This window comes from Miscanthus floridulus, chromosome 8, assembly GCF_019320115.1.
Source record: "Miscanthus floridulus cultivar M001 chromosome 8, ASM1932011v1, whole genome shotgun sequence".
Classification (NCBI taxonomy): Eukaryota; Viridiplantae; Streptophyta; class Magnoliopsida; order Poales; family Poaceae; genus Miscanthus; species Miscanthus floridulus.
In genome coordinates, this window is record NC_089587.1 from 17,552,729 (window position 1) to 17,622,306 (window position 69,578).

Sequence of the window (69,578 nt, forward strand, 5' to 3'; positions counted from 1 at the left end):
ATTTTTTGACCCCAACGCCTCTGATGATCAAGGATGCTACGTTTCAAGATTCACTTACATTTCTTTACAGAAATACAAGTGGGCACACTTCACAGGACGGAAATCTTTTCCTTTTTTCTTAAGAGCACCATACATTATTCGAACAACCTACTTCTCCAGCGACAACGGTGGTCAGGATGTCAAGACTCAAGCCTCACTATTTTGGAGAAGGTTAAAGTGGCGTGTTGCAGAATAATACATAGTGCTCGGGGACTAGCTGTGGGGGTATTAACCCCTATACCCTTATGGCTAAGCTTGGGCCGGCCCAGATCAGTGGGTCCGGTCCACCAAAAGATGATGCGTGGCCTGGCCAACCTGTTCAGAGTCCCGCGCAAGGAGTCAAGATAGATTTGGCGATCAAGCAAGATCTTGGTCGGTTAGAATAGGAATCCTTATCCGACCACCTATGGCAATTATAACTAACTAGGATTAGTTTCCAGATCTATAACCCTGCCCCCTGGACTATATAAGGTGGGCAGGGGACCCCTCTAAAAAACATCTCTCATTGACATACAGCAATACAAATCAGACGCAGGACGTAGGTATTACGCCTTCTTGGCGGCCGAACCTGGATAAAACCTTGTGTCTGTCTTGCGTCACCGTCTTGTTTGTGGCTTGTGCATCTGTTTGCCGACAATCTACTACCTTGGGCATACCCCTAGGTAGACTGCCGACCATATTTCATCGACATTGACCGACTGCTCCTTGCTCTTTCTTTTCTCCGCTCATCGGCCTGCTGGTTACTGCTGCCGTACTAGACGTTGCTTCCTCCCGACCTCGCGTGCGTGGGCCTATCGGCCTGGCTGCTCTTGCTGCTTGCGGGTTGTGTCATGGCTCTATACCTTCGTGAAGCCTGCCCACGTAGATGGAGCTGATTCGCACGCGCCCCTACAGACGTCGTCGGTCAGCTGGTCTCCAGCACTACCACCTCATGCAGACATTATTTTGGAGAGAGAAAAGGCCAAGCACGCGAGGAGATGAGAAACCCCATAATACAACAGTCAAACAACCTGTCCCCCCTTGTTTGGTTGTTGAACCTTTCTTTATCGGACAGCACAGGATCCCGACAACTGAAGTTTTGATTATATTCTCACAAGTAATCTATCAAATATCAACGGTAGAAATATATAGCTCAGCACGGTAGATTCTTTATGGTGGATACTGGTGTTTTCTATCGTTGCAGCGGTGTGTAAAAAGTTTTTCTCTTCTCCTTGGTGTTTGGCTTAAAGTGCTAATCGGCTGTTTTCCTCTCGATGCATTGAGCACCAGCGGCCAGTGCACGTTTACAGCACCAGCATGTCATGTCTGCACCCATTGTCACCTGGCCCTACGCGTTCCTGTGCCAGCCGCTGTGGCAAGGATGCTAGGTGGCCCATGTAGTGCCGGTGCTGTGTAGCCTCGTCCGCAGTCTTGTCCGTGGCCCACTCTCGTCCTCACTGCTGACATCATTGTACGTGGTTTTTGTCCCTGCCATGCCGTGTCCCTTGACGTTCTGTGGGCACGCAGACATTGTTCTGGCCACGTTGTGCTAGGTCGCACACGCTACTGTCTCCTACTCTCTGCTCTTTCTACTTCTTGAGGATGCTAGGCCGCTGCTCTGACTTGCCCACGCCACTCTCCACTGCCAAGCCATAGTCGGGCCCCTGTGCCCTGCAACACTGGCTAGGCCACACCCGCCGTCGTCTAGCTTTTCTCGTGCAGCGTGTCCGAGCCTACGCTGTCCCGTGCCACTGCCCACAGGTGCCGGCTTTCCCCTGTGCGAGCGCACACGGTCGTCCGCTGCTCCTTCCGTGCGCCCGTGCCTCGCTACTGTCTGCGCCGTAACCACAGCAGCCGCCGTGCCTCGCTGCCTTTATCCACGGCCCGCGCTGGTCCAGCAGCGCCGCCGTGGCCGCCACGGCTAGATGCTCGCCTTGCCATTGGTGCTGAGGTTCCACGCGCCTGCAGCGCCTCTGCGGCCACGCTGAACCTCGCGCTGTTCTCTTCCATGCCGGTGGTCCATCATTGCGCGCGTGTGTGCCGAGTCCGTGCATCTCCCCGCGCTGCTCCACCTCCGGCCACAGTCCCAAGCGTTGTCGCGCCATGTCCGCCGAGCGGACCTCCTCTGCTCCTTGCGCTCTGTCCCTGGGAAGAAGGAAGGTGAGGAAGGGTATAAATCCAAGAAGAAACGTTATACGGGTTCTTTACTGCAAAAATACATGACTCATTGAACAGTACTCTGGACTTAGGATTGATTAGAGAAAAGCGTAGGGGTCGTTTCGCAAATACGCCGTCGCTATCTGGCCCTGGCCGCGTGGGCCGGTTTGTTGGGCTGTGGCCTGCCTGGCGTTGGGCTGCCTCGCCTTTGCTGCTGGCCACCTGGGCCTCTGGCCGGCATGCGCCCGCCTGGGCCGGCTTGCTCGGCGCCCCGCCTGGGCCTTTGGCCGGTCTGCCCTGCTGGGCCGGTTGCACGCTCGGTTGGGCCGCTGGCCGCGTGCCTGTGGGCCGCGCATTCGCCTGGGATGCTAGGCCGGTTTAGGGCCGTCGGTCTCTTTTTCGTTTTGAGGTAATTTCTAAATTAGCTTATCAAGTAAACTTTTAAAATTTGTAGAAAATCATAAAAAAACATAAAAATGCCAAACCAGTTTTGATAGTCTCCTAAAATTATGATCCACCTGTTAGTATAGTGTGTTCACATAGTTTGATAATATTCGTGGAAGCTATATAATTAATTTACGGTAGTTAATATTGTAAAATATGAACATGTAGGAATTTCCATGATAAATTAGTAATATTGTTGAATCTGAAATTTGTACAGTAGGTTCCTAGCAATATTAGGTATTCACTGTAAATTTTTAGCTCTAGAATAATTAGTTGCTAGATAAATAATGATGTCCTATTGCGAATAAAGACTAAATTGATAGAAGTGAATAAAGAAACAACTTGGGTTTAATAACGCCTGATTCGACAATATGGATATGTAGCCTAATGTACGAGCGTTGTTAGAATTAGCCCGTTAACTCAAGAGGCATACGTCGTATTTTATAAGTCACGATTGCAGTTGATTAATTACATCTTTGCATTGCATTGCAAGCATATCATATAGGTACGACGATGGATCAATGGATCGATCGAAGGATGATTGGGAATCCAAAGATGGCGTAATGGTATTCTCTCTAGGAGATGATGCAATGGGCTTTCTATCCAATTGATGGTGGATGATCTAAAGATGCAGATACTAACTTTTAATATATCTTACCTAGGTAAGCCCCGGTACATAACCCCTACTTTCTGTAGTTTAAATTATATTTGTGCATTAAGTTTTAAGGAGTTGAATGAAACCCACTTGCATATATATCTTTATTCTATGAGTCTTACTGGTATGACAAGATCATGTAGATTGCTATGCTACAGGACTCCGGTAGAAGTCGAGTGATTGCCTGTCACTCGCGAGATATAGAAAATATGTTACTATATGATTATCACCTGGAATATATAAAATGGTGGAAAGGAAAAATGGTGACCGGGCAGGGATATGGTTTGGATATTGGTGGGTGTAAGAAGTTGTGTTGCCGCGGAGGCAGGTCATAGCTTGGTTACACCATTTTTTCCCTGTCTGGTCGGTTAAGGACCGTTCGTTGCATAAGACTCTAGGCATGTCACGGACTTATTATCCCGAGCACATACTTGTGTATGGGCGCTTGGAAGACTTGTTGCTCTCTGGTCGCAGATCCGGCTCTTTCTGAACCGACTGTCAGGGTTTGTTTTTGGTGGAGGAGGTCCTTGCACCGCACTGAGTCCGGGACTCAGGGGCGGGGGCTTGGAGTCCCAGTTTGGACGGGGACCTGGACACCCAGGACAGGAGAGTGATGGGTTGGTCCTGCTTGTGCCTGGGGTACAGGCGGGGCGTGTGTTTTTGGGGTACCCAGCTGGGGGCATTGATTCGCGAATCGTTGAGCTATCCGGTACGGCTTGTCTGCGGTTTAGCATCGTAGTAAGAACTGAAAGATGCAAGATGGAAGATGGACAAAGGTAATCTGATTGCTTACCACCTGCTTGAAAGTAGCACAGGTGCTTACATATAATGGTTAGTTAATGAACCAATGCGGCTATTAATAAAAAATCGAACATAAGGACGCACGCTTAGTAATGCTTTCTGCAAATGCAATAAACCCACAAGCCAGATAGCCTTGCATATCCTTGGAGTCTTTTCTTTTCTCCTGTCGGGTAAGTCTTGCTGAGTACAATTGAGTACTCAGGATTTTATTCCCCCTGTTGCAGGTGACAGGTGGATGCTAAAGCCGACTCTTATGTGTGGATTCCTCCTGGTGGGCTCAGCGAGGATTCCTTTACGCTGCGATCGTAGTTGTTATTTATACTCTCACCAAATACTTTTATAAATGAAAGTTTCATAATTTGTTGTCGTAGTTTATATATCAATACTTCATCATATCAATAATAGATGTTTATTTCCGTTGTCACTCTGATCACATGTTTATATTCCGCTGTTCAATTGAATTGTTTATAACTCTGATAATATGATTACATTCGCTATTATAATAATAAATGTTATACTCTGATGTACATGTAAAGTGATGTAAGAACTGGTTAAGAATAATGTAAGCCTTATTCTCTCATTTGTGATCCTGATGGCAAAAATGTGGATTTTCGGGTTCTCCCCTGGATGTGTCCGACGGAACTGAGTAATTTGGTGTTCTCCCTCGAGTGCTTAGTGTCTAATGAAAGACGAGCACTTCTATGAGGCCTTAGATTAGGTGGTTCTACCACACCCATGCCGCATAATCAAATAAAAAAGAGTGCCAAATTGCTGAGGAACGGCTGCTCTCTTTGCTCTATAAATATCAAGACCCCTCGGCTCCCCGATCGTAGTGTCGCTAGGCTGCCGCTCCATAGCCCCTGAAACAAACTGTTGCCAGGCTACCACAGCACCGCTCCAAGCGCCGCTCTACCGCACTGAAGGCCACCAAAGCATCGCCATCAGGCTACTGGTGAACTGTGAGAGCCCCTGCAAGCCTTGTCGACAAAAGTTGCTGCTTCGTTGAGTTCGAGAAGAAGGTGAGAGGCCGCATGTCGCTTCTCTGATTCCTATCCCACTCTGTTGCTGGTCTTCGGCTACTGCATCGACAAACTTCACTGGCAACTCGTCATGCCCCGGTATACGGCTGTCCTATGTCATTGCGGATGAGCAGTGCACGTAGGTCTTACCCCGATTAAAGGTAAAAGGGCTCGTCGAGGCCAACACTTTGCACCTGAGTTTCATCTCTTGTGACGGTCGGCCAGCAGCGCCATGACCCCCACCTTGCGTATGGGCTTTATGCCCCGGTGAAGATGAATGGTCGGCCAATAGAGCCACGACCGCACTTTGCGCATGGGCGATATGCCCCGGTGAAGATGTAAAAAGGTAGCAAATATGCCTCGGTGAAATGCAGGTTTGGATGCGTTTTGGCTCCATCCCATGGTTGAAAATTGGGTCGAACGCGCTTTGGCTCCACTCTGGTTATGTTCATGGTGAAAATTTGGTTGGACGCGATCTTGGCTCCAACCCGGTTAAAGGTTCATGGTACAAAATTGGTGGAGGCGCTTTGGCTCCACCCGGTTCATGGTAAATTTGATATGGACGTGAATCGGCTCCATATCTAAACAAATCTACATGTGTTTTGGCCACGGCCACGTCGGCCCATTCTTATCATGCATCAAAGAAAATAAAGAACTCTCATGCTACTGCCATGAAGAAAGATCATGCATGGGTTTCTATCAAATCAAAGAAACATTCATATGTGCAAATGAAATTATATAAAAAAACAAGACATTGACAGCGTACTGCATATTCAGTCCGTTAGCTAGGCATGCATATCATGTAATGTGCCATTAGTTCTGGCCAGCATCCGCTGTTTACACAAACCTTACATGCCACATAGTCAACAAGGATCATGTGTCCACATAATCAAGTCATAAATAAACAAAAGAAAAGGTTGTGCATGTTATGCTTCGTTAGCTAGCACCTCCCTTGCACAAACCCAAAACTTGTCTTGCATGCCTCGCTTTGCATTTACAACGACATAATCAAATTAAAGTACAAGCATCGAACAAACCAAGATGCTAAGTTAGGGTTGCATCAAAACTGTCACATCTGCCACACCATGCAAATAGAAGCAAAGGCTAGTGTAAAGATTGCATGCATCTTGCATCTTAATTACATTGCATTCACCCAAAACAGGTGGATTTCAATAAATAAGAAACTAAAGAAAAATAGTTTCTTCGTGCCAAATACCATGTCATGACCGCTAGTGCTAATTAGCCTGCCATGGCGCCTTGGTAAAATAAAATAACCAAATGTTACAAACACATGAACTTAGCCCAAACTAAATAGACTTTGTCATGTTCATCATAATTTCCACACGTCATCTATGCCCGGCATAGGCTCTCCAGGCCAGGTGCCGAGCATCATGAGTAAATTAAATGTTGCATCTTAGCTGATTCCACCCATAAAGGTCATGTTTAGCTAAGTCATTAAAATATATCAAATTAATAGCATCGTGCCATACCATGAGTATGCATGCTAACCTTGATAAAATAAATTAATTGCATGCACCTCGGCTGAGTCGATGATGCAAACATTTCTTTCTAGGCCATGGCAAAATAAATACTTTGGCTTAGCTCAAATGAAAGATTGCACTATATGCTGAATACATCCATGAACGGGCATCTCAAACATGCTAAATCATGATCTTAAATGATCCAAAAAGACTGTCAAATTTAGTCTCCAAAGTAAATTACTTGCATACATACATGATATTATGCACCAAAGAAATGACCGACATACAAACAAATCATTTCCTCCTGGTCGTATATGCGTATGTGGCATGATCAAGATGTCCCATGCTGAGTTAGCTAAATTTAGAGCCATATCATGATCTGAACAAATAATAAGATATTCACAAATGCTTTGCATAGATTAAATACATGCATATCATGGGTCGCTAGAAAGCTAAGCAAACTAGCGACCAATCGTATAAGGAGTATATGTTAGTTCCTCAACAAATGAAATTGTCATGCTTAAAAGAAATGACAATCGTCAAGTTCAAGTGTATGCCAAGCATACAAATTCATCCATCTGCAGCTACAAGACTAAAGACTTTGTTTTCTTTTGTAGTTTGTAATAGGAAGCCGTATAATGTAATCTTATTTTTCATGTACTCATGTTGGAACTCTTAATCAGGGGTGTTCTCTACGGAGATGTAATTAACATAATTTTTATGCAAATATAAGAATTATGAAAGTATGGACTTGCAATACCTGTTCTTTTTCTTTTGTCCCAATTAAATTTAACCAAAACCAAATTTGTCTCTACTGATGTGGAGGCGGGTCATAACTGCCCGTTTCCCCGCCATCAACCTCGGCGACATCAACTGCACCCTCGCCAACACTTCGACAAGGGGCTCTCCATCGACCCTGACAGTGCCAACACTTTGGCAAGGGGCTCGCTATCGACCTCGGTGACATCGACCGCACCTTCACCACACTTTGGCAAGGGGCTCACCATCGACCTCGGCAGCATCAACCACACCCTTGCCAACACTTTGGCAAGGGACTCGTCACCCGACCTCGGTGGTACCAACACTTTGGCAAGGGGGGAGCCATCGACCTCAGTGATATTGACCTCACCCTCACCAACACTTCATCAGTGCCTCGACCTCACATTTGGGTTGAAGATCCGCACCCGCCTTCGACACCATCGGCACCATCTACATCACCATCGCCTCACTTGTCTGCTTTGATGTCACCTTCGGCTCTGCTAGGCTACCTTCAGACCAAGGGCCTACCATTATCATCAACATCAACTACTTTCAATGATGACTTCAACTTTGCCCTGCCGTCACCCTCGGCTAAAGTGAAGAACCTCCCCCAAAGTTCATCGTCAACACCGTCGACAACTAGGCATGAAGCCCCCTCTTGCTCATAAGCATCAGCCAAGAGGGGCCAAGGGGGTGCATTGGAGGACCAATTCAACCCAGAGGACATGTCTTGCTCGCTGCTCATGAGCTAGAGGAGGCAAGCCTTGTCGGCTTTGACAACTACTCCATCCATGTCCACCTCTACAAATGCATCATCATCGACCTTCGGTGGCAACTCCCACGTCTATCTATGTCCGATGACCGCTACCGCTAGAATGACTGCTTGCACTACTCTGACTACTTCTGCTACAGAGAGCCACTCCTGGCAAGGTGGAGACCCTGATGGCAGCTGAGTCAAACAGGAGCAAATAAGTCATCGACCTCCGCAATTGACAAGTCATCATCATGTCATGGCCTTCGACCCTTGCCACTGAAGCGCTTGCTGCTCTGAGGATACCCATCGAAGCCTAGGATTGACTAGGGAATTGTACTCTTGGGGCTTTTTCCTATTATTGTAGCGACTAGGCTTTGTTGTACCACCAAAACCTAGTGGCTAAGGGGCTACTACAGGGGTAGGGGCGGCTGTGCCAACCCCCCTCCATGTAAAAAGGCCTAGTGGCTAGTAGATCTAAGGAGCTTCATGTAAATTTGTGAACTATAAGGGGTGGGAAGGAAGATGCATCCTCCCACCTCCCATATAAATATAACCCAAGGACAAGGGGGAAGGGTCTCTCTTCCCATTCTATTCTCCTCTGTAGGACAAGCACCCCACCTTTCATTTCACCCCGGTGAAGGTACCTTTGTGCGTCTGAGTGAAGGGCTACAACACAACATATAGTAAACGTGTGTCGAGTGTCAACTAGGATCCAATCACAACCACCATTAAGCATAGCAAACATAGAATAGATAAATAGATTAAACAACCGTTAAGCATGGCAAACATAGAATGTATAATAAACAGTATGGCAATGAAGGGCTACAACCCAACATATAGTAAACGGGTGTTGAGTGTCAACTAGGATCCAATCACAACCACCATTAAGAATAACAAAAATAGAATAGGTAAATAGATTAAACAACCGTTCAGCATGCCAAACATAGAATGGATAATAAACTAAATGACAAACACGGTATGGATAAATAGATAAAACAACCATTGAGCATGGCAAAAACAATATGGTTAAACAGATAAAACAACTGTTAAGCTATGGATAAACAGATAAAATATTTGAGCATTTGTTCATGTCATGAGGTTTGGCGTGACGACTGATGAGGCTTACCCAATGCGTTGGATTCTGGGTGACAGAAGATGCAAAGCAGCAAGAAAGGAGGTGCACGTGGTTATAAATGGCTGGGGCTTATCCCAACGAGAGATCTCTTATGGAAGCAGTTGCTAAGCAACCTATTGTCGTAGTTGACCATTTCCCGGATGCATTTAAATACAAGGGTGGTTTGATTGAAATCGACCAATGGCCTCCAGCCGAAGAACCCAAGTATCGTGCCACCCATGTGGCCCTTGTGGTGGGTTGCAGTACTGATTTCCTTGGGAGGAAGTATTTTAAAATAAAAAATAGCTAGGGTAAACATGGGGTGACAAAGGCTTTGCCTATCTAAGGCATGGGGTAGTGACTCCAGGGGTGTTGGTGCCATTACCCAAAACAAAGCTTATATACCTACTGTCTTACAGCCTAGAATATTTATTTAGTTTCAATGGTGTCCACTTATTTTGTCGCCCAGAAGTATGTGGCATGAATTGTAAGTTATTTTGTTGACATGCAATTTCTGGCATGAAACTGTTGAAAAGTCTGAATGTGATGTTCCTTATGATGACATCTATTTTGCTGCCCAGTATGTGGCATAAACTGTAAGTTATTTTGTTGTCATGTAATGTCTGGCATGAAATTGTTGCAAAGTCTGAATGTTTTATGTGCTGTTCCTTGTGATGAGTCCATGGTAGTCAATGGTGGCTTCATTCTCCTCTGATCGTGCGTACGTGAAAGCTCCAGACTAACCTTGTTCCTCTTCTTTCAGTCAACAATCCGGTTTGGTTGGCCATCCATCGGCGGTTTGAGACAATCATTCATTTGGAATCACTTGTTTGGACTAATCACTTCTTTTAAATTGTTTTGTCAGTTTGAGAAAAGCAAGAGTAGTCCAGACACTTTCTGGAGCCATCATTGGCTTGCTCGTGCCATTGTGCGTAGACAAGCATGCCGTGTAGTAGCAGGCACAGTCGACACCTAACCGCCACGCACGCGTGCAATAAACGGACGGAAGGAGGAGCACTGTTTGTCATTTGTGTCGTCGTTAAGAGGAGACCTTGCTTTGAGATTCCAAAGTACAGGTGGCAACCGGTGGCGGCTAGGTCAAAAGAGACTGCTTGGAATGCATGGCTAGCCGGTCAGCCGGTGGTTGTGGTCTCGTTCCATTGATGTGGCTGTGCGCCAACCCCCGGTGTGAGCTCGGCTGCTCGGGGCCCTGGCCCCTGTGGCTGCGGCATGGCGCGTGCCAAACCTCGGTAGCCGCTAGGATTTAATTTTCTGAAACGGTAGTACCGTCCACCACGGCGCGCAGAAATCGCACAACTAGCATTCAAGAACGCTACCAAATCCCAGGCACAAAGCAGAGAGAACATCGCAAAAGTGCAACAAACAATGTTTTCTGATCATCCCGTTAATCATGATTAATCGTCCTTATCGTTACTTAGCACTTGATTAGGCCCTCCAATTCAATCAGAGCGATCAGAAACCTGATCATCCGATTAATCGTCGATTACTCGCGATTAATCGTCCGATTAGGTCTCTTTGTCGATCAGCACTAAATAGGCAGATGGACTACTTCAGTTTACTGGGCTATATTTATTTGGGCCAGGCCCATTAGGGTTTCTCTTATATACCTCACCCCACTCTTTCTCTCCTTAGTCCTTAGTACTCCTCACTCTTGTGTGTGTAGCTGAGCTCCATCTCTTTCCTGCTGCGTGCATCTCACTCCCTCCTCCCTCTCTTCTAGTTCCAATCCAAGCAGCCTATCCGTGGATCTTCCCTGCTGCTTGCTACTTCCTCCTCCCTTCTGTTGCAGGGTCGCCTATTCTCTTCCCCACCTATAGGCTACAGGTCTAGGGAGCACGAAGATGAGCTCCTCCTCTGAAGGTGAGTCATTAAATCAGCTTTGTTCTGTCATTTCTGTCATCTCCTTTTTCTCTGCACTATGCTCAAATCTTGATGCTTTGTTTCTTTGGCTCTTTGCTGAACTTGCGTAGATGAAAATCGAAGACGACAGCTTGCAGTGGAAGTCATCATGCCTGGGCCTAATCCTGAAGGAGGTGTTGGTGCAAGCTCATCAGTTGCATCAGGTGGTGCTGGTTCAGCATCCTCAGCTGCTCCAAATGTTTCAGCCCTTGTAGAAAAGGCTATAGCAGCACTGCCTCTAGAACTTGCTCAGCAGGCTAAAGATCCCAAGAGGAAGGCTCGATCTCAAGACCCAGGATAGAAGTATGGGTGGTGGCCAGATCCTACGAAGAAGGAATTTATTCAGTGCATTTTTTGTAAGAAGGTAGTGCCTATAGGAATCGGCCGGTTCAAGATGCACCTTGTTGGGGGTTATGGGGATGTAGTGAAGTGCCCAAAACCACCTCCAATAGTCTAGCGAGAGATGACTGTTTACTTGAAGAAGAATACAAGGACTACAATTGTGGCACTTCCTGGAGATGGTGAACAAGAACAAGAAGCAAATGAAAAGGATGAAGTTACTGAAGTTGAACTAGCGAAAGTACCAAGTTCTAGGATAAGACTCAAGCGAGCACAATCAGAAGCAAAGAAGAAAATAGCTCAAGCTGCCATTACTTCCTTTGTGGTTGCGGGTCATACTAAAGCAGCAACTCAAAAGAACACCAACACCAAGTCAGTTAGTGCCATGCTTCGCAGGACACCAGAAGAAGTAGTTGCAGAAAGGCATAAATCCAAGACTTCTCAGCCCACTATAGAGCAGTGCACAAAGAAAGATAAAGAGGCTAAACAAATTATTGATGATCATGTTGCTGATTTCTTCTATGAAAATGGTATACCATTCAATGTCATTAATTCAAGAAGTTGGGAGATAATGCTTGAGTCCATTGGACAGTATGGACCTGGGTACCGCTCACCAACCATGCATGACATTATGGAACCATTGCTTGAAAGGGTTGTCAACAGGACATCGGAACTAAGAAAGAAGCATGAGGAGAGTTGGAAAGAATATGGTTGTCCGATGGTTGGACGGATACAAGCCACCGCCATATAATCAATTTTCTTGCCAACAGTCCAGCAGGGACCTTCTTCCTAGGTTCAGTGGATGCTTCAAGTGAGATAGCAAATGCACAAATGCTAGCTGATTTGTTGGAGCAGCAAGTTGACAAGATTGGGAAGGAATATATGGTGCAGGTTGTCACAAACAATGGGGCCAACTTTAAGGCAGCGAAAAGGATTCTAATAGAGAGGATCCCACATTTGTTTTGGACACCTTGTGCTGCCCATTGTCTGAATTTGTTGCTGCAAGACATTGGTGAGATAAAGGAATTCAACACTGCCATCAATTGGGGCAAGAAAGTGTGTAGATTTCTATACAAGCATGGGAGGATACTTGATCTAATGAGACAGAAGATATGTGGAGATCTTGTGAGACCAGTTGTGACTCGATTTGCTACTTCTTACCTAACATTGGCAAGTATGTACAAGCACAAGAATGGCTTGAGAGCTTTAGTTGTTAGTAAAGAATGGCAGGTTAACAGTATGTCTAACAATAGTGAAGGCAAACAAGTTGAGGATATTGTCCTTTCCATGCCTTTTTGGAATAGAGTGGAGTGTTGCTTGAGAGCTTCACAGCCCTTTCTCGTCGCTCTAAGGATTGCAGATGGGGATGAGACACCAACAGCTCCTGAGATCATGGCAGCCATGGATCATACAAAGACCACCATCAAAGATTCTTTAAAAGCTAAAACCGACTTGCTTAAAGAAGTAATGAAACGCTATGATAATAGGTGGGAAAACCAAAATGCAGTAGAAGTTATATGGAGCAGCCCTATTCTTGAATTCAGGCAAGTTCTTTGCCTTAAGGGAGAAAGACAAGAGAAAAGCTGCAAGGCTAAGGATCATGTTCAATGAAATTTTATACAAAATGGTGGCGGATGACAGTGAACAATCCAAGATTTCTCGTCAAGCTGATGATTATGAACAGTCTGAAGGTGAAGGCTTCTCAATGCCATTAGTAATAAGGGACAGAGACAAAAAGAACCCTAGTAAGTTTTGAATATTTTAAAACCTTCAATCCTTCTCAATATTTGTTTTGTTATGACTTGATTATTAGGTAATTGTGTTTCAGTTCGCTGGTGGAATTCTTATGGTGGCTACTCATTTGAGCTCCAAAGTCTAGCAAAGAAAATTATTAGTCTTTGCTGCTCTGCATCAGGTTGTGAGCGTAATTGGAGTGTTTTTTCCCATGTAAGTACCACTGCTAGTTCGAAGTAAAATCAATTATGTATTTACGATATTGCTTGCAAACCAATGTGTTGTTCATTATTTTTTATGCAGTTCCACACAAAAAGAGAAACAGATTAGAGCACAAGAGGTTAAATAAATTGATCTACGTCAGTTACAACAAAAAGATGTCAAACAGGTTTCAAAAAATCAGAGAGCTTGGTTGCAAAGGACAGAAGAACAACCCTCTCATGCTAGATGAATTTCAGTGGGATAATGAATGGGTGGATGCGAATTGTGAGGAATCGACTTGGGCTACTATTGATGAAGCTATTGGTGCATCTGAGAATCTACAGGGCCGCAACTTGCCTAGGGCTGCTGCTACTCGTGCAGCAGCCTCTGTCAGCCAGATGTATATTAGCAAGCGTCCAAGTACTGCTGCAGCTGCAACAACTGCTCCAGATAGCATTGATGATGAAGATGATGACCATGAAGCACAAGTTCAGCCAGATACATCTAATGCTGAAGTAGGAATGGAGGTGGATGGAGACTCGGGTGGAGATGGAGGTGGAGGCTTCAATTTGGATGATGATTTGCTTATTTAGAATTAGATGGCTGTTAAATGCTGATTGAATGGCAGCTAGTGTTATCTTAAAAACTCTGAATGTTGTTTGCAGTGTTTTATTATTTAGTTTATAGCATGTACTCAGTACTCGTACTATATTAAGTAAGCTGTGGACTATGCTAGTTTTCTTAATTCCTGCTTTTCTAGATCTGGATTAAGTATATACTGATGTAATGCTGTCAGTCTGTGAAAGACACAACCCGTCGTAAGACTCAGCCCTCGGTAATTCCATCAATCACCTTGCCAATTCCACGGTCAGGTTTAGAGTTTGAGCACGCCAATTGCAACACAAAACAGACTTCAGAGTTTTCCAAAGTTTGGCAGCGTAATGCAGCAGCAGTACTAGTGTAGTGGTACTCTCAGGCGAGATTCAAGGTGCCATGAATGCACAGGAATGGTGTGATCCGGACATAACCGTGCGCTAACCAACTAGTACATCGCACGAAAGCACACGGCGTGGTTCAAGAATTGATCCGTTCGCGCTCCGACCACCAGCAGGAGCAGCAGCATCAATCTCCCAAACCACCATGGCCGCCGCCGACCTCACGCTGCTGCTTCTCGCACCTCTCCTCGCCATCCCGCTCTACTTCCTCTTGGCCGCCACCACCAGACGCAGGACGCCGCCACGCGGGAGCAAAACGCGGCTCCCGCCGGGGCCGTGGGCGCTGCCGGTGATCGGGCACCTGCACCACCTGGCCCGGCCGGGGGGCGGCCGCCTCCCGCACCGCGTCATGCGCGACCTGGCGCGTCGCCACGGCCCGCTCATGCTGCTCCGGTTCGGCGAGGTCCCGGTGGTGGTGGCGTCCTCCGCCGCCGCGGCGCGCGAGGTGATGCGGACGCACGACGCGGCGTTCGCGTCGCGGCCCATCGGGCCCATGTCGCGGCTCTGGTTCCAGGGCGCCGAGGGCATCCTCTTCGCGCCCTACGGCGACGACTGGCGCCACCTCCGCAGGGTGTGCACCCAGGAGCTCCTCACCGCCCGCCGCGTCCACTCCTTCCGCCCCGTGCGCGAGGACGAGCTCCGCCGCCTGCTCGCCTCCATCGCCGCCGCCTCGGCGTCGGGGACGGGGACCGTCGTCAACCTGACCGAGAAGATATCGACCTACATCGCCGACTCCACGGTGCGCGCCATCATCGGAAGCCGACGGCTCAAGGACCACGACGCATACCTGCGGATGCTCAAGGGCCTCTTCGGCATCATGCCCGGGATGAGCCTGCCGGACCTCTTCCCGTCCTCGCGCCTCGCCATGCTCCTCAGCCGCGCCCCGGCCCGGATCCAGGCCTACCGCCGCAGCATGCGGCGGATCATGGACGGCATCATCCAGGAGCACCGGGACAGGGCAGCCGCCGCCGACGGCGACGACGAGGAGGACTTCGTCGACGTGCTCCTCAGACTTCAGAAGGAAGTGGACTCCCAGTTCCCGCTCACAACCGAGAACATCAAAACCGTCATGCTGGTGACAAATCCACCACTTCAAAGTTCAAACACTGCCACCATGAACATGAATTATGATGCCATTTGAGACCTCAAAGTTCGCTGCTTGCACGCACAGGACATATTTGGCGCGAGCACGGAGACGTCGACGACGACGCTGGACTGGGCGATGGCCGAGCTCCTGCGGAACCCGAGGGCCATGGAGAAGGCGCAGCACGAGGTCCGGCAGGCGCTCGCCGGCCACGACACGGTGACCGAGGACAGCCTAGCCGGCCTGCGCTACCTGCGGTTCGTCATCAAGGAGTCGCTGCGGCTGCACCCGCCGGCGACGATGCTGGTTCCACGCCAGTGCCAGAGCGCGTGCCAGGTGCTCGGGTTCGACGTGCCGGCGGGCATCACGGTGATCGTGAACGCGTGGGCGATCGGCAGGGACCCGGCGCACTGGGACGAACCCGACGAGTTCTTGCCGGAAAGGTTCGAGCAGAGCACCAGGGACTTCAGGGGCGCGGACTTCGAGTTCATACCGTTCGGTGCCGGGCGGCGGATCTGCCCCGGCATGGCGTTCGGCCTGGCTCACATCGAGCTCGCGCTCGCGGCGTTGCTGTTTCACTTCGACTGGAGCTTGCCGGGAGGGCTAGCGGCCGAGGAGCTCGACATGACCGAGGCATTTGGGATTGCCACGCCACGGCGTTCCGACCTTTTGGTGGTGGCAATCCCTAGTGTCCCACTGCCCACAACCTACGGATGCTAAGGGCCTCTTTGCCACCATGCCCGGGATGAGCCTGCCGGACGTCTTCCCGGGATGCAGAATCAGAATAATCGTTGAGGCCCGGTTTGGAACGCAGGGATTGAGGCCCGGTTTGGAACGCAGGAATTTTATAGGAATTTTACAGGAATCAGTTCAATTTCACAGGAAAAACGTAGGAATAGGGAAAAATTCCTGCATTTCAAACTGCCCCTGAATTTGATTCTTCTGGTTAGAATTTGATACCCCTAGTTATGTGCAGCAATCCTAAGATCTTTCATATTACGAGTATGATATAAGTTTGCACCGTATTAAGAATGATGTAGTCGAATGGCATAGAAAACTCTAAATAGCAATGTTGAAGCAGCCACAGCAAGAGATTAGAATTTTAGCGAAAGCCGACTATAAATTCTATTAGCACAACTCTAAAGAATATAAGTGATTATCGCTCTCTCATAGTCCTACTTAACCCTTTAGGACCCACTTATTCTTGCCCTATACAAGAATCTAGTGTAGTAGAACTGTCAAGCCTAATCCTTGCACTTACGCCTTGGATAACCTTTGTTTATATAACCCCCTTCAAAGGCCTCATGTATGTAAGTAGCAGTCCTACTCCTAGTAGGATTCTAGAACAGTTCTAACAGCACACCTCTATGGAGTCCTACAACAATAAGTAAGATTTGAGTCGCCATACAATACTTTTCAATACAAATATGATTACCGTTCCAGAACAAAGAAAGTAGAAAATAGAAGATGTTGACGTTACGGTGGGGTGAGCTTTGATAAATCATTGTTGCGGGAGAAAAAAAGTTGAAGTTATGGTGGGGTGAGCTTTGATAAATCGTTGTTACGGGAGGAAAAAGATGAACATTGTTATGATCGTCTAGCTTCATCGACTATGATGAATTGATCGCAGCCATTTTCAGACAATGAGACAACTAGAGAGTAAACGTCCTCTCTCTTTGTTTCCTTCTTCCGTGTAGGGCAGCGCATTCTATCCCATCAGGCCACATTGCCACAATGCCCACGTAGCGTACCATCAATCAACAGCGAGCCATTCCGATAAGCATGTCAATCACCAACAAGCCACTCCGACAAGCAAGAACCAAACGACTTCAGTGTCATGTCAGCTACAAAAAGTAAAATAGACGAGTCACTATATGAATTTTGATATCTATTGACAGTGCCCTTAAAAAATGCAACGTGCTAGTTAAAGTGGTTCACGTCTGATCAAGTTTCTAACGAATAATATTCACATTTATTGCTTCAAATCAATTTATTATGAAAACACATTTTGTAATTAATCTAATGATATTTATTCATATCATAAATATTAATATTTTTTAGTTATAATGATCATACTTAAAATACTAAAACATAATATTTGTGCTAGAGTTGTATTCTTTCTGGGGCGGAGAGAGTAATTCCTTCGTCCTATAAAATAAAAATGAGAATGATATTTTTTATGAAACGGAGAGTACAAAAGAATTTTCTCATGTTACTGAATTGTCTATTAATTATTAGACATTATCTTTCAGTTTCCTCTTTTTCTATTTTCTACGTAAGATATATGAAAATCATATACAACACCTCTTTCTGGATGGCTGACATCGTGTCACTATAGACGTCCTCATTTTCGACTCCAGTGCCATCTCCGCAGTGCATTCTTCCACAACACTAATCCACTTGTTGCGTAGACATTTACCGCACGGACGAAGTAAATTGTTAGCCGCAAGACTTTTTACCCTAAATGCTCCCTAGAGCTCGTAGGAGGTATAGAAGACGATTGAAGAGTGTGAAAAACTAAGGTGGCAGCACTTCAAAAATACCATGGTTTTATGAAGTGTTTCCCTACCCTTGTTTTATGGAAATTTGATATAGCACAGGTTCATCCTACCGGTTGTGACACAAAATATAGGAGGGGATTGGTAGGAACAAAAAAAATATCATTGAAATTTCGGCCAAAGTTGAAACTTTGTGAAATTTTGACTAGAATTTAAAATTGAACAATCTCATTTAGAAAACCCAAAATTATTGACATATGCATTCATTGGGAAGAATAGCTTAAATTTAGCTGAAATTTTCGAAGCCTGACATGGTATTTGAACCTACCATGGAAACGAGCATGGTGACTTTGGAATGACAATTTACTAGGTAGCATCATAACGAAATTGAGGGCTCATAAGAAAATTTTCCATTTACCCTTTCTCTTTTTTTTTCTACACCGGTAAAACCGAAATTCATTACCACAGCAACGAAATTACAAAGAGTATCAGTTCAGAGATAACCAAAAGTAAAAAAAACGACAACCATAAACGCATTCATGCAAGCGATCACAGAGGGATACACATGCATGAAACTATGCTATCACAGAATCCAAAACGATGCGCAGGATAACTATCCATATAGGGCGCTTGAGCATTACAGCTCGCACAGCCGAGAACTTGGGGACTGCTCAACCCTCATAAAGAACCAGCTGACGCTCCTCCTTTGTGCGTGACTGCCTGTCCTGCTTGTGAAAGAGGAGGGCCGCCGACTTCACCGCTTCTGCTCCCTGGAGAACCTGCGGCTTCAAATCCTCCTTCAGTAAACCTGCCCAATATGTCAGAAAGGAACAAATCATACAGATGATCTCAATAGGAAATTTCACTCTCTTATTTTCAAAGCACACTGCGTTCCTAGTCCGCCAAATCTGTGTTGCAACAAATTTTGTCAAAACACACTGCATTCAGTTATTTTGGTCCCTACTGTCAACTGAATTTTTCTCATACACTTACACCGTCTTCTAACTATATTTACACTATCTTATTACTATATTTATAATGATGTCTTCAGTGTAATTTATTAGACCGAATGATGTAAGTTCGGAATAACACAAATATATACTAAATTTTTCAAAAAAAAATTAAAATTATTTCTATGGATTCTAGACACAGAGAAATATATGTTAAATTATTCATAAATTATTCACAAAATTTTGAAATTCCGTGCCACGCTGTCGCCACCGACGCCGACACCGAGGAAGGCGTAGCGTCCGGCCTTGGCTGGTACTCCGAGACATGGTACTGCCACATCTGTTTTTGCTGCTGATGCGTTGACATGAGTTGCTGCAGTTGCTTCATCATCATCGCCGACGAGGTCACAGCGGGGAGGCCGGCGCGCGGGCCGTACCCCGGGTTGCACACGAACCGTGGCATCTGCGAGTCCACCCAGAGATGAGAAACGCGATCAATCAGATCCAACGCTCGAAGGGCTAGGGCGACGTGATGCTGCAGGCATCCGGCAGATCAGAGCGGCAGCTCTCGGGCTGGAGTCAAGATCGAACGCTGGAAAATTCGATTGACAATGGCATGTAAATCATGCGGTTGACGTATACCCTTCCTTTCCATATGAGCATGTACATGTTCCAACGGTAGAAAAAAAAATGTTCCATAAAAAGAACGATATCCTAACAAGTTGCTCGGTGGTGCGACGTTATGCAATCTTGTTGACCTCTGACCATTTAAAATAATGGTATTTCCATGAATTACCAAAATCTTGTTGATCTTGATCATTGAAATTTCGAACTAAGTGGGAACTAAGCCAGTTAGTTAGATTTTTTAATTATGGTGCAACTTGTTTAACCAGGTCGTAAACGACGTGTCTGTATAAACGTTTCCGTTTGTAATGTTTATCAGAAAAAAAACTCTGAAATAAGGAAAATTCCCAAAGTGCCCACCAAGTCGCAAAAGTCACACAGTGGCAGTGCGAGTGCGACCAGCAACGCTTCAAAGTCAGGCAACCACAGCCACTATTCTTCTTGCGTTCCAATAATCCAATTCCAACCACTCCAGCAGCGGAGCAGTGTGGAAGCCCGCCATGGCCGCCGATCTGCCGCTCTACCAGCTGCTGGCGATCCTCCTCGGCATCCCGCTCATCCTCTTCGCCACCACCAGACGCCCCCGCGCGGGGGCCTTGCGGCTCCCGCCGGGCCCGTGGGCGCTGCCGGTCATCGGCCACCTGCACCACCTCGCGGGCGCGCTCCCGCACCGTGCGCTGCGGGACCTCGCGCGTCGCCACGGCCCACTCATGATGCTCCGACTCGGGGAGCTCTCCGTCGTGGTGGCCTCGTCCCCGGACGCCGCGCGCGAGGTCCTGAGGACCCACGACGCCGCGTTCGCGTCGCGGCCGACGGGCCCCATGCAGGAGCTGGCGTACCGGGGCGCCAGGGGCGTCGTCTTCGCGCCCTACGGCGAGGGGTGGCGCCAGCTCCGCAAGATCTGCGCGCTGGAGCTCCTCAGCGCCCGCCGCGTCCAGTCCTTCCGCCCCATCCGCGAGGGCGAGGTCGGCCGCCTCCTGCGCTCCGTCGCGGCGTCGTCTTCGTCGCCGGTGAACCTGAGCCAGGGGATCGCGGCGTACGTCGCGGACTCCACGGTGAGCGCCATCATCGGCAGCCGGTTCAAGCACCGCGATGCGTACCTCCGGATGCTGCAGGAGGGGCTCAAGATCGTGCCCGGGATGACCCTGCCGGACCTCTTCCCGTCCTCGCGCCTCGCGCTGCTCGTCAGCCGCGTGCCCGGCCGGATCGAGCGGCATCGCCGCGGCATGCAGCGGTTCATCGACACCATCATCACGGAGCACCGGGAGAACAGAGCATCCGCCAAGGAGGAGGACGACGACGACGAAGACTTGCTCGATGTGCTACTGAGACTGCAAAAGGAAGTTGACTCCCGTGACCCACTGACGACAGAGAACATCAAGACCGTCATGCTTGTAAGCTCCTTCTCCTTAATTCCGATGAATTTGTAACCATATCTTGTTCTTACATAATTTTCTAACCAATTCCAGTATCACGTTTCTCGATTTCATTCGCACGCAGGACATGTTTGGCGCGGGCAGCGAGACGTCGGCGACGACGCTGCAGTGGGCGATGGCAGAGCTCATGAGGAACCCAAGAGTGATGCGGAAGGCCCAAGACGAGGTCCGGCGAGCACTGGCTGACCACGGCAAGGTGACAGAGGACAAGCTGACGAGCCTACGCTACCTCCCGCTCGTCATCAAGGAGACGCTCCGGCTGCACCCGGCGGCGCCGCTGCTGCTGCCGCGCGAGTGCGGGAACCCATGCCAGGTGCTCGGGTTCGACATACCCGAAGGGACCATGGTGATCGTGAACGGGTGGGCGATCGGCAGGGACCCGGCGCACTGGGACGACCCCGACGAGTTCGTGCCCGAGAGATTCGACCGCGGCGAGAGAGACTTCAAAGGGACGGACTTCGAGTTCATACCGTTCGGCGCCGGGAGGCGGATGTGCCCTGGAATGGCGTTCGGGCTGGCGCACATCGAGCTGGCTCTCGCCGCGCTGCTCTTCCACTTCGACTGGGAGTTGCCGGGCGGGATGGCGGCTGAGCGGCTGGACATGACCGAAGCCTTCGGGATCACGACTGGGCTCAAGACTGACCTTGTGCTTGTCGCGGTGCCTCGCGTCCCGGTCTCCATTGTTGAGTAAAGAGACATAGTTTATTCTTTCCCTGGAGAATTTGCGTACCTATAGTCATCAAAGTTTAGTCTATCCAGACCGAGACGTGTTGTGAACAAAATACAGTATGGCAAGCCTGGAAAAATCGGGAAAAAAAACTAAAGCAAATCGTCGACCCATGACCACCGCCGCTACAAATCATTACAAGGACACTCATGGTGTCCAAGCCCCCCTCCCACCCTACCCCATCCGTCAGCCCCCGCAAACTAGTATATGGATACACAGTCAAGAAGCTTTCTCTCCTTCCCCAAATCACACTCTCCCGCCTCTGTCTCTGCCTCTATCGTTTCGGTGGCACCGTCGATAGTGGATCAGCCACCCTCGACCGCCGCCATCCCTAATTGCTACAAATCCGACACCTCTGCCAACCAATCCTCCCCAATCGGCCCCACCACCACCCCAGCAGTGGTGTCGTCACCGTCCGCTGTTCTGCCCATGCACCATCACAACAACCCACTTGCTTTAAACCCGATATAGGCATATTTGCCCTCCTAAACCCTAACCTCGAAACCTTGACCCCAACATCTTAGCCCTAATCCGAGCCAGAGGTTGCTGATATTGCAAGATCATCGGAGCGTCGTCATTGTGGGTTCTGGCCCCATTTCTTACTTGAATCGTTCTCTCTCCAATCGTCGTCCACCACCACCTGCCATTCCGCCCATGCACCACCACCACAGGCCACCCACCTTCCTTACCCTTAACTCAACATCTTAGCCCTAATCCAAATCTAAGGTTGCTAATGTTGTAGGATCGTCGGAGCGTTACCGCTATGGGTCTGGTCCCATTTCTTACTTCCGTTGTTCCCTCTCATTAGTTCATTTCAGGGTTTTTTGATTCCAACATGTGTTTCTTTGCCAAATCAGGGGGCTCCCGAACGAGAGGCCCCTCGGTTTAGATTTTGCCTATAACAATAAAACATTGAGAATTATACATAGAGGTAAACATACACATATAGGGGTAAAGAAAGTTTTGAAGCGATCAAACAAGAGTACTTTTGGAGTGCCAGTGGCGTTCGGTGCAGGAACGACAGGTCAAGCTGCCACCCTAGATAAACTCTCCATTGCCTTCCCAGTATTGTTAGATTAATTGTTGGATACACAATAAGCTTGTTTTAAAGATATAAATATTGCTAATATTTTCTATAAATTCAATCAAAATTAAAAAGTCTGACTTGCACAAAAATCCTACATGATCTTTTTTAAAGATGACGGGAGTACTACACTAGTCCCTCTAGCCTCCTAGGACGGGTTGTGGCTTTCAGAATCGTTGGCCAGACATATTGGTGTTTAGCCTGTTAGCACGGTTATGTCCGGATGGCCAGACATATCTTGTCAGTCGTCACAACTCAGAGTACCCGATCTCTCTGCTGGCCGACCGGCCAACGAGGAGTTGAGCTGAGGTGGCGACGTGGTATTCACCCTGTTCGCTTGTTGCTTTTAGTCAGGCTTATTCAACCAGTCAACAATGTTTTTCTCTCATAACAAACCAGCACCAACCAATCCAAACCAACCTAGAAACCAACCAGCAAATATGCAGATGGATTGTTTTGGTGCGCACCTCGTCGTAGCTTGTCGCGGTCGCTTTCGATTTGCGATCATGAAAATGAAACTCCTGTGATTGCGCGCATGCTGACATGAAACCCAGCTACTCCAGTGGGCAGTTGATGAGACGGTCTGACTTTTGGTTTCACATAGTACTACGTAAACTGCACGCCCCTTCTCACTACGAGTCGTGCACAAAAGACAAAGGTCCTCACTTGGCTACACACGTAAAGTGGTGCACGGTGTGGATTTTTTGATTTTTTTTTTGTTGGTGTGTCCCACACCAATTCCCATCCATCGTGCAGCTAGTGCAGTTCACCAAGTTAGATCACACTACACCATTGGCCGTCTGATTAAAATCTGGCGTTCCATGGTCGCGCTCGCGCCACGGTAGCATTCAGTAGCCGCAGCAGCCCCAAGTTGGGTTGGATCTCCCGCAGGCCGCTACCGTGCGGTTGGCGGTTTGCGAATGCGACGGCGACGGGGCGGCGAACGAGAGTCCATAAATCCCGCGCGCGGTGGAATAGTCTGCCAACCGTCACTCTACGGCGCGAGCGCGCAGCAGCTAGCTACCGCCCGCCCCCAGTCCAGATTCCTTCGGTCCAGCCCGAGAGCTCAGCTCCGCTCCGCTCCCCACCACGATCATGGGCGCCGCCCTGCTGCTCGCGCTCCTCCTCGCGGCGGTGCCCCTCTCCGCGTCGGCGGCCGACGACGCGCACCAGCGCGACTCCGACGAGGGCGCCTGCACGGTGGACGCCCCCGCCGCCGCCGGCGCGGGTGCGGAGCTGCGGCGGCTGGAGGAGCGCGGCCCCGGGCGCATCATCGACATCACGCACGCGTACGTGCCGGACCTGCCGGCGTTCGCGACGGGGGCGGTCACGGGGCCCGTGGTGCGCCTCAAGGAGTCCATGGCGGACGGGTCCGAGTACAACCTCTCGGAGCTGCGGATGGAGTGCCACGCGGGCACCCACGTCGACGCGCCGGGCCACATCAACCAGGCCCACTTCGCCGCCGGCCTCGACGTCGACACGCTCGACCTCGACGTCCTCAACGGTACGCGAACGCGACATCATCTCAGAAATCCCTGCTCTTTGGGGAGATTGGGCCGGCGTCAGTTCAGATGAACTTGGTGGGGAGGGGACTCCGACTGGGGAGGACGAGAACGAGATGAGGAATTCGTGATTCCCCGATTCTTTAGCCACCACTCACTGCTTGTCCGTTAGCGCGACAGCCGCCGGCAGGATAATTCTGAAACCCTCCTCGCTGTCGCTGACAAGCCGGGTCCACCGGGCAGCCACACTTGAACATCTCGCAGTCAAGACCTCCAACGAATTTTTGGCTACGATAGTTTACAGAAACTCCCGTAAAAGGTGCTATCGTCTGCGCAAGAACTAGGTGGCACACAGAGTAGAGCGCTAACTTTCGTGAACTTGTCGAAAGCGGCACTAGCATGCACATATATGATCGTCTTCGTTAGAACGATGCAACTGAAAAAGGCGTTGCGTAGAGTGGCTTCGGCAGCTGGCATCTACATGGTGCTCGAATTGGAGCCCAGCTGGGGCCTCATCAAATTTCTTATTTCTATCACGCCTCACCCCTTTGCTATTTCTAGCAAAAATGATTTCTAAACTCAAAGACTCGCCACACGTCAGTGTCCGTCCTTTATCCCAATAATTAAGTAAGCCATGAACAAAAGCCAAATTGTTCCGTGGTCTGAAATGAAACGATAAGTGTTATCAAAAGCAGCAGAATGCAGCTGCTCGGTTTCCTGTTCGCAAGCTCGGACTGCGAGCTCGTTACCATGTATTCAGGCTTCAGCTCATAACCAGGGTTGGTTTCTTGTAGATGATGTTTTCACATTCAGAATCAGAAGGGATGCGAGAAAGGCTATCAGTTCTGAATTTTGCATGTTACACTTACACTTGATTATATATGGTTCAATTCACGTCGTAAATGCTTTGACTGACCATGATTGATTCATCTTCTCTGGACAGGACCTGCGTTGCTAGTTGATGTTCCGAGGGACACAAACATAACAGGTAGAACGCTTTCATTTTTCTTTCAGTGAACTAGATACTTTATTACCAAATTATCTGTTGAACCACCTCGTTCCCAACTGTTGCTCTTATAGGCGGATTTTGATCCATACCATCATTGATGTGCACGCACTTTTCATACATACTATCATGTGGCAAAGATTCATATAACATGGTTTGAGATGAGCATATATTCACTTTTGTGATGCTAAAACAGATGGTGCCAGTTTGTCTATCAAGGCTTGTGTGCTAGTGTGGCTCCAGAGGATAGGCCTATGTTTGCTGCCTAGGATTTACTGCTAGTAGTATATAGGTATGTTAAACCCCAATAACTCTATGCAGCTGAAGCGATGAAATTCCTAAATATCCCAAGAGGAGTTCGCCGAGTTTTATTCAGGACACTGAACACTGACAGGTGTGGCTTATGTGTTTATTTACACCATTCAAATAGCACTAGACAACCATTTTATGGACTGCACTGAACGTGTAAGGAAATGTCTTTTAGGAAGTTGATGTGGAGGAAGGGAGGTGACATGAGCTATGTTGGATTTACAGAGGATGGCGCACAGTGGTTAGTTGACAACACTGACATAAAGCTAATTGGTAAGAAATTATTTCCCTGGCTGCATACAAATTGAGGCAAACCTCGTTTTTCTTCCTATTTTTTGTCACTGACAAAGCTTTGTTTTCCTTACGTGTTGGTTGCTATCTATTCATAACATTTCGTTTTCATGAACCTGACACACACTTGCCAGGAATCCATAGTGTTGGGGACAAACTTTCAATTTGTTCTCAGATATTTCTTGGTGGGTCAGTTGAAACTTACAAAATACTGCTACTGTCAATTATGCAGGAGTTGATGCTCTATCAGTTGCAGCATTTGATTACTTGATCTCTGCCCATGTGGTCTTCTTCAAAACCCCGGTAAGATACATATAGTTTGCTGACCAAAACATTTCAGGCACACCCAGATAACTTTGGCTGCATTTAGCATACCTGTAGTCTCATTCTGTTATTCCCTTATTCTACCGCAGAAGATTCCCATGTCAATTGTCAAAGCGGCGTTACTGACTAGTGACTACATAACTCAAAAAAAAAAAAGTTTGCTTATCGCATAGCATGTAAACCATTGATTAATTTTCCCTTTATTATACCAGGATATAATCCCTGTTGAAGGCCTGAAACTAGACGACATTGAGGCGGGAATATACATGCTGCATTGTTTACCTCTCAGGCTGGTTGGAGCCGAGGGTGCACCGACCAGATGCATCCTCATCAAGTGATCATTCCCTGCTCTTGCTGGAGGTGACATTGTATCATGCCAGCTGAGCTGATGCTTCATCGTGGCCAACGCATTGGTTCGCAGTCCCCGTCTATATGAACGAAAATGTTGTGTACCCCATGTATATATGCTTGTGTGGACAATAAAGAAGCAGCAATACTTCCATCAAGAAAATTCCTTTTGGTAAGCCGGTAATGTAAGACATACCTACAGACTACAGTTGACTGTAAACTAGAGGCCTGAGAGGCTGAGACCTCGTGCTTCACGAATGACAAATGCAGAAATCAACATAAGTTCTGAAAAGAAGAAGAAGCAAGACTTCAGCGCCCAATTAAGCTTCTGAATTAGTATCATGCCTTTATTTTGGCAATTAGTTGTTGCTTGTTGCCTCACATCTGCCATGTGTTGAATTTAATTGGGCTTGGCTCGTTTATAATTAATTAAATCAAATAAATTGAGGATTTGTCCCAAAATAAATGCTAGTTGCAACAAGGGTTTGATCCCACTTAAGAAATTGATAGGAATTTAAATTGGTGCTATTGCGTTCTCCTGTTGTGATATAAACAAATGCAGAAATCAGTGTAAGTTTTGAAAGAAGAGACGAAACTTCAGAACCCAATTGTATTAGCCTTCTGAATCGGCATCATGCATAGTATTTTGGCAATTGGTTGTTGATAGTTGCGATCATATCTGCCGTGTGCGACAATTTTCTCTTCGAAATGGAGAAAACCGGTACCTGTCGTTTCGCTGAGGAAGACGACGAACAGAAGGCTGGAACTCAAGCTACCTGACCTGACCTGTGCTGCAGATGCTGAAAGAAATCAAGAATCGCTTAATGCTGAAGGAAACCCCCAGGGACCAGGCCTCTCAAAAGCCGTGGCGTCCAAACAGCTCAGTTGCCGTAACATTATTGCTCAGTTGGCGCTCATCTTCTTGTCTTCTGGTCTTCTGGACTGCGTCGCGCCGTCGCCTTCTGGTCGTCTGGACTGCGAGCTCGTGGCCATGTCTGCTTCTCCTCTGATGGCGATGCTCCTGCTCGCCTCAACAGTGGCGCCGCGCGTTCCTGTCGCGCGGGGGAGCGGCATGAGCGCCGCCCACCCGGCGTACGCCGACGCCACCGCCTACGGTCCCGCCGCGGCCTCTGCCGTGGAGGCGGGGCTTGAGGAGTACGGCGGCGGGCGCATCGTGGACATCACGCACGCGTACCGGCCGGAGCTGCCGTTCCCCGGGCGGGACGGGCTTGGCGCGGTCACCCGGCTCACGGAGTCCATGGCCAACGGCTCCGTCAACAACGTGTCGGAGCTACGCATGGTGGTGCACTCCGGGACCCATGTCGACGCGCCGGGCCACATGGTCCAGGAGCACTTCGAGGCCGGCCTCGGCGTCGACAAGCTCGACCTCGACGTCCTGAATGGTAGGCTGAGTGTGTTCCTCCGTTTCAAGACGGATTCTGGATTTCTGGTATCGCGAATGTTTCCCAGTTGAGTTGAGGAAACATCACTAGTCTGAACCTGGGATGGGTGCGTTTCTTGCAGTTGCAGGGCACATTGTCAGGTTCAGAATGGATGCAAAATTGACTGAATATATTGTACTAGTACCGTTTACACCATGTTTAGAATGCAGGGATTTTACATAAATTCTGTAGGACTTCTGTATGAGGATTAACCCATTCAAACCATTCCAAATTTCTGTCTTCTACTTCAACATTCTGCATGTAAAAATGGATTCAAACCCTTGATGTTCTCATGTATGATTTGACAGAGTTTGATTCTTCTTTCTGGACAGGGCCTGCGTTACTCATTGATGTTCCGAGGCACACAAATATAACAGGTATATCACGCGTACTAATGTTTTCTATGAACTAGCTCTATCAACTTATCCGATGAATTACCACGTGAGTGCTATTTATCATTCTAATAAACATCCATACAAACTTCCTTGGAAACGTGTATTATTGTACAGAGATACCAATTTCTCTATCAAATGCATCATCATGTGCACGATCGTGCTGTGTTTGGTTCCAGTGAACAAACGACTAGCATTAGTTACACAAGTGTTAGTTTTCCTTTTAAGATGTAAATGTAGCATGAATAGTACCTAGTGTCTTAAATACCCACTTACTCCATGTAGCTCAAGCAATGGAGTCCCTAAATATCACGAAAGGAATTCGCCGAGTTCTTTTCAGAACACTAAACACTGACAGGTATGGCTCTTCTTCATCAGGATATAACATTGCAAAATTCAAATATCATTAGACAGCTGTTGTGTAGACTGCTGAACATGCAAGCAAATGTTTTCCAGGAAGCTAATGTGGACCAAGGAAATTGACACGAGTTTTGTTGGGTTCACAGAGGATGGTGCACAATGGTTAGTTGACAACACTGACATCAAGCTAGTTGGTAAGAAATTATAACCCTGACAGCATATGAAGACTAATACTGTACTGTCTGAATGAAGCTTGGTTTCTCTCGTGTGCTAGTTTCCATCTGTCCGTTACTTTTTTTTTTTATCTCGATTCAGAGTTGCTGACTATCTAGGAACCTCGAATTGTGAATAATTGTTTCTTCTTTGACTTTTTGCTACTTGGTGAATCAATACATATAGTACTTAACTTACTGATATGGAAACTATGCAGGGATTGACTATCTATCAGTTGCGGCATTTGATCACTTGATATCAGCCCATTTGGTCTTTTTAAATAGACGAGTAAGATAATGCAGTTTCCCACCTTGTGTGTAGCATCATTGCACTATTCTACTGCAGAAAAATTACATGTCAAGGTTATTAATTAATGTAATAAAAAAGCATGCATTAAATTTGCAAGTTGACAAGTTTAGCTAAGTATTAGCTCTAGAATTCCATGCCAAGTAATCTTTTGGGGGGTTGTCCTTGCTTCGTTTTGCTTCGCCAAAGAACATTCCACTTCATGTATAGTGTAGGTGATAATCAGAATGGATTGGACATGTCATCTAACATCTTATATACATTTGAATCATGGAATATTTCATCTGTACCATCGACCTGTGTTCATGACACGTATCATTGGCTAGCTTGAATAATTGGTTGATTTGTTTACTTTGTTCTCTCAGGACATAATACCAATCGAAGGTCTCAAACTAGACCATGTAAAGACTGGAGTATATATGTTGCACTGCTTACCTCTCAGACTTATTGGATGTGATGGCTCACCCATTAGGTGCATCCTTATCAAGTGATCACTAGCTGGTACTACTGAACATTATATAAAGCTGGTACTGCCGAAGGCTGGCTCGTGTACTTTCCACCTCTCTATGAAAGAAAATGATGCGTGCCATGTTGATATGCTCAAGAACAACATAGTTCATTGATACAATGTAAAAGGTATTACTGATAAGTCTGTGTTGTAAGAAATATATCTGCAGTAAAGAGAGGTAAAGCGAGTCTTCCAGTGATTCACCTAGTAATTGGATGTATCCTTGATTTGGACTGCTATTCCATTATGATAATCAGTAACACATGGCATGCATGGTAGCAATATCTATAGTCACAGTAAGCACAAGTATTTTGCTTATCGATGCAGATGTATCTGCTTTCTAGATACATTATTTTTACTACATAACTAGACATAGTGTATACACTAAAAGCCAAAACGTCTTATAATTTGGAACGGAGTGAATACAAGATAATATTTTGTGTTCGAGAGTGCCTGGTGATTTGAAATTTTACATGGATACTGTGTTGCATACCTAAGAAATCAGGTACTGCAAGTTTGTGGGCAAACCATTTTGCTACTATTCACATTCACCCAACCCAAATCCATCCCTCCTGGATCAATTATATTCATCTCCTATATCAAAATGCTTGTATTTGGCACCAGTTTGTAAACAACCCCCTGCCCCCAACACACACACTGACACACCAAAAGGTCAAATTTGGCTTAACATTTTTTTTTTGGGTGGGGGGCTTGAAAAATCAAGAAGGCCACAAAATCAGATGATTTGTTTGTCACAACTCACAGCTATCTGTTCAGTCAGAAGGAATTAAACTATGTTTCTCATCAATAATATTGTACATTACTTACATGCCTGAAGCCAATGAACACAAAAAATTGCGTGAGAAACTCAGAAACCTACATGCAATCAACCAAGCTGATCCGCGAAATATAAGAAATATCTAGAGGAAAAGATTGCAATACAGGAAGCTAACTATTGTTAAAAAGAATCAACCAATCCATCAGTTTTGTCATATATGCTGAACAATGGCCAGCTCTTTCATGGGCATGCTCTCCATTGCACCATGCATAGCAAACATTATATTCAATATCCATCCAGCTGGAGATTCTGAGAGCAAAAGAACCAAAAGCCCATTTTCAAGGTAGTACCAGCAGGCTGTCAAACTTGGTAGTGTCTTTCTGATGGATCACGGATCAGTCATTTAGGTTAGCAATCAAAACTCAGAGGCTGAGGCTTCAGTACTTTATCACATTATGACGCAGCCACAGTTCATACATAACCATGTGGAATGCATCGTAGGAGACAGGAGGTGAATGCCACACGAAGTGTTTCTGCACCTGTATTGTAATTTAACTTGTTAGTGCGAAACTAAACTGTAATTTAGTTAGGAATCTAGTTATCTCAAACTGACATTTCAGAGAACTATGGCAAAAACAATTGGCAAAGCACACTTCTTACACAAATAAACTTCAGAGTAGCTAATTTGCTACTGACATATTACTGTTATTATGTAATATTATAGATCGTTTTCCTATTAGTCTAATTCAATATTTGAAATTTCAATGCTGCCAAGTGTAACTGGACCTACTTTTTTTTAGAACAGTGAATGCAAAGAACATAGTATAGTAAGAGTACAGGTGTTCAGAACAAACAAACCTGAACTAGAGATTTATGTAATGAAACAAACTCCTCCTGTGATATTGATTTCAAGATATTCTTCAGTTGATATACATCTCTCTCCCTAAGTACAACCGCAAACTTTCTCCAGTCAAGGGCATCATTGAAAGGCAGGTCATAGTAGTCTGACAGAATAACTAAAAGGGTAGAAGAATATGTATCAGAACAATGTAATCAGGAAGGAACTAAAATACTCTATTCCCATAAAAAGGAAATAGAAAGAACAATGAGATGCACCATCAAAGTTTACAAGTAGAAATACTAACCAGGAACACAACCATAGTGTATTGAGTCAGATATACGGGCACTATTAACTTGAGAACCACCAGGACAGATACAGAACTTGGTCCGGTAAAACTGCTTCTGATAAACTAGCTCTCCGATAGCTCTACTGATCCGATTGTTGCTGATAGCAAGCTCTGTGTCATTTTCCCAAACTCGTGCTAGGATAACTCTTATTTTGGAATTGCGATGGCCAGCCCAAAAGCCAAGAATTGTCCTGATTGAATTGCAAAACAATAATAAAATATAATTTGTAATAGGCTAACAGATAGAGTTTATGATGTAGTCCCTCCAGTTCTTTTTCTGAGATGTATTTTAGTTGGGACACAAGAAACGTTTAAAGCTAGGAGAATGATAGAAGAAAATGACCATGGCGCCCAGGGTATTGTTGCCTTGGGAATATAACAATGACTAGCTGTATGAATATTTAGTCATAAATGTGATGTGTGAAAGTAATAAAGATTAATGAGAGAAAAAGGAGAGAGGCCATAATTAAACAACATGCAAGCATTATATTTTAATAAGGTGGCAAAAACAAGTCCACAGCTGCAATCAACTTCTAATTTTCCTATACCTAAGTGATTCTTAGCATTAGCTTGGAGCAATGGGCAGTGTGAAACCATGTACACTTCAAGGCATGAATGAGGAGACAACCGCACAAGTAAGTGTGTTCCATATAGAGTTTTCATTTGACATTTGAATATTTTTTCCCATTTTTTTGTGGCATTATAGCCTTAAGCACTAGAGTAAATGAACGGCCAAGAACACTAACACAATCTTGAAAATTCATTAGGATAAACATACCAGGAATTCTCCACAGTATTTGTACTGAACAATCACTAACCTGTTCTCAATATCATTTCCTCCTTCAGGTAGGGCAAACGGCTGTAGCACTTGAGGAAGGGCAATATCCTTATGCGGTATAAAGTCAACATTATAGCTTGGCGAACATACAACTCTAATAGAGTTTTTCACCATGAATGGAAGTCCTTCAAATGCTCTCACACCCACATCATGGCAGGTGACAAAAAAGTGGTCTGCTCCTAGTGTCCGGTTCCAGTAAGGATACTTGTTTATCAAACCTTCTACGTAGTCCTTAACTATCACCGTCATATTCTCATATGTAGTACCCTGCAATGCCAAAACAACACACGTACATAACTACCGTTACAAGGAAACAAGAGCAGAAATTAAAGATGAATATAATAAGCATATCAATCATACAGGGTTCCTTAAATTTGAAAATGAAAACTCAACAGGTATCCCAGAGGGAAAAACAAATGACTTGCAATTAAAGTGAAACAACAAGTTAAGAACCAAGGATCTTACATCAAAGTGATAACCTACCAAATCAATCAGCAGCCATAGGCACACATTAATTAACATACTACAATAACCCATTACAAGTGCAAGCTCAACTAAAATGGAAATTCCACAGATTCTACTCCCCCTGTCAAACCATTAATCATGATTTGTCCAAACCTTAGTGGAAGCATCACAATGCAACCAATCAAGAAAGATGATTGTAACTACACTACGCATTATGCTAACCAAAAGATTCAGAATAACCTAACTCCTATGAGGCAATATTTGACATTAGCAAATGTTCAAGTGGTTTGGGGCACGCTAAGGACAGTTCAACATTAATCCAATGCGCCAATGACTAATACCATCAGTACTGGGTTACAGCGAGATGGATAGAGTCCAAGAGAGATAGGGAAGCCACCTTGCCGCGCATCTTGTGGGGCGAGATGGGGACGAAGAAGAGGTGCGCCTGGTCGGGGTCGTCGGTGCGGAAGCGGCTCTCTCGGATGTTCTGGAAGAAGTAGCCCTCGCTGGCGTACTTCCCCGTGAGCTTGCGAGGCGTCTGATAGAATGTCTTGGGGTCGCCGTCCGGGTAGATGTACACCTTGAAGCTCCGCTCCATCTCCGCGTACCCCGCCGCGAACGCCTCCGGAGAGTGGTACACCGACGAGGAGGACTGGAGCCGGAGGAGGGGACGGGACTTGGCGGCGGGGCGGAGGGAGCGGAGTGAGAGGAAGGAAATGGAGAATAGCGCGAGCGCGGCGAGGAGGAGGAGCGCGCGGGGCAGCGGTGAGGACGCGGCGGCGCCCGGGAGGCGGCCGGCCATCGCCGGAAGTGGGCAGGAGTGAAGTGGAGGACTCCCTGTGATGCGGGGGTGGATCGAAGGGAGTGGAGAAGTTGAGGGTTTTCTGCGAAAAGAGGCGAGTCGGTCCGGTCGTTGATTCGTTTTATATAAAAAAAAATAACCCAATTGTTCGGTTAGGGCAGCGTTAAGGCAGTTTTTTTTAATCCACAAGAAGAAACCACGCGTACTAGTTTTTATGACATGCACATAGTTTTGAGTTTTTTTTGTTAAAATACTTTTATCTCCAATTACATGTTTTTCTTTATTATCTAGCTAGGTTCTCGTGTAGACATACTAGTTTATTATCTAAGAAATTATTTTCTTCTCTCTTTTTTAATTCCAATCCACATCACTATTTTTCTTAGTTGATTGACACTATAATTAATGAACATATGAATTATCTTAGTTTCTGGGTTAGGAGTGCTCTTATGTGGCTTACGCTACTGAAAAGGAGGAATACAAATATACTTTGTCACCACTGGCTCTCCATTCTTCCGTTGTTGGAAATGCAAGAATTTTAAAGAAAAATCGATAGAAAAAGCCTATCGATATTTTCGTTGGTAAATATAAAATTATGATTTTTTCCCAGTGGCAAAATCACAATCAAGAACCAATATATAGTATACAAGGACTTGATGATGGTGCATATATGACATTTTGAATTTCCATTAGCTCGCTAGCATGGAATGCCTGTGCATCTTGAGCTAGCAAAACACAGAAGATCCTCCTCCCCAGAGAGAGAAGAAGAAGAAAAAGAATGTTCAGGTTCAATTGCTAGATTTGCATCCATTTGAAACGCTCAACCAGGTTGCCCACAAGATTGGTGCCCATCTAGCTTGCCTCCTTGATTTTTGAAACGGGCACTTGAACTGCACCCATGAAAAAAAAATATCAAATACTTTATATGTAGCGTCTAATGTTATCCTCACTATAACTTCATAGAAAACTTTTGAAAACAAAAGGCATGAAAACCACTCCATGATCTATGAATAGAAGTGCAAGAAGTCATAAAAAAGGAACCATATTTTGAGAGTTCATAGTTCATAGCCATGAGAAAAAAAAACATCCTCAAACTTGATATAACATAATGAACATGAACACAACGAAAGTTATGAGACACAGATCAATTAAACTAATCATTTTGCACACTCATACTTGTCCACATTCAGATTGAGGTCATCATTATCTATTCCTCATCCTTCCCAGTGGCATCCATACTTATTTTTCCACACCCATTGGAGTATATTGGATAAGGATCAAGCTAATAGGAAAGAGATACTTGGAGTTGGAGTACAATATGATCACTATTGGAGACATGTGGCTATACCTATGTCCTACAATTTTTGTCCATACCATACCCATTTTGATGCGGATATGGATTTAGGGAGTAGCTATAAATAGCCACCAAGAGATAGGCCCCGTTCGTTTCGCTGAAAAAACAAGTCGAAACACTGTTCCCGCGGATTCGTTGTGAGAGAAAAACACCGTTCCGGTTGAAAAAACAAGCTGAAAAGTACAGATTATAAGACAAAAAAGTTCAAAGTAAAGTAAAAGCTTAATACATCCTTAGGAAAAATAGAGCTTAATCTATATATATTGGGAGATTTGTTTTTGTAAATTCTGTATTTCAATACCAAATTGATTATAATAATCTTTACATTTTACATGGTTGACGAAGAGTACTAATACGGTGTTTTCAACCGTTTGACCGAAAGCACACACTATATATTTTCATCTATAAACGAATGAGGTAAAATATGAGAAATGATGCAGAAAAATTCAATATATTCATAAGTGGCTTAAGTTTTTCTTAGTACTGTACAATTAGCGTAGAGCCGAAAAGAAAAATCTTGTAAAAAAGTGGATAAAAGAGAGATTTTGGGCCAAGCTGCCGCCCTTGCCCCATCCAAATCTCGAACGCCATTTGTCGGACAGAGAATCCAAGCAGAAACCATTCTCTTTTCCTTCTCGCACAGCAACCCTTTGATTTGTTTCAGTGAAAATTACAGCCAGTGCCACCGCCTTTCTTATCCTGGGCGTTGGACGGACGGGCCCGAGCGAGCGACTCGAGCGTCCCGCCGCCGCCGCCATGGTGGCGCTCGCCTCACTCTCGTCTCTCTGCCCCTGCGGCGTCGCCCGCCGCCGCGCTGCCTCCGCCTCCCCCTCCTCATCCGCCGCCGTTTCCATCTCGTGCTGCGCCGTCGCGACCCCGTCCTCCTCAGGGAAAGGTACGCACGGCTGCTGCCAGTACCTGTTCAATTTCAAAAGGCTAATTAGGATTCAGTTAAATGTTTATGACACTTACCATTTTACTTTGCAAAGCATCTCGGTTCCATTTCTTCAACAGGATATTTCCATCACTTCGACAGGATATTTTGGTTGTAATGTGATATAGGGATTCAAAAGTAACCTATGTAATGTGCAAATGCATTATTATTGTGCTCATAGATATTCACAGGACAAGGGAACTCTCTCCTGATGTGTGCAGGGCCCCAGGAATCTAGAACACCCCGAAGAAGGCTGAGGAAAACCGAGGGTGCCACCAAGAGCTTGGAAGATTCGGTCAAGCGAAAGATGGAGCAGTTCTATGAAGGGGCCGATGGTCCTCCTCTGCGAGTGCTCCCTATTGGCGGTCTTGGGGAAATCGGCATGAATTGCATGCTCGTGGGGAATTATGACCGATATATCTTGATTGATGCTGGGGTTATGTTCCCAGAGTAAGTAATCGAGACGATATCTTTCTCCCGCTTACACTACAGTTCAGCCCTCATTATTTTTAATGCCTTTTCTTATATAATTATGTGTGTGTAACGGCTTAAGTTTTTTCCTTCCTGACGCCCACATGTGTGAAAAAATTGTCAACAAATTCGATAAATAATCATTTATATGGTATCATGCTGCTGGATACTGAATTAGCAATTAGCATTTTTTTCTGCAGTTCTGTGCTTAGGCTCAAGTAATGTTCCTGTATAATAGAAAGTCGTATGTATGAGCCTGGCTTCAGTAAATAAGTCTCTTGTAGTCTATGTCTATCACACTGCCCTGCCACATAACAACTCAGCATTTTCTACACATTATAGATGTATTCTGTATACATTTTCCTTAGCACGTATGCTGGTTTTTCACTGAATTAGAGTCTGTTTAAAAATGTGTCAGTTATGATGAGTTTGGTGTGCAAAAGATTATCCCAGACACTGCGTTCATCAAGAAATGGAGCCACAAAATTGAAGCAGTTATCATCACGCACGGCCATGAAGATCACATCGGTGCGTTGCCTTGGGTAAATAATTCTCCTGCTTCTTGAGTAAACCATTCGAATTCATCATGTTTGCTTGGCTATGATCTGCGACACACTTTAATACTTTAGTCACATGCAAACCAACAACCCTTTGTTGAGTCTCAGCTCCTTCTACAGTCTAATTGTCTAAACAGCGGAAAGGAGAATTTGTGGTACTTGTTTGAAAGTTAGATGTTTTGTGTACAGGCTAGTTAATTTGGTACCTGCTTGTTCCTTTGTTGAATTTTAGTGTAATTTACAGAAACATTGGATGGATATTCTTTTTTTGGTTTGAAATGTTGTAGTACATAATTCATGATATATAGTGGTCCAGATCATTTTATGCTGATATTAATCTAGAACATGGACTACTGTAAAATTCTCTCTTTATTCCTAAATTGGTCTCTACGAAAAAAATATGTGGACCAGTGCCCCCACAAAAATTGTAGTTTAGACATAGTAAATTAGTAATACTATATAATTGTTATAAAAAAATGCTCTCATGCTATTATACGTTACAGAAGTTCTACTAATATACAAGTAGAAAAAAAGGCCAAATGTGATTATTAGATATTGTGCTAATATCCTGCATGGAATATATTTTTGAACAAAGGTAGTAGGAAACATCCAAATTCTTGTTTTAGTACAATGATAGGTAGTCTAGATTTCCCCTTTGTTTGTCATCAACGATCAACATTATAATACTAGTTGCCAGCTGAGTCATTTGTGATATGGCATAATGTGGCAGTGAATAATCCATTATTCCTAGCAGCAAACTTCATTTTCCCCTAATAGCATGGGTTAAGAAACTCAGAATCAGATCGATGTCAGTTGAATCCAACAAAATGCGCCATCAATGCGATGCCACCTTTATATTGTTTGTAAACATGAATATTTTTTTCTTTCTCGATTCTGTAGGAGAGCTCCACGTCATTGTATTAAGGAGTAAAATGGTTCGAGTACAACGAACACATGCACAAAGAAAAAGGAACACCCTAGTTTCTCTTTGGACATAGGTGCCATGAACAGAAATGAGAATGGCCAACTGAAAGATCCAACCTACAGCCATAGAACCCTCAATCATTTGCTCCCGGTGGGCACCAAACCTTGGCATTGCCGGAGATTCTGACACAAAATGCAAACAGAAGTAATGTACTACAATGATTTGATAAGCAAGGTCTTCTAATTTATAGGAAATAGTCATTATCTTGTATAACCATGAAGGCACCAAACCTTGGCATTGCCATAGATGTCCCACACAAAATGCAAACAGAAGTAATGTGCCACAATGATTTGATTAGCAAGATCTTCTAATATGTAGGAAATAGTCATTGTCTTGTATAACCACGATATAAGAAAGAGGTTCCTTCACAATTACCTCTGCTTTAAGGGCAGAACAAGATTCAGTTATAAATTAATGGATAATGGATTATTTTGACTCAATACTCAAAAGAACTATAACTTCTAGTGCCAGCCAACTTCTGTGTGTTGAGCTACTGCCACACTGAGCATCATTGTTACAACGCTTAAATTCTGTCACGGCTAACAATTCTGAAATCCTGCACCTGCTTGTCATAGACCATGGTCCCGTTTCAACTAAGCAAGGCGAGGTGCTTCATAAGACGAATGGGACCATGCCAATGTATCCTTTGACAACAAATGAGTAGGGTTGGGGGAGTGTTGTATGACAGGTAGGGCTGCAATATCAGATGGATAACATGTGATGTAATTATTATTGTGAGAGCAATACCTAGTGTAGTTGAAGGTGTGTCTCTGCAAAATAAATCAGAAAAGTTGCAGTTCTCTAGAAAATAGGCCAAAGCAGACGTAGTTTCTGAATTTAGTCGTTGTGAATTATCTAAATTTGAGGGACATATCTGGCATCTGAAGTGATACTGTTTTGTTTATCTGACATCTCAGGTCCTGGGTTCGACTCCCTGTTGGAGCGAATTTCAGGCTAGGGTTAAAAAAGTCCCTTCGTCTGTCCCACGCCAAAGCACAGGTCTAAGGCCCGGTCTGGGTCGTGGTCGTTCTCACATGGGCTATGGTGCTGCTATGTATGGGTGGGGTAGGGGTTTGGGGGTTTTCTCAACCTGTGTGAGGTCTTCTTCATATGTCCGCTGATGTTTTTTGAATTCCCATCTCAATATGGAAGTACTTGACATGGTATCTGGATATTTATTTTTGCGGAGAATGTGATATCTGGATATTATGCAGATCCTTGTAATCTATTGCGGCAATTGCGCTGAATTTCTATCTGTATTTGGAATTATCATAAGCTCTTATTTCCCTTCAAACATTTTTACTGTTAATAGGTCATTCCAGCACTCGATTCAACAACACCGATTTTTGCATCATCTTTCACCATGGAGGTAACACTGAAAATTGTTTTGATGGCTAGTCACATCAATTGCCATTTTGCCCTGTTGAACGACCTGCATAAAATTTTTAGATCTTCAGAATTTTGAAATGCATTATTGATAATTGGGCAGCTAATAAAGAAGCGTTTGAAGGAGTTTGGGATCTTCCTCTCATCCAGGCTTAAGGTTTTAAGAATTAAAAAGAGATTTCAGGCTGGACCTTTTGAAGTCGAACCCATCCGTGTAACTCATTCAATTCCTGACTGTTGTGGCTTAGTGCTTCGCTGTGGTGATGGCATAATTTTCCATACTGGTGACTGGAAAGTAAGTTAGATCAGCAATAAGTGTATTACTAGAATTTATGTAGAGACTTTTAACTATTTTACATAACTTTATTATTTTCTCTTGTAGATTGATGAATCACCCGTGGATGGAAAAATTTTTGACCGACAAGCATTGGAGGAGCTCTCCAAAGAAGGTGTTACTCTTGTAAGTCAATCCAATATCTTGTGCATATGGATTACTTTTGTTTGTTGAATGAAGGTCTTTGATTTTGGTTGTTGTCTGGCTTCAAAGATGCATTCATGCAGCTATGAAGTATGAACATATTAAAAGATTAGGAATAGTTGTGCAATATCAATAGATTAATGAAGTGTTCACCTAGGTCTGACCTATACTAATATGATCAGCTCTTTGTTGATATGTTCCTGACATTGCTTCTTTCTTTTCCCTCCCGCCGCACCCCCCCCCCCCCCCCCCCCCCTCCCTAATACAAGATGATGAGTGACTCAACAAATGTTCTATCCCCTGGAAGATCAATCAGCGAATCTGTTGTTGCTGGTTCATTGTTGCGCCATATTTCGGAAGCAAAAGGAAGAGTAATTACGACACAATTCGCCTCAAACATACATCGAATTGGGAGCATCAAAGCTGCTGCAGATTTAACTGGTCGAAAAATGGTAATCTTTTGAAATTTTGATTCGGCAGAGTGTTACTTTACTATGTTCAATTTCGATGATGTTTTAACTAGTTTGTAGTTTCGGTGGGCTAGAACAGGTGTTTGTTGGAATGTCACTCAGGACATACCTTGAAGCTGCTTTCAAGGATGGAAAGGCACCACTGGATCCATCAACCTTGGTATGCTGCAACTTTATTAGATTAGTTAAATGTTCTTTGTGTTTATTGCTACTGTGATGTTATGAATGATGCAATATTTTGAATGGACTTCTTTCCTTTTGTGATACATGCAATTGATATGCTAGTATCGACATACGTTGACATCCTTTGTGAGAATAATTTGTTTCTGCGTCCTTTTATAGTCTATAGTTTTATTAGCTTCAGCTATCTACTTTACCTCACATGTTATCATATACCTTATAAGAAAATATATACAGAACTCATCGGAGTTCACTGAAGGTGTTTGAGTGCTATTTGCTTCAGTTTAACGTGGGTAGGTGGCGATTTAATAGTGGTGGAAATTGAAAAGGTAGTTCTGCTACCTTTGGGTACGCAGATCTTTTAGCCCATCACATTCAAATAGTTGAGTGCTAGTTGCATCAAGCCTGACACCTTGTAGAGTAACTTGATGCTTCCATTTGGGTCTGTGGATCTTTTAGCCAATATTATCAGACGGTTGACTTTGCAGCAGGTCTGGCAGCTTATAGAGTAATTGATTCTTGATTGTATTTATCCAGGTGCATAGCTTTCTATTTGCCTTAACATTCGTCAGCGAGTCAGTGTTTCCTTCTTTGTTAATGGCCAGCAGATCCTTCGATGTCCTGGCAAAAATGTATGCAAGCATTTTTTGTTTAAATATCCTGCTACTAGCAGGCACCATCTATGGGTTCCTGCTGGGAGGACTTGAGTTTATTTAATGTAAACATATAATGAAACAATTGCAATCTCAGTTGTCGTGTGCAAATGCTTAGGCATGTTAAATGATTATGAGTAATAGTCTGACTTGATGGTTGAGTTATTTTCAGATATCACGATAGTTTACCTTAAGTTGACGTCAACACATAGATATGCTACATGATTTCTCTGTTGGTGCAATCTTTTGACATTACATATTATGATTTTACAGAATGTAGTCTTCCTAATTGCATAGTTGAAACATCCTGCAGGTCAAGGCAGAGGACATGGATGCGTATGCCCCTAAAGATCTTCTGGTCATCACTACGGGTTCACAAGTAAGACATACATGCTATAGGCCTAAATTTTTCAAATGCTCTCATCAGCCACCTTAAAACTCTTGCATCTCTGTATTCAAATTTGCCAGGGAGAGCCACGGGCAGCTCTGAATCTTGCATCTTATGGGGGAAGTCATGCTCTTAAACTATCAAAAGAGGATGTCCTCCTTTATTCAGCTAAGGTATTACTATTTATCCTTCACTTTATTTTCCTGATAGCTTTCACAATATTTGAGATTAGTCACATGGGAGGTGTCATACATGTTAGCTATCTAGGCCTGTTTTATATTGGTTATATATTCACATAAGTGGGTGCTCTTAATGCTGGCAGCTGTATTGAACAAGACTTGCTTATATTATGAAGAAAATTATTTTCATATTTGAAGGCTTGTACAAATTATTATTTACTTTTAGTCAAGATAATGCCTGGAAAATGATACCAAATGTACTAGAAGTGGAAAACATTGAGAAGTAATGTACCTTTTATGTATGATACTGAACATGCTAGTGAAAAAAAAAAACATCTGGAAATAGTTCTGTATTTTTTCCTTAATCTTTATAATCATTCCAGAATGCGAATGCCACCTTACGCAAAAAAATGCTTTTCTTTTGGAAGTTAGCATTGCAATTTATTGTCCTGCATATACTTTTCTTTTCAGGTTATTCCTGGAAACGAGACACGGGTAATGAAGATGATGAATCGTCTCACTGATCTTGGCCCAAAAATTATCATGGGTAAAGATTCTGGCCTGCATACCTCTGGGCATGCCTACCGAGAGGAGCTGGTAAATTTTGTTCTCCTTGTTTTATGGTGTTGTGATGTTGCCTTAAGATGATAACAGGCCTTTGATTTATTATTTGCAGGAGGAAGTTCTTCGGATTGTTAAACCACAACATTTCTTGCCTGTTCATGGAGAACTCCTATTTCTCAAAGAACATGAATTACTTGGAAGATCAACTGGCATAAGGCACACAACTGTAAGTAATCTCAGTAACTTGGCGCTCTGGATTTGTATGCCAAGGGAGAGAATATGTGCATGGTTCTTAGTCTGCAGTGGCTATTGAATTTCAACAAACAGCAAGAAACGTAGGGCCTTTCTGCTACAATAGCAGTGGAGTATTTACAAAAGAAACTTGTTTGATCTGTATTTTTTTTTTCAAATTCCAAGAATTATTTGCATTGCCATAATACAGCAAAGCTCATATTTGTTAGCATTGGTAGGGTTCTTAGATTGCTACTATAATTGCAGGTAATAAAAAATGGTGAGATGCTTGGTGTGTCACATCTAAGAAACAGAAGAGTTTTGTCCAATGGGTTTGTTTCATTAGGGAAGGAGGATCTTCAGGTGAACCATTTATTTTATACCATCGTTTTTTCTGTCTTTAACAGCTATGATGTCTAACATGACATATGATATTACAGCTGATGTATAGTGATGGTGATAAGGCTTTTGGTACATCCACTGATCTCTGCATTGATGAGAGACTAAGAATTGCATCTGATGGCATTATTTTTGTCAGGTAGTTTCCTGTACAGTTTTGGAGTATTTTCTAGGTTTATCTTTAGCAAAAATTTCTCCTCTCGTGTGAAATGAGAGTGATTTATGTCGAGCTTTGTAATAGTCAAAATGGTAAAACCATATATAGTGTTGTTCCGTGCACCTAAACATTTTACATGTTATTCCTTGCAGCATGGAGATCTTCCGACTTCAGAAGGAACATGGTTTAGCGCAGTCAGGTTTGAAAGGAAAATTTAAGATTACTACAAGATGTCTATGGCTTGATAATGGAAGATTGTTGGACGCACTCTACAAAGCTGCTCATGCTGCATTGTCAAGCTGTCCTGTGAATTGTCCACTTAGTCACATGGAGAGGATGGTAGCTGAAATCTTGAGGAAAATGGTACGGAAGTATAGTGGGAAGAGGCCTGATGTCATTGCGGTTGCTACGGAGAACACCATGGCAGGTTTCTCAGAACACCTCAATGCTAAATCATCTGGAAATTTTGGACCTTCCTCAGCTACTAGCCATCTGAGCAGGAGTCCAGCTACAAGTCTTGAAGGCAGTTATAAAACACGCCCAGACAACCCAGAGGTGGATGCTGAAGGTACTCTTAACAAATTGTCTTATGAATTACTCTAAATCTGTAGTATCTTCGAATAAGGTGTTGCATAGCATGTCTTGAAACTTTAGACTGATCTGCAGGTCAGGTATAGTCCCACACTCAAACTGGCATCAAGTGTCTCATTTTGTATTGACTTGTTACTTTTTCATTAATTCATAAAGCTGTGCATTTGTTCTATGCTTTTTCATTGTCTGATACTGTGTTAACCCTGTCACTACTTTGTCACACAGAAACCCTTCCTGAGGCCGTGAGAACAACACCTGATGATGCAACCACAAGCTCCAATGGTGAAGCATTCTTCTCTTCAGATTTACATCAGCCTAAAACACTGGAGCACTTTTGGGAGTCATTCAAATCCCCTACAGCTGTTAAAATTGCACGGATTGTCAATGGGGGGAACAAACAAAATCTGGGCAAGATTGGCATAATGGGTAAGGACTCACCAATCCAGTCAGCTCCTGCTCCAGTTAAATCTTCAAAAAAGAACAAGTGGAAACCTGAGGAAATTAAGAGCTTAATACAGATGCGTGGCGAAATGAATGAGAAATTTCAGAGCGTGAAAGGAAGAATGGTTCTATGGGAGGAGATTTCTGATACCATGTTGAACCAAGGAATAAGTCGTACACCGGCACAGTGCAAATCTCTATGGACATCGTTAGTTAAGAAATATGAGGTTAGGGATAATTTCTGTTTCTTCTGAGTCCTAAAAAATCACTGGAGCAAGTATAGAAGGTTGTTTTGCTCAAGCAAGATAGCTGACATGTATTTCAGATTATGTTGCAATTTCTGACAGTAGTAATTCTCTGACGTTGGCAGGAAAGCAAGAAGGATACGAAAAGCATGAAGACATGGCCGTATTTCTCGGCCATGGATAGGATTCTATCGCAGCAAGGGGAAATGGCAACCAAAGGATAGAAAAGACTCTAGGTTAGTGGTAGAAATTTAGCAGCCTGTTCGCTTGCTCGTAAACGATCGTAAATTTCCAGCCGGAAATAGTGTTTTTCTCTCACACCAAACCAGCCAGCAGTAAATAATCCACGACACGATACGGCCTCCCGAACAGGCTGTAGAACATTGATATGTTGTAGCAGAGCCCAGTCAATATAGTCTAGGGATCGGATTCCCCTGTTTTGAGTAAGATAGACGGTAGCACGAGATCGAGAATTCGAGATGCCTCGACTAGCTGGGAATCGGGGGCTTCAGGGCCTTGTCAAGCACAGGCTGGCTAACAACAGTTACTGTACTTGTTACTGTACCGTGGACTCCATGAGTGAAGGTACGATTGAGCTGCACGAGCTACACTGTTGATTGGTTCGTGTACAAACGGCATGTCATGTACGTGTACTTTTCTTCACAGTACCTGACTAGTGCATGAGATGTTTTGAGGAGCTAGTGTTCATATACATCAATGGTGGATATATATAGCTAAGCTAGCCAGGCGAGAATATTGTCGTGAGACACTTGGGCCTTGCGGAGAACGTTAGATCGATCATCACTGCACACCTGACGTGTCGAGTATATGCGCCTTTCTCCTGCATGGTTTGCCGCGGTCGAGGCACTGAACCTTGATGTACTCGTGTGCCACATGATTATTATTGTTCGTGTTGTTGTCCAACAGAAGAAAATTGAGACGCGAGACTTGTGTTGCTGTGGTGTCACCAGCGGTGGAGCCTGATCTAAAACAAAGGAGACGCGAGGCTCGTGGAGCGTCTGTACAAACGGACCTGGACTACTTGCCCACGCCGTCCCTGCCCTCGTCGCCTGGAGCCATCTTCGTCCGCACCGCTCACGCCCCCGCCGCCGCCGCGCACAGCGAGCTCGACGCGCTAGGCGCTCACTAGCTCGCTCCCGGACTTGTGTCTCCCGTTGCGGCCGTGCTCCATCCGCATGCCCCTGCCCCCTGCCTAGGTCCATGCCGCCGGTGAGCTCCACATCGGCGACCTCCGCGCCACTCCGCGGCTTCGAGCTCCATGTCTGCATCGAGCTCCGCGTCAATGAGCCTGTCCAAGCAGATGCTACGCTGAAAGCACTGTTGCAATAGTATGTTTCAAGTGTTTCTGTATGTTGCAAGTGTTGTATATCAATGTCGCAAAAGTTGATCGAAATATTGCACATGTTGTAATGGCTATACACGTATATTTCAAGTGTATGTTCTAAATATTTCATTCGTTTATAGGCAAATAACATAAGTATATTAGCCAAAACAAGGACAAGGATCGATGTGTTATGGCTTGGGTAAGTTAAGTATGCTACCTATAACTTTACAGCATGTAGTAACTCATTTCGGTGTTCATTGGCACACGTGATCACCAGTTTTTGTGCTTCTTTGGCTAACGAGTTGTTTGTCACTAAAATTTGGATTGTTTTAATAGGCTTTATTTTCAGTTCAATTTTGTTTCTGTTGTCTTATTTACTAGTGTTATTTGTTATTTTGTAGGTTAACATTCATTTTTATCCACTGAAGTTTTGTATTTCACCCATCTAAGATACAATTATAACCTTGTTCATTCGGTCTGTTGGAAAACAATATAAGAACTAAGGATTTTTATTTGATGATGGATGGAAAGTTGTTGGATGACAATTTTATGATGAACACTATAATATCGTTGGACAAACAGATTATCCACGTCTGTCCGAGATTAAGAGAAGTGTAAGTTTTTGTTACTCTAAACAATAAATATGTTTCTAAAATTATATGATTTGTCTTATCTGTTGCGGACTTAGTATATGTTGGGGACCCCAACCATTATGTTCAGGGCTACCATCATAACATTCTTAAACATGTATATCAAGAGTATTACATTTGGTAATGCTGCCAACAAAAATGAGAGAGTAAAGCAGAGAATAAGGGAGAGACCTGAATGAGTGAGGGGCAAGTGAGTCGCCTCTCCTCCTTTTATAGGGGAGGTTTTCATTATTTCACCGGTGGAGCTTGTTTTTTATAAAAAAACAACAGAGGCTACAAATGGGCCCTAAATATTATTTTGTAAGCCCCTAGGCTAAATGTTGCTAGTGTTTTGTCTACATATTGTAAAAATAGATCTATATGTTGCATATACATGCATGTTGTAAGCATATGTTTCAAGTGTTTTTAGGTGTTTCATACATATGCTTACAAGTGTTTCATCCGGATGTTGTATATGTTTGCAATGGTTTTTAAATATTTTCATGTGTTTTTGTAAGTGTTTCAAACACTTGGTTCAAGTGTTTCATCTATTTTCTTTTCTATGTTGCAACTGCTACATCTGGATGTTTTAAAAGTGGAACGAGTGTTACACATAGGATGCGCGCGGGAAGTAGCCAGCGGCGCGGACGACGTTCGGGGCGGCGTGGGCGACGTCGGGGCAGCGCGGGACCACTACTGATACACTCCCTCGCGAGCCTGACACGCTAGGCGCTCGTTCACTCCCTGTGCGGGCAGCGTTCGGGCGCTAGCAAGTGCGAGGAGCAAAATACAAGAGACGTGATTGGATAATGGATGAATTGATGCCTAGGCTTGGTGCTAAATAAGTTGTAGCCTAGCTTAATGGGTCCATCACATCCCCATCCCACTGATCCCTTCGTCCAGACAGCTCATAGTAGGGGGCAGTTTTTTTTTTATCCTTTTTTATTCAATATTTTAATAATAATTGCTCCTAAAAAATTTTGCGGATCTGACCTTTTTGGTCCCACCAGTGCCGCTGGCGTGACCAAATAACGTTGTCGCGCCACATTGGCGGGCAACATCTGCAACGTTAGACGACGTTTCCAACGTGAAAAACCTTGTCAACTTAGATCTCATTGTAGATCTTAACACAATACTGTCACATCAGAGGGAGTGGCGTGACAAAGTTTTCCACGTCGAAAACTTCGTCTAACATGACAGATGTTGCCGCGCCAATGCATGTGACGCGATAACGTTGTTGGGTCGCGCTAGCGGCACCGGGTGACCAAAAGGGTCAGATCTACAAAAAAATTTAGAGCGATTATTATTAAAATATTGAATAAAAAAGATTTAAAATAAAAAAAATCCTGGGGGCAGCAGTCCAGCTTCGCCTCCAAGAAGCTCCGCCAGACCAAAGATTTTTTCTTTTTCCATAAAAAAAATGGTCCACATTACTTTCCATGGTCTATGCATGTCTAGAAAAAAAATCATGTACTTCTTAAATAAAGGAAAAGAAAACTTTTTCTTTCTAATTTTGATTGTCCAAAACAGAACTTTTTTTCTCTTTCGATAAATGATCATTGCCTTATGTTTGGCTTGAGACGCAATCATCGTGGGTCTAGTATGAACTAAGATTTTAATTGAACTGATTTATAGGATAACAACAAGGTAATTTCTATCAGAAAACCTCTTAATAATATTTGTTTTTTCTCCATGTATAAGTTAATAAGTTTTAATTTCAAATTTTGTGAAGTGTTAACGGACATCATAAGTTATTTCAGAAAACTACATTATGAAATTTTCATCATTAAGCTTCATTTTTTGGATTTCTAGTGTTAATTTATTATTAGATACCCTAACCTGTCAAAACATTGATTAAAAAAATGATGCATTTTTAACATAAATTATGGTGTTATCTATCACCTCACAAAATTTGAAATTTAAAATCAACTTTTTTTTTTTGCGAGGAAATTAAAAATCAACTTCAACATAAGGAAACAAAAAAAATCTTATTAAGAGGTAAATATTATGACATTCTAAATTTACATTTGCTCTTTAGCATGGAATGCTTCTGCATCTTGAGCTAGCAAAACCAAAAGATCCTCCTTCGAAAGAGAGGAGAAAAGAATGTTTTCATGGATCAACGCAATTAATCGAAAAATGATTCATACATGTACAGGCCTATGTAAATTGTTTGTAAATGAACTATATAAAGGTAGATCTGGTCAGCGTGCGTGACCAGTTGCCTATCCACCACGTTCAGCTGCTGGATTTGCGTCCGCGGAAGTAGAAGAACAAAGCTGTGCATGCCGCGGCTGCATACGGGAACATGGTCCAGATACCCTGGTTGCAGAACAAAACAAAAACAAGCATGATCTGATCAGCAAGCGGAGCAGGGAGAAAGGAGTTGGGAAGGAGCGTGAGAGACGCCGAGAGGTACCACAGCAGCTGCGACACTGGCGAGGGCGACCACAGGCCGCTCTCGGAGGACAAACCCAACTGTTAACTGCAGCAAAGCACCACTTGTTTTGTCACAGAACAGAGCTGACAGGTTCTTGCTAATGTTACTAGCTAAACCCACGACTTAGAAGTTACAGAGAAAGAATGAAAAAACAAAGGTCGGTTTACCTGAATAGGGAGAGTAAATAGACAACCGAAACAAACTCCTGCAAAGAAAAAGTCTGCTGATATACCCTGTTTATAACAGCCAAAGCAAGTCATTGACAGAGATTTGTGAGCAATAAAGTATTTGGTAAGTCACAGAGTCAAGCAAATTGACTAACCAATGCTCCAGCAAGAAATGCTGTAGGATTCCGAACACCAATTGAAAATCGTTCAACTGCAGTAAACAACATTGACATTAATAACTTTAGTTTTAAGTACTGAATTTTTTCTTATTGCAAATACTGGACAGACTTAATCATCTAATTTTCCTTCGAAGCTGCACACAAAGCTCTATGGAGTTCCACTTCCTTTCACTCCGAGATACACATGCTTGAGAAAAAAAAAACACTGAGGGTTCAGATGTATACCAAAGCCAATTAGGTTCCCATACTTCTGAACTGCTCGTGATATGCTTAGTGCTTTCTCCTTACCAATTCCAATCTAAAAAGGGGGACTGCAATTAGAGTCGTTATTATGCCAAGAATACTGTGTCATAATTTTTGCAAATATGAAGATGTATACTTCTTTATTTTCTTTCTTGGCAAATAACTTATCCGTAAATAAGATAAAGTGAGATAAATCCCTACTTTACACCTTGCTGCTTATGTCTTCTGATGCTCTAGTTTGCCTGAAGAGTTTCCCTAGATAGAATGGGATCATGTCACTAATACAAACACCCCTGCATGTATGAGTGAGTTAACATAATAGAACACAGTAGTATTCGCTAACAAAAGCCAGTGTAGTCTACAGACCAAGGACAGAAGATGCACACACCAGTAAATCCATAGCACTGTGGAGACTATATAAGATGCATTCACCGAGAATGACGTAACAAGAGATTGCCAAGTTCCATCCAAACAAAGTGTTCGTGCTAAAGAAATTCCAGCCTACATCAGGAGGGGAAAAAGACTTTGCTTCTCAACACAAACAAATGGTAGATGAATACACATATATAAAGTTGTTGTATTTAAAGTCTGACTGCATGTGGAAAATAAAGTTAGGAACTTAGTTGAGCATGGTCACGTTGAAGGTACCGGTATAAAGGACAGACCCAAACATTTAAAGCTTCTTCACTGATAAACAGTCCAAATCCAGCAGCCATGAGCAACCAAAAGTAGACCCACCTGAAGAAATTTTTATACATGATCTGATATATTAGAGAAATGGTACAAAAATGAAATAGGACTAGATTCATGGCTACCGAGTTAAACATAACTTTTTATTTGTTTTTAGAACTTGACCTGTGTAGTTCATGAATTTTCTGCAATCCTCAGTTAGAATAATACCATAGATAGACTCATAGACATGAGATTTTTTTTCTTGAGAAACTTGTCCTTAGTGGCTCTGCACTCATTTAGCAATGCTATCCTTAATATTTGGTGGTAGAAGCTATTGGCCTAGTTTTGTCAAATATAACTTGATGACGTGTGGTTGAGATACCTCCGCAAAAGAGAAATGTACTAGAAATTCTACAGGAAACAACAGCTCTGCTGAGACATATTCTAATTTAAATATACTAGAGTACACCACAGACCACACCTCTTAAATGCTAACTTGCTAAGCAATCTAGTCAACAAGAACAGGGAATGAAAAACGTCATTAATCCATGGATAGTTGGGTACACTTGTTTGCCTTTTTTTTTTTTTGAACGAACAGGCACGAGTCGGTGCTCATTTCATCGATAGAGAAGGAACACACTTGTTTGCCTTAACTAACTAGCCAATTTGCAATTGGCTGGCAATCACCAAACTCAATATTAAAGAACAGGATCAAAGAAAACGTTGTGGAAATCATTCCATAGTCAGACAATTCGTAGGTCCCTAAACTTGTCAGAGGGGAAATGGGTAATATGACGTTTGTTTAAAGCATTGACCTGACATTACTGTGTGGAAGATATGCATGGATAAGCAAATGTAGCTCTATATTTTAGTGTTTAATCCACAATCTAACGGATGAACCAGGGTAACTGATTACAGTCACCAGAGAAACAAATAATCTGTATCTCACAAGCCACAAAGATAATACACATAGCCAAATTGACATACCCTGGTGTGTATTCTGGAATTATGACTTTCTTTCCAAATAGAGAAAACGTATATCCGATGGTGGCAGCTGCTGCATCAGACTGCGTGGAAGCATCAACTATCTGTGGCAGACTGAAAGAAGGGCCTGACGAAGGCTCTTTCATGACCAGTGAAATCACAGTGGCCGTGGCTGCAACACCGATAGCAACTGCCACTTTTGCAAGGAGTGAAGAAGCACCTGGGGTGCTAGATTCTACTTCCACTGTATCAATAACCTCATTCAGATCTTCGCCATCGGAAGAAGGCCCTGCTCCAGACACTGATGCTTTTGCAGTCCGGGGCACCAAGCAGGATAAGTTGCACAAACTGTTTCTGTTCACAAGAATATAAAGTTATATCTCAAGTAATAACACATTGCATCTACCATCTAGTAGTAAACTTCCCCCCAAGCGCCATTCTGCCACAGAGGCCTAGATTCCTCAACTGTACAGGAAGTTTTCAGAAATCCAGAGGAAATTTCAGAAGAGATTACGAGTGGGTGTTATTGTTAGCGAGTAGTAGTCGCAAAATCATGTCAAGAGCACCGTCCAATGAGTATCCCGTGATCCAAATAAGCACGGGAAAGGAAAATCTCGGCCATCTAGACACCCAGGCGAAAATCTGCACAACCCCATTGCCCCCAAACCCTCGTTCCCACCGGAAGAGGCTCCAGAACCACCTAACCTCCTAATGCGACCGCGTGCTGCTCCGGCGGGGAAGGCGGCGCGGCGGCGGGGCCGGGGGCGAGGAGTCTGCGGCGGTGGAGGGGAGCCGAAGCGCGTGGCGACGGTCGCCATGGGAGGCGGTGGTGGTGGCGTGTGTATCGGCGGCGGCGTGTACGCTTGTGTGGCGCCAAGCAGGCTGCTGACTACTCCACTTCCACTTGGTGTGGGTGCAGAGAGGCTGATGGGCCCCATAGGAAACGGGAATATGCTGATGTTACAGAAGCTTCTCAATTTTGGTTTTTACTTTACTCAGTCAGGGAACTCCAAAAATCTTCTGAAATTTCACCCTTCTAAAACAGAAAATGCAACAGAATTTTATTTTCAAGCTAAGAACAAAAGAAAATTGAGACGTGATGCGTTGCTGTGGTGCCACTGGTCGCCCTGTTACTCTCTTCCAACGCTGTCATCTTCGTCCCGTTCGCTTGGCTTATAAGCCATACTTTTACAGCTAACGAGCAGTATTTTTCTCTCACAACAAATCAGCCAACAGTACTTTCAGTCATGGCTTATCACTTATCAGCTAAGCGAACAGGGCACTTGTTAGTTTAGCTATAAATGTCAAAGTCGTGAACCACACGGAACCAATGATTTTTCTTTTTTCTAAAAAAAGGAAAAAATTCGAAATTACTTTTCTAAAGTTTGTCTGTTTTCAGATAGCTCTCTAAACATTTGGTTTGATTTCATTTGGTTGAATTTACGTTTTAACAAGATTTTTTTCCACGTATAAGTAAATTTTAATTTCAAATTTTGTGAGCTATTAACGGATATCGTAAGTTATTTTAGAAAACTACATTATAAGTTGTTCATCATTAGGATTCATACCCTTTTTTGTGTTTTTAGTGTTAATTTATTACTAGATATATCCTAACCTGTCAAAATATTAAAAAAAATTATGATGTATTTTTTAACATAAGTGTTATTAATTACCTCATAAATTTTGAAATTAAAAACCAACTGAAACGTAGGGAAATAGAAAAACAAATATTATTAAGAGATAAATTGGACAGATTGAAATACTTGAGAAAGTAAACTGAACCAAATGTTAGTTTGGGGCTATCTAAACATAGACTAAACTAGTAATAATTTGGACTTTTCAAACAAACAGCCTGTTCGCTTGCTCGTATCTGGCTTATAAGCCATGGCTTATCAGTCAACGAACAATATTTTTCTCTCACACCAAACCAGCCAACAGTACTTTTAGCCATGGCTTATAAGACAAATCAGCCCAAACGAACAGGGCGAAAAAAGAAAATACTGTCAGTAGTATCCAAACATGAATTCGTGCAGGGTAAATTTTTTCTGATCTGTATTTATGTGCAGGTTAATGATATCTATTTAAGGAACATTATGTTACAGCACATTTGAGGATGTAAGAGGGTAACACAGAGAGCGAGAAGGAAAACATGTGGGAGTACAATGGAAGCCACCAAGAAAGGATCAGTGCAGAAAGGTCAGGGACAAGAGGGCCACGATGACGGCCCACAAGAGGCCATTCCCCGCGTTGGAGCTGAACGCCGAGGAGGTGTTGTCAGCCGCCCCTGGCGCCGGCGCGTCAGCGGCGATCACAGCTTTAACCGGAGGCAGTGGCGGGTCCACGACGTCAGTAGGTTGGAGCAACGGTGACGGCGCTCCCGCCGGAGCCAACATCCCGGGGGCTGCCAGGTTGACCAGAGCGCCAGGTTGTGCAGGCAGGATCGAGAAGCTCAGGTTCAGCTTCATGTCACTGCATGGACTCCCTGCAGTTCATACATAGTAATGGTTGAAAGCTTTTTGTCTGAAAACATAAGACATACGTATTTGGTAATAGCTGCATCATCTGAGATTTTTCGTGAGAAATGTCCAGTGTTTCATAGCTGGCTGTCAGGCTATATCAGATACTCACTGAAGTAGGAAGATGCAGTGGCAGGGTAGTCCGTGACGATCCCATCGGCCACCACCGAAAAAGCGTAGGTAGCGACCTCGATCGTTGGGTCAGCGAAGAAGTCGAAGCCAAGGTTCATGAACTCGTTCTTGAGCACGCCGACAAACACGGTGAGGTTGGCGGCCTGAAGGCTGCCGACCGTGTCGGTGAAGTGCGTCATGAAGTAGCCGGTGATCTGCGCCACCGAGTTCCGGTGGATCCTCACCGTGTCCGCGAACCTCTTTATGTCCTCCACCGACGGCTTGGAGGCGCCGCTGATCTTGGCCTCGATGTTGAGCACCCTCCTGAACGTCGTGAACTTCTTGAACACCGCGAGCACCGAGGAGTCGTCGGACTGGATGAACACCTGCTGCTTGGTCTCCTTGTCGTAGCCCGCCTTGGTCAGCGCGCTAGACACCGCCTCCACCATGCCGATCCCTCTCTTGGCGAGGTATGAAGCATGCTGCATGTGTGCATCGGCCACAAGAATGCTTGATCGATATTTTTTTGTGTGTGAAACAGACAGACCGAAAGAAACAACCCCCTAACGTAGGACGAACTGAATGCTTATTTCTTACCTCTATTTCGATCAGTATACCGGTGATGTTGCTGGCCTTGGCCAAGTCTAAGAATTGGGGCAAAGTCATCAACTTGCCGGCATTCTTCGCTAGAGGATTTCTTTGCAGGCCTGCCTGAGCAAACGGAGAGATGAGGGCGGCTGCTCAGATCAAGAGGGGGGGAATGGTTGTCAGTGCATGAGCAAATATGACATGACATTGTAGGGGAAAAATTAAAACTATGAACAAGCAAACAGATGTTCTTCACATACGCTTCAAGGTTGCGATCTCACTCCATGACAGATCGAACGAGAAAATGCCAGACTTGTTCTGGATCTCATGGACAGTGGAGGCTTTGGACGCGAAAGCGGTGGCCGCCGTCGTGGAGCTGGAGATATCAGCAGAGTGCATGCAGAAGGCCGTTCCATCTTTTGACATCTGAACCGTGCAATCGATGATGTCAGCGGCATCTTTGATCGCCTCCTGGTAGGCAAGATCTGTGCTGCCAGCGAACATGCCGCTCGCGCCGTTGTGGGTGATGATCAGCGGCCTGCTTTTTCCAGGAGGTGGTAGAGGATTGCCCTTGGAATGAGCCATGCAAGCTGAAAAAAAGCAAAAACCCTTGAGACTTTAAAAGGAGGAAAACTGGAAAAGATGGTAAGCTGCTACGGAGTAGCACATAATGTGCAGGTTTCTATCATGATGGACAACAGTTTTAGCTCCTTCCAGTTTCAACATTGAATAGTTCTTACCAACAGCTCCTGATGCGGTGACCGGGAAGTCCGTGAGCACACCGTCGACAGAGAAGTCTGGATTGTCTATGAACTGCAGGTACTCTGCAGTGGGATCATAGCTGTAGTTGTAACTCAAGACGATATCATTGGCAAATCCGGATGCATACACTTCCAGTCCGAGGGCATGAGCATCTTTGACCAAACTGGTGGACGATGGCGCCAAGTACTGATCCTTGTCCACTGGCCAGATGTATGTCTTGGGCACAAGAATCCCAGCTGCGAATTCCTTGATGGCTTTTAGATCTTTCAGAAGTTCCCCATATGTTTTCTTGGTTGAAGGCTCCTCAATGTTTTCATTGAGCAACCGGAAGATGAGCTTTGTCTTGGCTTTCTTGAGCTTCCCACCCAAGCTTTTCAAGAATTCAACCTCCGGTGAGGAGATGTAAGAGAGGGTATCTTTTGGTAGTTCTAATATATAATCTTCGCTACTTAATTTGTGCTCCAAAAAGAATGAATTGTACTGCAGAAGTGAACAAGTCGTGTTACAAGTTAGATGCATAACATGTTGAAATAAGAAGAGGGAAGGCTCGTGAATTGACTGGAATCACATTTACCTGTACATTAAGCCATATTTGAGGGGGGTGGAGTTCAACAACTTCATCAAGCGTGTACATACGCTGGGAGCCATCAAATGTGCTTGGGCGCGAAAAGATGTTCTGGATCACTGAGGGATTACCAAAGCAAAGCATGTCAAGCCAGTACAATTCTGACAGGAAGAAACTAATACTTCAAAATGGTTAGTTCCATCTTAATCCCCCCTCTTTTTTTTGGCAAAACGTCATCCATATGGAGCAGAAGTAATCAGAGGGTTCTTTTCTGCTTACATGTGACATTCTGCGCCAGCTGGTCTGCAGTGAAATCTAGAGAGAACCAGCCATGGACATCTTCTCCGTGCAGCTTGTATGTCCTTTCCATCTTGGGGAAGATCTCAGAGACAGTCGTCGAGTTATCAAGGGTCAACCCTGTTTTGCAGAAGCCTATACGGTCGCTTGACAATTGTAGATCACATAACAGAACGACATCAGGCAAGGAGGCAGTCAAGGCAAACTGGTAGGCAAACTGGCTCGAGTCAGGAAACAAGCCAGAGAATCCTCCTCGACCTATGACTTGAGGGGGACCACCTGTAAGATGATAGCAATAGCATTAGCAGCTAAGCGACGTGGCACTGCAATTGTACAAACAGAACACTTGAAACTTGATAAGTGACAGAGTAGACATTGCAGTAGAAAAATCAGCAAATCTCTGTGGCAAATGCTGATTGATTGAATCCTGATAAGTAAACAAGAAAAAAAGAAATATACCGCTCAGAGTCTGCCATTTTGGCCCTGCTGGAGGTTTCGAAGCAGCATTGGCTCCATGAAGCAGTAAGAGGATCAAAAACATGTGAGGATAGCTTGCTCCCATTTGGTCAGGAGGAGCACCCTACATTACAGCGCAATTTTGTGAGCTCCTGAAAAACGCAGTAACAAGTAATCTGCTACTTTCTCTTTTGAGAGGAAAGAGAATCATCAGGTACTTCAGGAATCCAGACAATAACTGGAAACAAAGAACATGCATTCATAAACAAAAAATGTAAGCAGTGGAAAAGAATTAAAAAAAGATCGGAGAAGTCTACTAACGTTCAATGAACATGATTAATTGGTTAAGGGGAGCGGCGACCTTGCACCACACATGAAATTTCAGACAAATCCAAGCAAAAGTTGAAACGCAAAGATTTCAGGAAACATACCTCACATGAAACTCCAAGAAGAAAATTGAGAGAAGCTGTTCTCCGGCCCCACCGAGGCTAAGGTCCGCAGGCACCCTATATCAGATTGTGGAGAGGAGACAAAGGAGGAGGTTTCCAGACAAAGAAAAACCTCCTAAAATTAGATGGCTCCTGAATGATGGCCACCATTCAGCAGCAGGCTTAATTTAGAGCTCCAACTCACAAAAATAACTTGTTACATATGCTCCTTTTCCCAAAGGGGAAAATGAGAGGCGTGATACTTCACGTACTGCATCCATCTGCCTGTTTTCATTGGGGGACAATTTTTGACGCTTGAAGCACAACTAGTCATTGCTTTTACTGTGTAACCGATCACACATGTCCTTGTAACAGCAGCCTTCTTAAATGGTTGTTGAACACATCAGGCATTAAGAACAGCGCAGCTCCCACATTTTTTAAGACTTTTTTGTAACAGCCCTCTTATGAAAGAAAGCATATGGCAGTTTTTCCTGTCTGTACATTTCACAAATTTCTACAAAATGCTGCAAAGCATAGTGATTAAAAAAATAAGTTCAACAGCATAGTATTGATCACCTAAGCCAATAATCACACACGAAATATTAACACGGTGAACTTATTGGAATTTATAGCATACATCCATATATTACAACTGAACATACACTTGAAACAGAGTCCTAATTTTACACTCAGGTCCCAATTGCATTTGCCCTATTTCCTGGCAGCATTTAAGATCTTCAAGTTAGACACCGTTGAGAGTAATCACAATTTTGCGAGGGCTGGCATGGTCACGGTGTTCGCACAGCCATATGCCCTGAAACAGAACCCAAATAAGATTTGGCAATTTGAATACATGCAGTTTGTTATACTATTCAGATGGCTCCTAAAGCTCACACCCGTTTGCCAGGTGTTACCTAATCATGGTATTACCAATGCAAATTGAGATACATGAACTAAGCTTGAATATCAGATATTCAATTGTGAGAAGGGATATATATTTCCCTCACCTGCCAAGTGCCCATATTGAGACGTCCATCAGTTATAGGAATCCTGCATAGAGCAAGATGCAAACAGTTAAAAACTTCTACACGGTAGAAGAATAACATAATGGAGGGAGGAAATAGGGAGTGAGGAACCGAACCACGTACGTTAGGGCACAACCGAACATAGAAGATTTAATATGTGCTGGCATGTCATCAGGTCCTGTAATTAGAACAGAACTCTCACTGTATTATCACAAAGAAAGCGGTACAGTTTTCATAACCAATGACCCATATGAGTAGTTTATGAATACACTACCCAAAAGTTCAGTGAATTTTTGCAAAAATTAACACCATTGAGACTTAACTAACCTTCCATAGTGTGTTTCCAAGGAGCATCGTGGCCCTGAAAATGATGACATAAGGAAGCAGCATTTTAATTGTACCATTTAAAAGAGAAGAGAAAAATCTAGGCCACTGACCTCTGGAACAATTCTGTTAAGAAAAGTCTCAGTGTCAGCCTGCACATCAGAGTCATAGTTCTCGTTGATGGTCAGCGATGCGCTTGTGTGCTGCACTGCAAAACGAAAATAATTCATTAACACTAAAATGCAAGGAACAGTTCTTATCTACATGCTTGTCAGCTCATGAATATGCATTTCAATGGTGACAAAAAAAAGGCCACGACTTTTACTCCAAATTAGGCAAACTGCTTGTGCAGTTGCACGGCTACATTGAATTATTTCTTTTTCAGAACATGTTGAATCAATATTGAACTTCTGTGCTAGTACTAGCAATACCACAGATTCAATGAATGCTTCGGACATATATATAACATAGTTTTTTCTTTAACAGAATGGCAGGGGAGCCCCCTGCCTAATTTTTTCATTGATAAAAGGGTATATACATTTTACAAGGCCTTAGGCCCAAAGAGAAAAAAGAAAACAGAAAAAACTATTGGAAGCGGGCCTGGTGCAAGCGGTAGAGTTTTACCGCCTGTGACCAGAAGGTCCCGGGTTCGAGTCGCGGTCTCCTCGCATTGCACAGGCGAGGGTAAGGCTTGCCACTGACACCCTTCCCCAGACCCCGCACAGAGCAGGAGCTCTCCGCACTGGGTACGCCCCTTTTTTAAAAAAAAATATTGGAAATTCTCTACCCAAATAATAAGATCACCCTTTACACTTGGCTCCTCCCGAAAAGTAGCTTTCCAGCGATCTAGGGAGACACTTCCATTGTCAAATATGATGCTATTTCTATGCTTCCAGATTGACCAACAGGCTACTATCATGATTTCTTTAAAGATGGCTCTTCCAAAGGCATCCATGGCGTCAATGATCGTGTCCAGTGACTGGAGGGACAAATTCCAGTGGATGTTTAGCAAATTGCAGCAAAGAAGGCTAAAAGGGCATTCAAAAGAGAGATGGAAGAGAGTTTCTTCACTGGAGGTATTGCACAGAACACAATTGTAGTCATCTAGATGCCTGTTCTTTCTTCTGAGAAAATTTCTTGTGTTCAGAGAAGCCAAAAGAAGAATTTCTATTTACTTAGAGCACTTGATCTCCAAAACCAAGAAGAAGCCATGGCACAGTTTCAGCTTACTACACAGAATTTCCATCCGCTAAATGGCATCAACACGCGGCTTAAACATAATCAACAGTTCATAAGCCACACTAAGATCCCTGAAGTTCTGCTGGTTTGACGGAATAAGCCGAGTGATTTTTTACTAAAAGACGCCTCGAGGCTGCCAAATTTTGATACAGCGAGTGAAGTTCAGTTCAGTTCAGTAAATTTCCATCAATTCTATATTTCTATCCCTCACCCACCCTGTCAGATTTACATAAAACTATCTGTAATACTACAACTTAATAGCAACTTACGGCATGTAGGCATGTAAGCAAGAACGATCCAACATGGAAATGTCTAGAAACGCATGATAATAAGTAGGTATATGTGTCAACATACGGAAGAAGTGCGCCAGACCGCACTTGAACCCGGCCAGGTCGCCCTCGATCTCCCTCAGAATCTGCAGCAGCACCCGGAGGAACATAAGATAAGGGGATCTCAGTACCAAGGCCACGAAGTGCGAGTACGAGAAGCCGCGGGTGAGACTTGAGAGAGAGCGGATGGGACCTTGGGGGTGATGAGGTGGCAGCCCCGCCGATGTGCGGGGATAACGACGGTCTTCTGGGCCCACTTCGCGGCCATGGAGCGGGGCGCGATGAGGCAGGAGGCGGCGCTGGGACCAGGAGGACGGGACCGGGCTTCGCCCGTGCTGCGGCAGTGTTGGTTGTTGCCTGGTTGCCTGGTTGGGGGCGCTCGCGGCGGCACGGGAAGACGCGGCAAGAGCTTGAGGTGGCGACCGCCGAGGTGGGGGCGGCGTGGGCTTGTGGCTGCGAAGGAGCACTCCGATACGGATTCGCGGCCGTCAGATGGAAGGATGAACGGGCGCGTGGATCGTCTACTAAAGATAATATATACGAGTTATATGATTATTTTGGCTATCATATTCATCAAACCAAAATATTTTTTTTGCGATTAAAACCAAAATAAATTATTTGCTAATTCTATATAATATTATTAATTTATTGTGTTTATACAGCTGAGAGCATCTTCAAGAGCTCATCTGGTTTTTATATAAGGACATCTTTGTTTATTCATTTTAACAAGAAGTTATTGAAAGTAGGATAAGAGCAATTCCAAGAAACTCTCTGGATCTTTTCTAATCGTTAGGAATAGACATTTTAGTGAAAAAATGCCTTCCAGCAGCTTTTTTAATTGTTATTTGAACATAGCTATCTTTCATTTCGGATTTCTCGCTAGTCAAAGATAAAAAACGAGAATGGCTCCCAGAGTGCACACCAGGTATATAAAAAGTATTGGAGAGCATAAAGATATAGAAAACAATTTTATGCAAATGGCTCTCCAGATGATGATTTAGAGAGTGAGTTTTAAAAAGACTCGTGGAGATGCTCTAAAGTTTCTCCAATAAGTGTTATGAAGCATTTGAATAGCAGTGCAAATTCTAGCATGAGACTGGTTTTGACAATGGGCTCGTTCGGCTGGTTGAAAAACCAGTCGGATTTCACTGTGTGCGGATGAAAAATATTGTTCACTCTCTCATAAATTCCTCCAAATTCCTCCCAGCGAACAGGGCCAAACAAAATTTCATGGATGAGGAACTAACTGACGAGCCTATTAGATGGAAAAAATCTCTCTATGTCCTGAGATCAGTCTAAGTGGATGTTCTACAAGAGTTTTATAGTCATTAAATAAACTGACATACCATAGTATAATTGAAGACACAGATGATAAAAAATTTATGGGATAAAATGAGTTTTAATGAGGATAAAACTTGTCTACTACCTCTGTCCCCAAAAAAAATGCCGTAAGAGAGTTCGTGATGATCAAACATTCATAAATTCGACTAGATTTGTAAAAAATATTAGCAACATTTATATCTTAAAATAAATATGTATTCAACGATTAATCTAATGATACTAATTATATACCATAAATATTAATATTTTCTTGTATGTATTAGGTCACGATTAAAAATATTTGACTTCTGTAGAAGTGAGACTGATACTTTTGTGGGACAGAGTACAATGTTTTCAACACACAGGAGTTTTAGAAATTGTGACATAAAACTCCCATTAGGGGGGTGTTTGGTTCCTACAGGAAAATTTTAGTCCCTGTCCCATCGAATGTTTAGACACATGCATGAAGTATTAAATATAGACGAAAAAAATAATTAATTGCACAGATTGTGGCTAATTTGCGAGACGAATTTTTTAAGCCTAATTAGTCCATGATTTGACAATGTTGTGCTACAGTAAATATGTGCTAATGATGGATTAATTAGGCTTAATAAATTCGTCTCGTAAATTAGTCTCCATCTGTGTAATTAGTTTTATAATTAACTCATATTTAGTTCTCCTAAATAGCATCCGAACATCCGATGTGACATGGACTAAAATTTAGTCCAGGAAACCAAACACCCCCTAAGACTAGCTCAATGTTGATATCTTGGAAAGAGTGTACACCCATTTTTATGCAAAATGAAACACATCTGCGTATTTTTTTATGCAAAATGAAACACATCTGTGTATTTTCTTACTACTCCACCATCTTTGTCTACATGCACACACTAGTACAGAAATCTTAATGGAGGCAGGCAAAAATAATTAATGGAGGCGGGCATTGCAACCACCTTCGATTAAAGGCCACGGTTAATCCATGATTAACGGAGGCGGTTGCTTTGCCTGTCTCCGTAAATCAAAATAAAATAATAAAAAAAGTCGAGCCCAACGCTAGCCCATACGAGCCTGACGTCGAGCCCGGCCTCGCCGCCGTTGTCCTGGATCCGCCACCACCAGAGCACCTGGAGGAGCGCAGGTGCACCTAGAGGAGCGCCGGATCTGGTGGAGGCCCTACATCCGCACCTAGAGGCGCCCACCACATCCCTCCATCGGATCCACCACGGATCAAGGCCGCCGCCGCGCCCCTCCACCAGATCGAGCCCACGCGCGCTGCCACCACCGAGCCCGTTGAAAGCCCTAGTTTAGTTTTGGATAATTGATGAAACATATGCACTAACCTTTGTCATGAGTTGTGAGATGAGCTAGGTTGGTGCAATCCAAGTGAGGAGCATGGTGGCACTCAAGAGATGGTGATGATCACATGAAATGATGAGATGACCACATGTGATGATGATCAAGTGCTCAACTTGGAAAAGAAGAAAGAGAAAAACAAAACCCTATGGAGATCAAGGTAAAGGTATAAATAGGGATTTTGTTTCGGTGATCAAGACACTATAGAGAGTGTGATTACATTTAGGGTAGATGGCCGTACTATTAAGAAGGATTCTTAACTAGACAATTCGGTCATCTAGTGCCACTAGGTGTTGGACTTTATGCATTGTATTTAGGCCTAGTACACGTTGGAGAGCAAGTGAAAACATTTATCGAAAATGTTTTGAGAAATGCTAACTTGGCTCTAACATATTTTGAGAAAACACTTTGAGAGTTAGCGTTGCTTGCGGGGAGTAGTTCAAGTTGATGTCGATCTAATCGCGCAAAAGTTTGCAACTCGGTGAGCTAGTGGAGGTGCCTGGGTAGCACCGCCACCCCCCTGTCTGGTGGAACCGCCACCCCTAGGGCAGTGCCCACCTAGGCTCGACAGAGAAGGGCCGAGAGTGGCCGGTTTGGGGTGGTCACCGGACATGCCGATGTACACCGCCTCGGGTGCGGCGGTGCACCGCCTGGTCACTGCCACTAGGTGTCCGGTGCCATAGCCGTTTTCCTCCAGAGTGCACACCAGGTATATAAAAAGTATTGGAGAGCATAAAGATATAGAAAACAATTTTATGCAAATGGCTCTCCAGATGATGATTTAGAGAGTGAGTTTTAAAAAGACTCGTGGAGATGCTCTAAAGTTTCTCCAATAAGTGTTATGAAGCATTTGAATAGTAGTGCAAATTCTAGCATGAGACTGGTTTTGACAATGGGCTCGTTCGGCTGGTTGAAAAACCAGTCGGATTTCACTGTGTGCGGATGAAAAATATTGTTCACTCTCTCATAAATTCCTCCAGATTCCTCCAAATTCCTCCCAGCGAACAGGGCCAAACAAAATTTCATGGATGAGGAACTAACTGACGAGCTTGTTAGATGGAAAAAATCTCTCTATGTCCTAAGATCAGTCTAAGTGGATGTTCTACAAGAGTTTTATAGTCATTAAATAAACTGACATACCATAGTATAATTGAAGACACAGATGATAAAAAATTTATGGGATAAAATGAGTTTTAATGAGGATAAAACTTGTCTACTACCTCTGTCCCAAAAAAAATGCCGTAAGAGAGTTCGTGATGATCAAACATTCATAAATTCGACTAGATTTGTAAAAAATATTAGCAACATTTATATCTTAAAATAAATATGTATTCAACGATTAATCTAATGATACTAATTATATACCATAAATATTAATATTTTCTTGTATGTATTAGGTCACGATTAAAAATATTTGACTTCTGTAGAAGTGAGACTGATACTTTTGTGGGACAGAGTACAATGTTTTCAACACACATGAGTTTTAGAAATTGTGACATAAAACTCCCATTAAGACTAGCTCAATGTTGATATCTTGGAAAGAGTGTACACCCATTTTTAAGCAAAATGAAACACATCTACGTATTTTTTTATGCAAAATGAAACACATCTGTGTATTTTCTTACTACTCCACCATCTTTGTCTACATGCACACACTAGTACATAAATCTTAATGGAGGCAGGCAAAAATAATTAATGGAGGCGGGCATTGCAACCACCTTCGATTAAAGGCCATGGTTAATCCATGATTAACGGAGGCGGTTGCTTTGCCTGTCTCCGTAAATCAAAATAAAATAATAAAAAAGCCGAGCCCAACGCTAGTCCATACGAGCCTGACGTCGAGCCCGGCCTCGCCGCCGTTGTCCTGGATCCGCCACCACCAGAGCACCTGGAGGAGCGCAGGTGCACCTAGAGGAGCGCCGGATCTGGTGGAGGCCCTACATCCGCACCTAGAGGCACCCACCACATCCCTCCATCGGATCCACCACGGATCAAGGCCGCCGCCGCGCCCCTCCACCAGATCGAGCCCACGTGCGCTGCCACCACCGAGCCCATTGAAAGCCCTAGTTTAGTTTTGGATAATTGATGAAACATATGCACTAACCTTTGTCATGAGTTGTGAGATGAGCTAGGTTGGTGCAATCCAAGTGAGGAGCATGGTGGCACTCAAGAGATGGTGATGATCACATGAAATGATGAGATGACCACATGTGATGATGATCAAGTGCTCAACTTGAAAAAGAAGAAAGAGAAAAACAAAACCCTATGGAGATCAAGGCAAAGGTATAAATAGGGATTTTGTTTCGGTGATCAAGACACTATAGAGAGTGTGATTACATTTAGGGTAGATGGCCGTACTATTAAGAAGGATTCTTAACTAGACAATTCGGTCATCTAGTGCCACTAGGTGTTGGACTTCATGCATTGTATTTAGGCCTAGTGCACGTTGGAGAGCAAGTGAAAACATTTATCGAAAATGTTTTGAGAAATGCTAACTTGGCTCTAACATGTTTTGAGAAAACACTTTGAGAGTTAGCGTTGCTTGCGGGGAGTAGTTCAAGTTGATGTCGATCTAATCGTGCAAAAGTTTGCAACTCGGTGAGCTAGTGGAGGTGCCTGGGTAGCACCGCCACCCCCCTATCTGGTGGAACCGCCACCCCTAGGGCAGTGCCCACCTAGGCTTGACAAAGAAGGGCCGAGAGTGGCCGGTTTGGGGTGGTCACCGGACATGTCGATGTACACCGCCTCGGGTGCGGCGGTGCACCGCCTGGTCACTACCACTAGGTGTCCGGTGCCATAGCCGTTTTCCTCTAGAGACGAGTGCAAGCGAGGGAGGTCAGCGCCATGGTGATGGCGGTGCACCGCCCTATTTTTCTAGAGAGGGTCGATTTTAGGAACATGGCTGGGATGGTCACCGCTACCACTAGGGCGGTGCCACCACCATGCCATGTCCAGTGACCAATGCCTAGTTTTCTAGCCATTGGAAAGTGACCATTGGGGCATCGCCACCCCAGGGGTGGTGTGCCACCGCCGTGTCCAGTGCCCCCTCACAGATAGCTCCAAGGGGTACAACGGCTCTATTTGCTTGTGTGGCTATAAATAGAGGGTGTGGCCGGCCTTGACCAGCCTCTTAGCACCTCTTACACTTGTGCACACCCTTTGGAAGCTGAGCAATACACTCCACTCACTTGTTCACTTGATTTCATCATCTTAAGTGAGATTGGAGAGCCACTAGTGCATTGCATTGAGTTGCATCATCTTGTGGCACTGGTTGGGTGATTTGGGCTGGTTGTGAGCTTGTTACTCTTGGTGTTTGCCGATACCTAGATGGCCTGGTGATTGGAGGATCATTGAGTGGAGTTGGTGATTGTCTCTGACCTCGATCAGCTATTTGTGAGGGGTCTTGTGCCTTCCGCGGCGAAGCGCCAAAGGCAACTCTAGTATATTGCTTGTGTCATTAAGCTACTTCACTTATGGGTAGGTTTTTGCGGTGTCCAATTGTGTGGACGAGGTTCGTGCAACACCTATTCATTCGCTCAGGCCAGAATATAGCAGCGTTCATATAAAATTTTTTCACATCGTACTCTCACTTTTTGTAAGATAACGATTCTTACACAGCGTAAATTAGTGTACCTGCAGAAGATTTATTAGATAAAACCAGTGCTACTATCCTAGATAGACCATATCACTAGGGTTTATACTTATTTACGTAATTTATCGCTTCTTACTTTTTGCAAAGCTTTTGTTGATCAAATTTTAGGTTTTGAAAAGAGTTTTTAAACTCGTAGACTCATTATTGGCTCTGATACCACCTGTGGTAGAACCGCCCAAAATAACATGCTTTCGGAGGTGCTCATCTTCCTCTAGACACTAAGCACCCCAAAAGTTAGCTACATCGGGTAGTTCCGTTGAGCACACCCTAAGAGAGAACTCGAAATAATCCACGTTTTACATCCAAAATCCAATAATTAGTACGAGCTTATAATACTTAGTCCATTCATACAATTAGAGTTCTTGGAAATTATTAATTACAATACCAGAGTTCAGAGTGTGATAATTAAACAGCGGAATGAAAATATGCATCTAGTGGAAACGATACAAGGATCCGTCTGTATCCACCAGAAGAATCATCCACACAAGAGCTACTCCTCAAGCTGCACCTGCAACAGGGGTAAAATAAACCCGAAGTACACAATATACTTGCAAGACTTACCCGACTAGTGGAAATAGTTTTCCGACTCCAAGGAATATGATTGGCAATATGGGTTTGTTGTTTTCTTTTTGCAAAAAGCATTAGTAATAGTTCATCCTTACAGTCAAGTTTTATTAACAGTCATGATTACTTCATTAGCTAACCATTTTAGGTAAAGCACCTATATACTTTCAAGTAAGAGTTGAGCAATCAGAACCATTTCACCATTCTTTCCTCTTTTAGTTCTTACTACGGTGCTAGACCATAGCCAAGTCATACCGTCTCACAGAAACGACGATTCATGAACCAATATATCCAAGTTAGGTACCCCGAAACACACGCCCCATTTGTACCCCAGACACAAACAAGACCAACCCATTCCACTCCTGTCACGGGGTCTAGGTCCTCATCCAAACATGGACTCTAAGCCCCCACACTTGAGACCCAGTCTTAGTATGGTGCTTAGACCTTCATCTTTCCTCATCTCCAATCAGTCGGTCCAAAAAGAGTCAAAATCGATGACAAGAGCGTAACGAGCCTTCCAGCTCCCATAAGTAAGTATGTGCTTAGGATAATAAGTCTGTGACCTGACTACCATCTACAACAACAGACGGTCCTTAATCGACACGGACAGGAAAAATAGTGTAACTAAGCTAAGCCCTATTGGGAGTGAGACATAACCTGTTACACCCACCAATACCCATACCATATCCCTGTCCTGTCTCCATTTTTTCTTTTATCATTTTATCATGAGAGTAATTATAATAATCATCTATTATGAGCAACAACAAGTTACTCATGCTACCAAAAACCTAAGCATAGCAGCTACTCGAACCTACACTAGTAAGACTCTTAGGATAGGTATATTTATGCAGGTAGCTTTCATAAAATTCATGTATCATAAATGCACATCACATATATATATTCAATGATTATAAAAAATACGGGTTATACATCGGGGCTTGCCTTGGGCAGGCATGGTGTCAGCTAAGTCAGCTAGTGGCGGCTCTAGGACTTTCTCCTATACGAGAATCTCCTCCTCATACTCCTCGATGATCTTGAACTCGTGATCACCGGTGGTCACGATCTCTGCCAACTCGTTCTCTACATGCATGCGATGATGATGCAACACTTAGTATTTATGCAACAACAACTCTTAAAATAAAAATACACATACTAAGCTACTATGCTAGCTCTAATGACTAAGGCACTAAGCTAACTATCATCTTTACCAAGCAAAGTGTTGGGTTCAACTAACAAACACCTAGCTTTACAAAATGAACAATATATCTTTATTTCCACTAATACTTTAATGTATATTAAAACAAAGAGCATTTAACTACCCTAATGCTTAGTCTATTCTAAGGCTACAAAAATTATAGTGAGCACATAATAATATAATAAAGCTACCCAAAAAATTTTAGGACTAAAGCTATCACCAATTTACCATAAAAATTTCTACAATAATTCTCCTAACCATATTAAACATTTCCAAATGATTTAATAGCTCCTAGTATCAACATGTACATATATGAACTAAATACACTAACAGATAGAGCATAATTTTAGGAACCTAACAAAATTTGTTTCACAATTTTTGGACACCTACATAATTTTATATGATTTACCAAAGATCAGCTCAAAAATTATATTAGAAAACTATTTCTAATTCCTTATGAAAAAGAAAAATAAATTCTCCCACACGGCCCACATGCGTAGCCCACGTGACGCCGGTCCACACGCAGAGACGACCCATGGCAAGGAAACCCCGCGCGCTGGCGCTTTTGCAGAAACGCCCCTGCGCTATCCTCTATTAACACGATGACTATGCGTACTATTTCTACAGACAACGTTTATGCAAGAAGACCCTCGTATTAACTCGTCTTCGCATTGGAGAGGTCCCTGGTGCCTCCGCGCTCACCAGCACGACATTGGCCGGCACTAGGCCGCTACACCAGCAAACTGGGGATCCCCTCGATCCATCTAGAGGATCGATGCTCACCTATGGGACATCGCTCAATAATGGGCAGCAACTAGAAGACCAAAGACAAAGTAGAGCGACCTCCCCACATCAGTGGACAACCTGCGGTGGAGACAATTGTAAGGAAAATGGACCCTTGGCCCATTTACTTTAGATTTTGGTGTTTGATGACCAACACAACCAAATTGGACTAATGAATTTGCAAGTGTTTGTTTTGTAGTTCAATAGGGTGCAAGACATGACTTGGACGAAGGCAACATGATAATCCAATGATCAACACCTCAAGTAAGACCTTAGGAGCATAAGAGAAGACCCAAGAGATCAAGTAAAGTCCAAGCATGAAGATTGGAACCAAGCCGTATGAAAGATCGCATAGAAATGAGCTCACTGTGGTGACCGGATGCAGGACTGGATGCTGGACAAGCAACCAGACGCTGGGCAAGTGGCTCGGCAGATAGGCGACTGGACACTAGACCGGACACTGGCAGCAACCGATCGGACGCAGGATAGTAGCGTCCGATCGATTACAGTAAGGTTCCAGAGCGGCAAATCTGTGACCGGACGCATCCGGTGGCAGGCGACCGGACGCTGGCCAGCGTCCGATCAGCATTTTGCTGGCTCAACGGTCGGGACGACCGGACGTGTCCGGTCAGTAGCAGTTGCACGGCAATTTGACCCCAACGACTACTTTCTCAATGGGGCTTATAAATACAACCCCCAACCGGTCATTTGAGTAGAGTGGAGCTGAGGAAACATACCAAGGGTGTTGATACACCATTTTAGTGATCTCCACATGCATAGTGCTTAGTGTTCTATTAGGTGATTAGCATAAGTGCTTTGCGAAGTGCTTAGGTTGATTAGACCACCGCTTATGCGCTTGCTCTAGGTGTATGCCTAGTGTTTAGTGA

General features: G+C 44.1%; 7 protein-coding genes across 9 annotated transcripts; 6 read left to right on the top strand and 1 right to left on the bottom strand.

The window, feature by feature from the left end:
• Window positions 1-11,585: 11,585 nt before the first annotated feature.
• Window positions 11,586-13,989, top strand: LOC136468638 (uncharacterized). The gene is made up of 5 exons (XM_066467133.1): window positions 11,586-12,052; window positions 12,232-13,005; window positions 13,103-13,206; window positions 13,290-13,385; window positions 13,499-13,989. The coding sequence occupies exons 1-5, from the start codon at window positions 11,586-11,588 to the stop codon at window positions 13,987-13,989; spliced, it is 1,932 nt and encodes a 643-aa protein (XP_066323230.1).
• Window positions 13,990-14,346: 357 nt separating this feature from the next.
• On the top strand, window positions 14,347-16,496 carry LOC136475857 (desmethyl-deoxy-podophyllotoxin synthase-like). Its single transcript, XM_066473496.1, has 2 exons — window positions 14,347-15,466; window positions 15,563-16,496. Exons 1-2 carry the CDS (start codon window positions 14,537-14,539, stop codon window positions 16,193-16,195), a joined length of 1,563 nt encoding a protein of 520 aa, XP_066329593.1. The 5' UTR covers window positions 14,347-14,536; the 3' UTR covers window positions 16,196-16,496.
• A 3,512-nt stretch (window positions 16,497-20,008) lies between these two features.
• Window positions 20,009-21,692, top strand: LOC136475858 (desmethyl-deoxy-podophyllotoxin synthase-like). The gene is made up of 2 exons (XM_066473497.1): window positions 20,009-20,941; window positions 21,048-21,692. The coding sequence occupies exons 1-2, from the start codon at window positions 20,048-20,050 to the stop codon at window positions 21,672-21,674; spliced, it is 1,521 nt and encodes a 506-aa protein (XP_066329594.1). The 5' UTR covers window positions 20,009-20,047; the 3' UTR covers window positions 21,675-21,692.
• A 2,088-nt stretch (window positions 21,693-23,780) lies between these two features.
• On the top strand, window positions 23,781-26,767 carry LOC136475860 (cyclase-like protein 1). The gene is made up of 6 exons (XM_066473500.1): window positions 23,781-24,298; window positions 25,240-25,284; window positions 25,624-25,696; window positions 25,787-25,884; window positions 26,135-26,205; window positions 26,439-26,767. Exons 1-6 carry the CDS (start codon window positions 23,890-23,892, stop codon window positions 26,562-26,564), a joined length of 822 nt encoding a protein of 273 aa, XP_066329597.1. The 5' UTR covers window positions 23,781-23,889; the 3' UTR covers window positions 26,565-26,767.
• A 403-nt stretch (window positions 26,768-27,170) lies between these two features.
• LOC136475859 (cyclase-like protein 1) lies at window positions 27,171-29,994 on the top strand. 2 transcript variants are annotated; one of them, XM_066473498.1, is made up of 6 exons: window positions 27,171-27,977; window positions 28,349-28,393; window positions 28,694-28,766; window positions 28,865-28,962; window positions 29,199-29,269; window positions 29,653-29,994. In XM_066473498.1, the coding sequence occupies exons 1-6, from the start codon at window positions 27,566-27,568 to the stop codon at window positions 29,776-29,778; spliced, it is 825 nt and encodes a 274-aa protein (XP_066329595.1). In that variant the 5' UTR covers window positions 27,171-27,565; the 3' UTR covers window positions 29,779-29,994. The 2 variants fall into 2 exon arrangements, with proteins under 2 accessions (XP_066329595.1, XP_066329596.1); XM_066473499.1 differs by lacking the exon at window positions 29,199-29,269.
• Window positions 29,995-31,989: 1,995 nt separating this feature from the next.
• On the top strand, window positions 31,990-46,230 carry LOC136475856 (ribonuclease J-like). Of its 2 annotated transcripts, XM_066473494.1 has the most exons (19): window positions 31,990-32,395; window positions 32,607-32,755; window positions 35,893-36,111; window positions 36,372-36,600; window positions 37,040-37,163; window positions 39,476-39,532; window positions 39,653-39,844; window positions 39,932-40,009; window positions 40,297-40,479; window positions 40,577-40,657; window positions 41,644-41,709; window positions 41,799-41,891; window positions 42,369-42,494; window positions 42,574-42,687; window positions 42,960-43,055; window positions 43,133-43,230; window positions 43,401-43,816; window positions 44,065-44,507; window positions 44,651-46,230. In XM_066473494.1, exons 2-19 carry the CDS (start codon window positions 32,650-32,652, stop codon window positions 44,747-44,749), a joined length of 2,820 nt encoding a protein of 939 aa, XP_066329591.1. In that variant the 5' UTR covers window positions 31,990-32,395; window positions 32,607-32,649; the 3' UTR covers window positions 44,750-46,230. The 2 variants fall into 2 exon arrangements, with proteins under 2 accessions (XP_066329591.1, XP_066329592.1); XM_066473495.1 differs by lacking the exons at window positions 31,990-32,395; window positions 32,607-32,755; window positions 35,893-36,111 and having other exon boundaries at window positions 36,428-36,600; window positions 37,040-37,149.
• Window positions 46,231-48,475: 2,245 nt separating this feature from the next.
• Window positions 48,476-60,239, bottom strand: LOC136475864 (glycerophosphodiester phosphodiesterase GDPDL7-like). The gene is made up of 21 exons (XM_066473503.1): window positions 60,018-60,239; window positions 59,850-59,910; window positions 58,370-58,464; window positions 58,260-58,293; window positions 56,006-56,302; window positions 55,736-55,845; window positions 55,140-55,641; window positions 54,660-54,989; window positions 54,409-54,548; window positions 53,813-54,293; window positions 53,497-53,666; window position 52,319; window positions 51,188-51,485; window positions 50,194-50,266; window positions 49,917-50,029; window positions 49,737-49,821; window positions 49,511-49,583; window positions 49,262-49,317; window positions 49,107-49,172; window positions 48,919-48,984; window positions 48,476-48,821 (listed from the first exon to the last, which is right to left on the bottom strand). The coding sequence occupies exons 1-21, from the start codon at window positions 60,090-60,092 to the stop codon at window positions 48,738-48,740; spliced, it is 3,210 nt and encodes a 1,069-aa protein (XP_066329600.1). The 5' UTR covers window positions 60,093-60,239; the 3' UTR covers window positions 48,476-48,737.
• Between the last annotated feature and the right edge of the window lie 9,339 nt (window positions 60,240-69,578).

Coding starts and splice junctions, on each gene's coding strand:
- LOC136468638 (XM_066467133.1), top strand. CDS start 11,586: ATGACTGTTTACTTGAAGAAGAATACAAGGACTACAATTGTGGCACTT. Junction 12,053..12,231: donor ATGCTTGAGTCCATTGGACA/GTATGGACCTGG, acceptor TCTTGCCAACAG/TCCAGCAGGGACCTTCTTCC. Junction 13,006..13,102: donor AGCCCTATTCTTGAATTCAG/GCAAGTTCTTTG, acceptor GGCGGATGACAG/TGAACAATCCAAGATTTCTC.
- LOC136475857 (XM_066473496.1), top strand. CDS start 14,537: ATGGCCGCCGCCGACCTCACGCTGCTGCTTCTCGCACCTCTCCTCGCC. Junction 15,467..15,562: donor ACATCAAAACCGTCATGCTG/GTGACAAATCCA, acceptor TTGCACGCACAG/GACATATTTGGCGCGAGCAC.
- LOC136475858 (XM_066473497.1), top strand. CDS start 20,048: ATGGCCGCCGATCTGCCGCTCTACCAGCTGCTGGCGATCCTCCTCGGC. Junction 20,942..21,047: donor ACATCAAGACCGTCATGCTT/GTAAGCTCCTTC, acceptor ATTCGCACGCAG/GACATGTTTGGCGCGGGCAG.
- LOC136475860 (XM_066473500.1), top strand. CDS start 23,890: ATGGGCGCCGCCCTGCTGCTCGCGCTCCTCCTCGCGGCGGTGCCCCTC. Junction 25,885..26,134: donor CACTGACATAAAGCTAATTG/GTAAGAAATTAT, acceptor TCAATTATGCAG/GAGTTGATGCTCTATCAGTT. Junction 26,206..26,438: donor TGGTCTTCTTCAAAACCCCG/GTAAGATACATA, acceptor TTATTATACCAG/GATATAATCCCTGTTGAAGG.
- LOC136475859 (XM_066473498.1), top strand. CDS start 27,566: ATGTCTGCTTCTCCTCTGATGGCGATGCTCCTGCTCGCCTCAACAGTG. Junction 27,978..28,348: donor CGACCTCGACGTCCTGAATG/GTAGGCTGAGTG, acceptor CTTTCTGGACAG/GGCCTGCGTTACTCATTGAT. Junction 28,963..29,198: donor CACTGACATCAAGCTAGTTG/GTAAGAAATTAT, acceptor GAAACTATGCAG/GGATTGACTATCTATCAGTT.
- LOC136475856 (XM_066473494.1), top strand. CDS start 32,650: ATGCGGTATAAAGTCAACATTATAGCTTGGCGAACATACAACTCTAAT. Junction 42,495..42,573: donor ATGCCTACCGAGAGGAGCTG/GTAAATTTTGTT, acceptor TATTATTTGCAG/GAGGAAGTTCTTCGGATTGT. Junction 44,508..44,650: donor CGTTAGTTAAGAAATATGAG/GTTAGGGATAAT, acceptor TGACGTTGGCAG/GAAAGCAAGAAGGATACGAA.
- LOC136475864 (XM_066473503.1), bottom strand. CDS start 60,092: ATGGCCGCGAAGTGGGCCCAGAAGACCGTCGTTATCCCCGCACATCGG. Junction 54,990..55,139: donor CACCGCATCAGGAGCTGTTG/GTAAGAACTATT, acceptor GCTTTTTTTCAG/CTTGCATGGCTCATTCCAAG. Junction 49,822..49,916: donor ACAGTGCTATGGATTTACTG/GTGTGTGCATCT, acceptor TCATACATGCAG/GGGTGTTTGTATTAGTGACA.